At 54.0% G+C, this 70,601-nt stretch overlaps 3 gene segments (V, D, J or C); all 3 read left to right on the top strand.

The window, feature by feature from the left end:
• The first annotated feature begins 16,743 nt into the window (after positions 1-16,743).
• LOC133234047 (Ig mu chain C region secreted form-like) lies at positions 16,744-25,646 on the top strand. The segment is given in 6 exon segments: positions 16,744-16,791; positions 17,036-17,102; positions 23,707-24,039; positions 24,106-24,438; positions 24,691-25,005; positions 25,132-25,646. Coding segments are annotated over 6 exon segments (1,491 nt in total).
• A 6,876-nt stretch (positions 25,647-32,522) lies between these two features.
• On the top strand, positions 32,523-41,480 carry LOC133234045 (immunoglobulin heavy constant delta-like). The segment is given in 8 exon segments: positions 32,523-32,595; positions 33,408-33,734; positions 33,875-33,964; positions 35,366-35,431; positions 35,680-36,003; positions 36,108-36,428; positions 40,824-40,966; positions 41,183-41,480. Coding segments are annotated over 8 exon segments (1,353 nt in total).
• A 25,296-nt stretch (positions 41,481-66,776) lies between these two features.
• LOC133234690 (Ig gamma chain C region-like) overlaps positions 66,777-70,601 on the top strand; it is a 6,927-nt gene continuing 3,102 nt past the window's right edge. The window contains 1 exon segment of the C gene segment in view: positions 66,777-66,801. Within this exon segment, the coding sequence occupies positions 66,798-66,801 (4 nt within the window).

Genomic DNA, 70,601 nt, shown 5'->3' with positions numbered 1-70,601 from the left:
AAATGGCAGCCCACTCCAGTATTCTTGCCTGGAAAATCCCATGGACTGCAGAGCCTGGTAGGCTACTGTCCATGGGGTGGCGAAGAGTCGGACACGACTGAGCGACTTCACTTTCACTTTAATATTTCCTTAAGGATAGGTTTAGGATTGCTGTATTCTTTAAGTCTTTGCTTGTATGAGAGATTCTTTATCTCTCCTTTCTGAATGATAATCTTTCTGGGTAAAGTATCCTAGGCCGTAGGGCTTTTCATTTCAGGACTTTGACTATATCTGCCTTCTGGCCTACAGAGTTTCTGTAGAGAAATGGGCTGACGGCATTGCAGACGTTCTTTGTTTTCATCTTGCCGCCTTAGAATCCTCTCTGAATCTTTAAATTGTGCCCCTTTTACTATAGTATGTCTTGGCGTAGGTCTGTTCAAGTTCATCTTGTTTGGAACCCTCTGTGCTCCTGTATCTGGATAGCTGTTTCCTTCTTTAGGTTTGAGAACTTTTCAGCCATATTTTCTTCAAATACTTTTCAATCCCTTTTTCTCTTTCTTCTCCTTGTGGATTCTCTATTATGCATAGATTTGCACACTTTATGTTATCCCACGGGTCCCTTACTCTTTTCTTTTTAATTTATTTTAATTGGAGGCTAGTTGCTTTACAGTATCGTGGTGGTTTTTGCCATACATTCACATGAATCGGCCAAGGCTATACATGTGTTCCCCATCCTGAGCCTCCCTCCCACCTCCCTCCCCATCCCATCCCTCAGGGTCATCCCAGTGCACCAGCCCTGAGCACCCTGTCTCATGCATCAAACCTGGACTGGCAATCTATTTCACATATGATAATATACATGTTTCAATGCAATTCTCTCAAATCATCCCACCTCGCCTTCTCTCACAGAGTCCAAAAGTCTGTTCTTTACATCTGTGTCTCTTGCTGTCTCACATATAGGGTCATCATTGCCATCTTTCTAAATTCCATATATATGCATTAATATACTGTATTGGTGTTTTTCTTTCTGACTTATTTTGCTCTGTATAATAGGCTCCAGTTTCATCCACCTCATTAGAACTGATTCAAATGTATTCTTTTTAATGGCTGAGTAACACTCCATTATGTACATGTACCACAGCTTTCTTATCCATTCGTCTGCTGATGGACATCTAGGTTGTTTCCATGTCCTGACTATTATAAACAGTGCTGTGATGAGCATTGGGGTACACGTGTCTTTTTCAGTTCTGGTTTCCTCGGTGTGTATGCCCAGCAGTGGAATTGCTGAGTCATATGGCAGTTCTATTTCCAATTTTTTAAGGAATCTCCACACTCTTCTCCACCGTAGCTGTACTAGTTTGCATTCCCACCAACACTGTAAGAGGGTTCCTTTTTCTCCACACCCTCTCCAGCATTTACTGTTTGTAGACTTTTGGATAGCAGCCATTCTGACTGGTGTGAGATGGTACCTCATTGTGGTTTTGAGTTGCATTTCTCCGATAATGAGTGATGTTGAGCATCTTTTCATGTGTTTGTTAGCCATCTGTATGTCTTCTTAGGAGAAATGTCTGTTTTGTTCTTTGGCCCATTTTTTGATTGGGTCACTTATTTTTCTTGAATTGAGCTTCAGGAGTTGTTGTATATTTTTTAGGTTAATTCTTTGTCAGTTGCTTCACTTGCTATTATTTTCTCCCATTCTGAAGGCTGTCTTTTTACCTTGCTCATAGTTTCCTTCATTGTGCAAAAGCTTTTAATTTAATTAGGTCCCATTTGTTTATTCTTGCTTTTATTTCCATTACTCTGGGAGGTGGGTCATAGAGGATTCTGCTATGAATTACGTCAGAGCGTGTTTTGCCTGTGTTTTCCTCTAGGAGTTTTATAGATTCTGGTCTTCATTTAGATCTTTAATCCATTTTGAGTTTCCTTTGTGTATAGAGTTAGAAAGTGTTCTAGTTTCATTCTTTTATAAGTGGTTGACCAGTTTTCCCAGCACCACTTGTTAAAGAGATTATCTTTTCTCCATTGTATATTCTTGCCTCCTTTGTCAAAGATAAGGTGTCCATATGTGCGTGGATTTATCTCTGGGCTTTCTATTTTGTTCCACTGATCTATATTTCTGTCTTTGTGCCAGTACCATACTGTCTTGATAACTGTGGCTTTGTAGTGTAGCCTGAAGTCAGGCATGTTGATTCCTCCAGTTCCACTCTTCTTTCTCAAGATTGCTTTGGCTCCTTGACGTTTTTTGTATTTCCATGCAAATTGTGAAATTATTTGTTCTAGTTCTTTGAAAAATACCGTTGGTAGCTGGATAAGGATTGCATTGAATCTATAGATTACTTTGGATAGTTTATTCATTTTCACTACATTGATTCTTCCAATCCATGAACATGGCATATTTCCCCATCTATCTGTGTCATCTTTGATCTCTTTCATCAGAGTTTTATAGTTTTCTATACATAGGTCTTTTGTTTTTTTAGGTAGCCTTGAGAACCCCATGAACAGTATGAAAAGGCAAAATGATAGGAGATGAAAGAGGAACTCCCCAGGTCAGTAGGTGCCCAATATGCTACTGGAGATCAGTGGAGAAATAACTCCAGAAAGAATGAAGGGATGAAGCCAAAGCAAAAACAATACCAAGTTGTGGATGTTACTGGTGATAGAAGCAAGGTCCGATGCTGTAAAGAGCAATATTGCATAGGAACCTGGAATGTCAGGTCCCTGAATCAAGGCAAATTGGAAGTGGTCAAACAAGAGATGGCAAGAGTGAATGTCAACATTCTAGGAATCAGTGAACTAAAATGGACTGGAATGGGTGAATTTAACTCAGATGACCATTATATCTACTACTGTGGGCAGGAATCCCTCAGAAGAAATGGAGTAGCCATCATGGTCAACCAAAGAGTCTGAAATGCAGTACTTGGACGCAATCTCAAAAAAGACAGAATGATCTCTGTTCGTTTCCAAGGCAAACCATTCAATATCACAGTCATCCAAATCTACGCCCCGACCAGGAATGCTGAAGAAGCTGAAGTTGAAAGGTTCTATGAAGACCTACAAGACCTTTTAGAACTAACACCCAAAAAAGATGTCGTTTTCATTATAGGGGACTGGAATGCAAAAGTAGGAAGTCAAGAAACACCTGGGATAACAGGCAAATTTGGCCTTGGAATACAGAATGAAGCAGGACAAAGGCTAATAGAGTTTTGCCAAGAAAATGCACTTGTCATAGCAAACACCCTCTTCCAACAACACAAGAGAAGACTCTAAACATGGACATCACCAGATGGTCAACACCAAAATCAGATTGATTATATTCTTTTTAGCCAAAGATGGAGAAGCTCTATACAGTCAGCAAAAACAAGACCAGGAGCTGACTGTGGCTCAGATAATGAATTCCTTATTGCCAAATTCAGACTTAAATTGGAGAAAGTAGGGAAAACCACTAGACCATTCAGGTATGACCTAAATCAAATCCCTTATGATTATACAGTAGAAGTGAGAAATAGATTTAAGGGCCTAGATCCGATAGATAGAGTGCCTGATGAACTATGGAATGAGGTTCGTGACATTGTACAGGAGACAGGGATCAAGACCATCCCCATGGAAAAGAAATGCAAAAAAGCAAAATGGCTGTCTGAGGAGGCCTTACAAATAGCTGTGAAAAGAAGAGAAGGCAAAAGCAAAGGAGAAAAGGAAAGATACAAGCATCTGAATGCAGAGTTCCAAAGAATAGCAAGAAGAGATAAGAAAGCCTTCCTCAGCAATCAATGCAAAGAAATAGAGGAAAACAACAGAATGGGAAAGACTAGAGATCTCTTCAAGAAAATTAGAGATACCAAGGGAACATTTCATGCAAAGATGGGCTCGATAAAGGACAGAAATGGCATGGACCTAACAGAAGCAGAAGATATTAAGAAGAAGTGGCAAGAATACACAGAAGAATTGTACAAAAAGATCTTCACGACCCAGATAATCACAATGGTGTGATCACTGACCTGGAGCCAGACATCCTGGAATGTGAAGTCAAGTGGGCCTTAGAAAACATCACTACGAACAAAGCAAGTGTAGGTGATGGAATTCCAGTTGAGCTATTCCAAATCCTGAAAGATGATTCTGTAAAAGTGCTACATGCAATATGCCAGCAAATTTGGAAAACTCAGGAGTGGCCACAGGACTGGAAAAGATCAGTTTTCATTCCAATCCCAAAGAAAGGCAATGCCAAAGAATGCTCAAACTACCACACAATTTCACTCATTACACATGCTAGTAAAGTAATGCTCAAAATTCTCCAAGCCAGGCTTCAGCAATACGTGAACTGTGAACTTCCTGAATTCAAGCTGGTTTTAGAAAAGGCAGAGGAACCAGAGATCAAATTGCCAACATCCGCTAGATCATGGAAAAAGCAAGAGAGTTCCAGAAAAACATCTATTTCTGCTTTATTGACTATGCCAAAGCCTTTGACTGTGTGGATCACAATAAACTGTGGAAAATTCTTCAAGAGATGGGAATACCAGACCACCTGACCTGCCTCTTGAGAAACCTGTATGCAGGTCAGGAAGCAACAGTTAGAACTGGACATGGAACAACAGACTGGTTCCAAATAGGAAAAGGAATACGTCAAGGCTGTATATTGTCACCCTGCTTATTTAACTTATATGCAGAGTACATCATGAGAAACACTGGGCTGGAAGAAGCACAAGCTGGAATCAAGATTGCTGAGAGAAATATCAATAACCTCAGATATGCAGATGGCACCACCCTTATGGCATAAAGTGAAGAGGAACTAAAAAGCCTCTTGATGAAAGTGAAAGAGGAGAGTGAAAAAGTTGGCTTAAAGCTCAACATTCAGAAAACAAAGATCATGGCATCCGGTCCCATCACTTCATGGCAAATAGACGGGGAAATAGTGGCTGACTTTATTTTGGGGGTGCTCCAAAATCATTGTAGATGGTGATTGCAGCCATGAAATGAAAAGACACTTCCTACTTGGAAGGAAAGTTACGACCAACCTAGACAGCATATTAAAAAGCAGAGACATTACTTTCCAACAAAGATCCGTCTAGTCAAGGCTATGGTTTTTCCAGTTCTCATGTATGGATGTGAGAGTTGGACTATAAAGAAAGCTAAGCACCGAAGAATTGATGCTTTTGAACTGTGGTGTTGGAGAAGCCTCTTGAGAGTCCCTTGGACTGCAAGGAGATCCAACCAGTCCATCCTCAAGAAGATCAGTCCTGGGTGTTTATTAGAAGGACTGATGTTGAAGCTGAAACTCCAATAGATGGCCACCTGATGGGAAGGGCTGACTCATTTGAAAAAACCCTGATGCTGGGAAAGAGTCAGGGCAGGAGGAGAAGGGAACGACAGAGGATGAGATGGTTGGATGGCACTACTGACTCAATGGACATGGGTTTGTGAGGACTCCGGCAGTTGGTGATGAACAGGAAGGCTGGCGTGCTGTGGTTCATGGAGTCACAAAAAGTTGGACACAATTGAGCGACTGAACTGAACTGAACTGATTCCTAAGTATTTTATTCTTTTCATTTCAATGGTGAATGGAATTGTTTCCATAATTTCTCTTTCTATTTTCTCATTGTTAGTGTATAAGAATGTAAGGGATTTCTGTGGGTTACATTTATATCCTGCAACTTTACTACATTCATTGATTAGCTCTGGTAATTTTCTGGTGGAGTCTTTAGGGTTTTCTATGTAGAGGATCATGTCATCTGCAAACAGTGAGAGTTTTACTTCTGCTTGTCCCATCTGGATTCCTTTCATTTCTTTTTCTTCTCTGATTGCTGTGGCTAAAATTTCCGAAACTATGCTGAATAGTAGTGGTGAGAGTGGGCACCCTTGACTTGTTCCTGACTTTAGAGGAAATGCTTTCAAATTTCACCATTGAGGTTAATGACTGCTGTGATCATTATCTGCTTAATATGCTGATATATATCTGATCAATATGCTGCTTATCACATGCGGCTCTTATTATGCTGAGGCATGTTCCTACTATGCCTGATTTCTGGAGGGTTTTTATCATAAAGGGATGTTGAATTTTGTCAAGGGCTTTCTCTGCATCTATTGAGATAACCCTATGGTCTTTATTTTTGAATTTGTTAATGTGGTGCATCACATTGATGGATTTGTGACTATTGAGGAATCCTCGCATCCCTGGGATAAAGCCCACTTGGTCATGGTGTATGAACTTTTTAATATGTTGTTGGATTCTGTTTGCTAGGATGTGTTAAGGATTTTGGCATCTATGTTCATCAGTGACATTGGCCTGTAGTTTTGTGGCATCTGTGTCTGGTTTTGGTATTAGGGTGATGGTGGCCTCATAGAATGTTTGGAAGTGTCCCTTCCTCTTCAATTTTCTGGAAGAGTTTCAGTAGGGTAGGTATTAGCTCTTCTCTAAATTTTCGGTAGAATTCAGCCGTGAAGCCGTCTGGTCCTGGGCTTTTGTTTGCTGGAAGATTTCTGATTACAGTTTCAATTTCTGTGCTTGTGATGGATCTGCTAAGATTTTCTATTTCTTCCTGGTTCAGTTTTGGAAGTTATACTTTCCTAAGAATTTGTCCATTTCTTCCATGTTGTCCATTTTATTGGCATATCGTTGCGTATAGTAGTCTCTTATGATCCTTTGTATTTCTGTGATGTCGGTTGTGATTTCTCCATTTTCATTTCTAATTTTGTTGGTTTGATTCTTCTCCCTTTTTTTTTCCTTGATGAATCTGGCTAATGGTTTGTCTATTTTATTTACCTTCTGAAAGAAACAGCTTTTGGCTTTGCTGATTTTGGCTATGGTCTCCTTTGTTTCTTTTGTATTTATTTCTGCCCTAATTTTTATGATTTCTTTCCTTCTACTAACCCTGGGGCTTCACTTCTTCTTTTTCTAGTTGCTTTAGCTGTGAAGTTATGTTACTTACTTGATTTCTCTCCTGTTTCTTGAGGGAGGCTTGTACTGGTATGAACTTTCCGTTTAGCACTGCTTTTACTGAATCCCATAAGTTTTGTTGTTGTGTTTTCATTTTGATTCCTTTTATGCATATTTTTATTTCTTTTTATTTCTTCTGTGATTTGTTGATTATTCAGAAGTGTGCCATTTAGCCTCCATATATTTGTATTTTTAATAGTTATTTTCCTGTAGTTGACATCTAGTCTTACTACACTGTGATCAGAAAAGATGCTTGAGATTATTTCAAGTTTTTTAATTTACCAAGGCTAGATTTATGGCCCAGGATGTGATCTATCCTGGAGAAGGTTCCATGTGCACTTGAGAAAAAGGTGAAATTCATTGTTTTAGGGTGAAATGTCCTATAGATATCAATTAGGTCCAACTGGTCCATTGTATCATTTAAAGCTTGTGTTTCCTTGCTAAGTTTCTGTTTAGTTGATCTGTCCACAGGTGTGAGTGGGGTATTAAAGTCTCCCACTATTATTATGTTAATTTCCCCTTTTATACTTGTTAGCATTTGCCTTACATATTGCGGTGCTCCTATGTTGGGTGCATATCTATTTATAATTGTTATATCTTCTTCTTGGATTGATCCTTTGACCATTATGTAGTGTCCTTCTTTGTCTCTTTTCATGGCCTTTGTTTCAAAGTCTATTTTATCTGATATGAGTATTGCTACTCCTGCTTTCTTTTGGTCTCCTTCTGCATGAAATATCTGTTTCCAGCCCTTCACTTTCAGTCTGTATGTGTCCCTTGTTTTGAGGTGGGTCTCTTGTAGACACCATATATAGGGGTCTTGTTTTTGTATCCATTCAGCCAGTCTTTGTCTTTTGGATGGGGAATTCAGCCCATTTACATTTAAGGTAATTACTGATAAGTATGATCCCATTGCCATTTACTTTGTTGTTTTGGGTTCAAGTTTATAAACCTTTTCTGTGTTTCCTGTCTAGAGAAGATCCTTTAGCATTTGTTGGAGAGCTGGTTTGGTGGTGCTGAATTCTCTCAGCTTTTGCTCGTCTGTAAAGCTTTTGATTTCTCCATATTTGAATGAGATCCTTGCTGGGTACAGTAATACAGGTTGTAGGTTATTTTCTTTCATCACTTTAAATATGTCCTGCCATTCTCTTCTAGTTGAAGAGTTTCTATTAAAAGATCAGCTGCTATCCTTATGGGGACCCCCTTGTGATCCCCAATTTTGTTGTTTTTCTCTTGCTGCTTTTAATATTCATTCTTTGTGTTTGACCTTCATTAATTTGATTAATATGTATCTTGGGGTGTTTCACCTTGGGTTTTTCCTGTTTGGGACTCTCTGGGTTTCTTGGACTTCAGTGGCTCTTTCCTTCCCCATTTTATGGAAGTTTTCAATTATTATCTCCTCAAGTATTTTCTCATGCCCTTTCTTTTTGTCTTCTTCTTCTGGGACTCCTATGATTCAAATGTTGGGGCACTTAACATTGTCCTTAGGGTCTCTGAGGCTGTCCTCGTTTCTTTTAATTCTTTTTCCTTTTTTCGTCTCTGCTTCATTTACTTCACTGTTCTATCTCCCACCTCACGTATCCTCTCTTCTGCCTCAGATATTCTGCTGTCGGTTCCCTGCAGAGTGCTCTTGATCTCAGTTGTTGCATAAATATTCATGATTGATTGACGCTTTTTTATGTCTCCTAGGTCCTTGTTAAACTTTCCTTGCATCTTCTCAGTCCTTGTCTCCAGACTATTCATCTGCAACTCCATTTTGTTTTCAAGATTTTGGATCATTTTTACTATCATTACTCTGAAATCTTGTTCAGGTAGACTCCCTATCTCCTCCTCTTTGGTTTGGTTTGGTGGGCTTTTGTCATGTCCCTTTGCCTGGTGAATTTTTCTCTGCCTTTTCATCTTTTTAGGTTGCTATGTTTGGGGTGGCCTTTCCTCTTACTGCTTTTCTAGGGTTTTTTCTGTTTTGGGGGGGCAGGGCTGGCTTTCTGTGTGCTCTTTAAATTGGATACCTTTCATTAGTCTATCTTCCAGGTCACTTATTCTTTCTTCTACTGGATTCACCCTGCTATTCATTGCCTTGAGCTCAGCATTCATCTCAGCAAAGGAATTTTCTAATTCTTCTTGCTCCTCCTTGAGTTTTTAATTCCTTTTAACAGTAATCTGCCTTTCTGTTGATAGCCTTTCATAATTCCTTCAGTATTTTCATTACTTCCTTTTTGAACTTGGTGTCCTTAGGCTCAAGAGGTCTGACTCATTGTTTACTCCTTCTGGGGAATTCCCTTGTTCTTTTATGTGGGAGTGGTTTCTCTGATTCTTCATTTTGCTCATATTTCTCCCAGTCTGTGAGTTTAGGAAAAACAGTTGTCTACAGTGGTCTTCGTGGGCTATTTTATAAGGGAGTAGCCTGTGTGGGTTTAATATACTTTGGTGCAAAGGCTGTTTTTAGTGTGAATGCCTGCCGTCCCTTTCCACAGTGTGTGCAGGCCGTCAGTCATCCCCTTGATAGGAGGTGTGCACTGGGCATTAAGCAAGGCTTGCCCTTTGCTCTGTGGGTGTCACAGCCCTGTTGGGGAAAAGTCTTTGCCCTCGCTGTTGGAGTAGAGGCCCTCAGATCTGTTTCAGAGCTGCATTTGTGATCTGTGGCGGGAGGTAGGTGTGACTGGAGCACCGCCACTGGAGAGCAGCCACTGAGTGCTCCTCCTCTGGAGCTGTTCATCGGGGAGTGTGCGGTGCTGTCACCCGTCACCCGAGGTGACAGCTCACAAAGCACACCTCTGCTGGCACTGGCCCTGCCCCTCCTCATTGGTGGGAACGCTGGCCACCTACCCTGGTGTCCCTCAGTCATTGTTTTCACAAGGGCACCGGCTCAGATCCGCTGAAGGCAGGCTCCAGGAACACAGCGGTTGTGCGCCTGGACCTACCATGGAGGCAGCTCAGAGCCAGACCCAGCCCAGTACTGGCACACACACACCTACACAGCCCACAGCTGCCAAGAACAGACCTTTCCAGCTTCCGGAGAACCTGCTGTCCACCTGGATGACCTACAGCTGCTGAGTTCACAAAGATGGCCATGGTGATATATTCACAGCATACACAGCTGCTGGAGGGGATCTCAGCCCTGCTTCCTAAGTCAAACAGACCATGGGGCTCAACTGTGGTTTCACCTCCAGGAGTGGGCAACCCACTGTGTCTGCTCCTGGAGCCTGCCGAGGCAGCAGCAGCTGAGACGTACACTCCTGAACCTGCCACTGTGGTCCTGTTGAGCACAGCCCCAAACTGCCAAGGTGCTATCGTGTGGATGACTTCCCAGAGCCCACCACGGTGGTGTCCTGTCGGGCGAACCCTGGAGCCCTCCATGATGCTGTCCTGTCGTACACACCCAAAAGCCCAACAAGGTGGTGTCCTGTGAGGCGCACCCTAGAACCCATCAAGGTGGTGCCCTGTGGGGCTCACCCTAGAACCCTCCAAGCTGATGCCCTGTGCAGCACATGGGGAACAAGGTCGCTAAGGCATGTCTTGCCCAGTCATTCACACGCCTCTCACCAATGGTGCTTTGCTTCTAAGGCAGCTCCAGACCTCTTCCACGTCCTCCCCTGATTGCAGCCGTACCACACTCCTGCCCCTTCAGGCTGTCTCTGTGCTGCCAACACCACTTCTCTTCCTGAGTCCTCTAAAGCCCAAGTTTCATCCCTCAGTCCCTGCCACACACCTCCTGCCACAGGGAGCTGGTGTGGCTCTAAGCAGAAGCAGCACCACCAGCATAAAAGCAGCTGGCCATAAGTAGGCTGACTGTGGCGGGTCAGTTATGGTGGAGGACGGTGGGGGGGCACCTTTGGATGTGAAAGCCAACTCATCACCACACCTTCAAGGGGAATCGTCCTGTTGTGGGAGCTGAGCGTGCCACCTTATCTGGTTCTGTCCATCCTGAGACCTCATCCACAGGTCAGCCACTTTCCCCAGCATGGTGTGGGTGGTCAATCAGGACCCATGGGCACTGGGAGCCATCTAAGGATTCCAAGGGCACTTGGCTGTTCTCCTGGCCCTTCCCTTTACCATTGGCTGCAAATTTATGGTGGCAGGAGTCTGTGGGAACGATGAAGGAGAAGTTCACAGCAGGAAAGAACCTCAAAATCCAAGTCATGACTGCCCTCAGGAGAAAAGCTGGCAAACTACCTCAAACACGCATTAGACTTGGCAAGGCACACTACTGCATGCAAAGAAATTCACGCAAATTCCTGCAAACTAATGAGTGTAAGCACACTCGTGCAAGCAAGTACACACAGCAATGACAGGGCCCCCTGTTAGGTGCCCCTCCCTGTCCTATCGGTGAGGGGGAATGCCCACACCCTAGGCCCCACCTAGGGCTGTGGATCCCCCCTGGAGACTGTTGCCCAAGCATTGGCCTTGGCCTGATGTATGTAACCTTAGGGCAAAGGAGGCTTCGTGAAGGGGGTATCGTGGTCACTGAGACCCTGCTAAATGTGCAGGTCATTGTACTGAAGGGATAAGCATGTCCCACGGTCAGGGGGATTCTGCCCCAGGATCTGAGCCCCGGGGCTCCTGCCCTGTCACTGAAAACCCATCCATGTTGCTCACACCCTTTCCCCGGCAGCTCTCATGGCAGCCAGTCTGTCCAGGCAGAAAGAAGAGGCTAAGACAAGGCACTCAGAAACAACTCTACCTCCCTGGAATCTCCCAGAGGAGAGCATCCCCAGGTCCCGGGGTGCTGTGGATGCAGCATTGTTCTGAACACGGAGGTGTGGAAGCAGCAGGGCTCCCCTTCCTGCATGAACAGCCAGGCTGCAGTAGGGGTGACTTGCTGCTGCTCTTCCTTCCTGCCGCAGGGCTGGGGAGAGGGCCCGTCATGCTTCCAGCCGTGGCAGCCGGCCCATAGTCCTGAGGGAATGGCCAAGACGCCCTCAGAGACACAGCCCGCCCCCATACCCTCAGCCTTGAGCAAGCTCCCACCCTGTCTCCGCACTTGTGAGGAGGCCAGCCAGCCTTGTCGTCCCAGTGAAGGTCAGGCCTCTGTCACCTGCAGCTGGAGGTGTCCTTCCCTTGGAGTACCATGGCACCCCTGGTCAGTGTCCTTCTCCCAGGACCATAGGGACTTGGGAGACGTCTCAAAGCTTTAACCCCCAACTGCCTCTTCTGGGCTGTAGGGGTGGAGGGCAAACAAGCCAGTGGACACAAGATCTTTTACTACTTTCTTGAAATTTCCTTTTGAAACTTACAGCATGTGTTGGTTCCCCTCCCCCACCCCACCTTTAAAAACTTTGTTAGTTGTTACCTTTTCCTCTGGTTTTTACCTCCTTTGCTCACCACTTGGGTGTCACTGGAAGGTTCCCACAGACTTCTTTTCCCTTTGGTGACTTCTTGCACAGGTTGATTTATCAACTGAGGCAGCAATAGCCCTGGTATAGCTTCTGACCTAATCAATGAAGTGTCAAGATTTTTTCCTCTTGTATTTTTGCCCATAAGGACCCACCTTCTGGAACAAGTGTCCAGAACAGTTTATGTCCCTGAGGGGATGCCCTCAGAAGCAGCATCTCACATACAAGCACTCTCCCCACAAACTCAAGGAAGGTCTTTACTGCTGCTGAGTCACTTCAGTCGTGTCCGAGTCTCTGTGACCCCATAGACGGCAGCCCACCAGGCACCCCCATCCCTGGGATTCTCCAGGCAAGAACACTGGAGTGGGTTGCCATTTCCTTCTCCAATGCATGAAAGTGAAAAGTGAAAGTGAAGTCGCTCAGTAGTGTCCGACTCTTAGCGACCCCATGGACTGCAGCCCACCAGGCTCCTCTATCCATGGGATTTTCCAGGCAAGAGTACTGCAGTGGGGTGCCATGGTCTTTATCACTTGTCAAATCTCACCACATCCTCGACATCTGGTCTACCTCAGTGCAGGCTCTAGGAAACAAGGTCCTAGAGTGTGATTCACTCACCAAGTCTGCAGGGCTGTGGAGAGCCCTGGGCCCACCCACAGCCCCCACCCTAGGCAAGGTCTCTGATCACCCAAGGAGATGTCATCTCTGTCTTCTCCATCTCCTGAATGCTGTGAGCCAGAATTTCAAGGAGCTGAGACCTCCCTCCCATCACAGCTCACCCAGTGGTCTTCCCCTCTGCCTTGGACATCAAGGCCCGAGAGTCCTTGTAGCTCACTGGCTATTTTCAGAAGCAATTGCATGGCTGTGCCCTGACTCTAATGAGGCAGCTGTGTGACCAGGGCAACCCTTCCTCCTGCCTCAGGGGTCAAGTTCTCAACTGGACTCCACACCCTGCTTAGGGCAGCCCAGTCAAGAAACACCTTCACAGCCTCATGCTCCAGAGTGGGGTAGGTCACCCACCCTCCAGAGTGGTGTGGGCGGAAGACAGGAGACTGACTCAGCATGGCCAGTGGGCCTGGTTCCAGCTGCTCCATCAAGGAGATCCAGATGTGTCACCTGGCAAGTTGCTGGGGCACACGCCTGTAGCATCCTGTCCTTTCTCTGGTTGGAGGAGGGTGGGGGCAGGACAGGATCCCAGAACTCAGCCACGGGATGCCATAGAAGGAGCCCAGCCTGGGCATGAACACGGCCAGTGTGCAAGCTCTGGACCTGCCACCCCTGCACTTACCCAGGCTCTGCACACCATTGCTGGGAAGAGGCCATTGTGGGGTGGAGGGGGGAGGCAGGCCAGACTCTGAAGGGCTCAAAAAGTCAAAGCCATATCCTGTCACTCGTGGGGGCCAGACAAGGGCAGGGCTGCCGCCCACACAGGGCCCACCACGCTGTGACCTGGCTGATCCTGTGCCAGCAGGGCCCCGGCTGCCTGGGGCTGGAGATGCAAGCCCAGTGAGAGGGGCTGGCAGGGCACCGCGGGCACCTCCCCTCCCCCAAGCAGGAACCAGAGACGCAGGAGGGCCACAGCAGTTGTTTCCTGGAGGGCCTGGGGCAGCCACATCCCCCATTTCCTGAAAGGGAGACACGAGGCCCCAGAGCCAAAACCAGGTCTCTCAACAAGCCCCCCATCCTTCAGCCTCTTTGCTCGGCACACAGGTGGTGGTGGTGGTTTAGTCGCTAAGTCGTGTCCGACTCTTTGCGACCCCAAGGACTCTCGCCTGCCAGGCTCCTCTGTCCGTGGGATTCTCCAGGCAGGAATACTGGAGTGGGTTGCCATTCCCTTCTCCAGGGGATCTTCCCAACCCGGGAATCAAACCTGGGTCTTCTGCTTGCAGGCAGATTCTTGACTGACTGAGCGATGGGCACCCAGGTGGATGAATTAAAGCTTAGCTGGCAGTCCAAGTCCCTTTAAGGAGTGGGTGTACTTTCTCGCTCATGCTTTCCTTAAGCCTGTGCAGCAGAGTATCTTGCCTGAGAACTGGCCTTTCGTTAGGAGCTAATGATCACACAGCACAATGTCTTACTCATGGAAATGCTTTTCTGAGGCTCTATGTTAATGCTTATTGAGTCTTGCCTGGGGACCTATTTCTCAAGACTTGTATCCCTGATTACACAGCAACGGGATAGATCTCACCCAGAGACGTGCCCAGAACTCCCCGGCTAACCTCGTATGAAGTTATCTCAGGACGTGTGCCTTGGGAAAGGGTCTGGTGGAGCTCTTACAACCTTGAGCCATGCTTCTTGCCTGTTCTCAGCAGCCAGTTGCGAAGTATTTAAGACTGAACTAGGCCGGTACTCTCCTACCCTCTCCTGATGTCTGTCAGAAGCTCTTTCTGTCACTTTCACTTCAATAAAACTCTACACAAAGCTCTAGTGACTGAGACTGTCTCTGGTCCCAGAGTTGAATCTTCCCCTTCGGAGACCGCAAAGGAGCCCGGCGGCACTGTTCAGCACGCACGCTAAGCAGCCACAGGTCACCTTTCAACCCAGCCACAAAACGACCAGCCATTCTCCTCCTTCACAAGGCCCAGCCTCTAGTCGTGGCCTCAGCTGGACTCAGACACAGAGACTTCCCAACATGCTGTCCACTCACCCCCTCCCTCAGCAAGCCTCCAGGGCATGGTCACTCCCCCCAGTCCAAGCCATATCTGTGCCCTTCTCTCCCACCCCCAACAGTGGTCCAAGGCCGAGCATGCCCACCACGCTCACACCCGCCCCCCCTCCCCGAGGGCCCATATGTGGTGCACCCGTGGGTTCCTGCACCCCAGCCCCAGCTTTGATGCTGTTGAGGGCAGGCCCCCTCCCCTCCAGCCCTCAGGGTTCGTGCAGGTCTGGAGGGGGAGTGATCCTCTCCTTGAAACCATCATGCCCCTCCCCTCGCACCTGCCTGCTACCGGGGGCATTTAGAGCTGAACCTCCTCCCCGAGGACAGCAGCCGGCAGACACAGCAGGCCCCAGCCGTGGGGGCACCCCGTGGTCCAGCATGCAGTGCAGCCGCAGCCCCTGGACACCACTCCCATGGAGGCCAGTGAGAGGTGGAGTTAATAAGGGGCTTCTGCCAGCTTCACAGCCACGGCCAGAGAGAGCCCCTGACAGACCCCCAGGGCCAGACACCCAGAGGGCCAGCAACAGCCCAGGCCCGCCCCCCACCCACTGCCCCCACGGGCCTTTCTCCAGCTGAGAACACAGCTCCAGTGCGGGTGGACACAAGACAGCTCGAATCTGCCCTCATTTCCAGAAGAGAAGGGACCCAGTGCAGGCCACCTTCGGCACCATGAGGATCACTAACAGAGACAGACTCTGTGTGTCCAGCCCAGGAATGACCATGGGGATCTGTGGGCAGGGTTCCCCAAGGGGCTCTGTGGCCGACCCACCCCCCCGGCCCCAGCTCGCCCGCGGCCAGCCCTCAGGGTTTTGGCCAAGCCAGGAACCACAGTGGAACTCGGTGGGGCCACAGAGATTGACAACTTTACAAAAACCCCTGAGCAGAGCGGCCCCAGGGAAGCCAGGGGGTCTCACTCTGAGGGTTCCCTGTCAGCGCACACGGGGTCAGATCAGCCAGGAGCCTGAAGGCACTGGAGAAGAGCCACCTGGGCTGACGGTGAAGGGACCTCCCAGGCGGGCACGGAGCCAGGCCCAGCCCAGGCAAGGGGCCAGGTCCCCAAGGCCTGGAGTGCAGGGAGTCCAGGGAATTGGGGGTTGAGGTGGAGAGCCTCGGGAGGGGCAGGGAGCATGTGACCTCATGGGAACAAAGCAGATCAGGAGACAGCAGACACTCAAATCCCAGACCAGGGGCCTGAGGCGGGCAGGTGCTTGTGGGGTGGGGGGCAAGTGTCTTCAGGAAGACAGACTTGCAGCTCCTGGGGGCTCCCTGGGGACCCTAGGTGGGTTCCTGTGCTCCCAGCACGGGGCCAGCCCACTGTGACTATGCAGACTTCCATCTCTGGAGCCAGGCTGCCCTGGGCACCGTCTCCTCAGGTGAATCTGGTGTCTAGTGTCCAAGTCAGGGGACAGCAGGACTTGGGTGGACTTGGGATGGGAGTCAGGGCCAGCAAGGAGGTAGGGTGTGTTTTTGTGGAAAAGAAGCAGCAGAATGGAAGCCATGCTGCTGGGACTTGGATCTCTGGGGCCAGCGCACCCCGGTCACCGTGTCCTGGGGGAGTGTCTCCCTTGCAGCACTGCCTGGGCCTCAGGCAGTTCCCTGAGTCCGTGCAGCCCCACCGTGCCCTGAGCAAGGCAGGGTCCTGGTCCAACGGGGTCCCGCCCTTGGATCTGCCGGAGCCCCTGGAGATGAGCCTGCTGAGGCCTGAGGGGAGGACAGGAGCTGGCTGGGCGGGAGGAAAGGTGGGCAGAGCTGACGGGGCAGGGTCTGTGCAGTGAGGGCAGGGGAGGCCCCCGGGACTGGCCTCCCCAGGGTTCATGTCTTGGGGGCAGCCAGGACTGTGTCCCTCAGCAATGCTTTTGACTCCTGGGGCCAGCGCGCCCCGGTCACCGTCTCCTCAGGTGAGACGGCTCTCTGCCCGCTCCGTCCTGGGCCGGGGAAGACGTCTCCAGGGGCCCCTTGGTGTGGGGCAGACCCTCCGTGGTCCCTGGGGGATCTGCGTCTGAGGCCGTTTGCCTCTCTGCCCTGTTGAGGTGGCGCCTCTGCCTGTGGCACGCGGCCAGGCAGAGTGGGCTCTGTGCCTGGGGGCCTGGCTTTGTGTGGGGGCAGAGGCCATGAAGCCCTGGGTTTTTGCACAGCCCCTAGCGGGGCCCACGGCACTGTGACTATGTCGATGCCTGGGGCCCAGGACTCCTCGTCACCGTCTCCTCAGGTGAGTCCTCAACAGCCCTCTCTCCTCACTCTCTCTCAGGCTTTTGGTGCACTTTGGGGAAAATCGAGGGTGTCGGTCTAGAGGGCCTGGGGCGGCTGGGATCTGAGACACGGAGGACCCAGGGGCCCAGGCTTACAGCACCGAGGAGCAGAGGCTCCAGGCACCCTCTCCTCCTGGGCTCTGTAGCCAGGGCTTTCTCTGGGGGCCTCAGCCACCCTTGGGCTCTGGACTCCCAAGGTCCCAGCTGTGCTGGCCTCATGAGGCCACAGGTGAGGTGGTCCGGAGGCCTCAGCCGGCCACGAGCTCTTGCCTGGGGTCCCAGCATCATTGTCACCGTGTAACAACTGGCTCAAGCACTGGGGTCGGGAAGCCTGGGCACTATCTGCTCAGCTGAGCCCTCACCACCCCACTTCACTGCACCCGGGGAGACCCAGGGTGTCAGAGATCCAGGGGCATTCTGGAGGTCAAGAAAGGGAGCTGGGGAGAGAGTTCTGGTAAACAGGCAGAGCCAGACCTCCTCGCCCCAAGGACACCGCGATGTGGGTACGAGGTGGCTCCTTTGGCGGGTCTGGCTGCCTGACTTGAGCAGGACCAGGGGCTTCCGTCGCTTTCTGGGGCAGGCGGCTGCTCGAGGCTGGACTTAGGAGTCTGTGGTTCACGGTCAGCCGGCCCAGGCAGGCAGTGGTCTGCCTCTGGGGACCAGAATGGGACATAGTGTCTCTGGCAGAGTCAGGGTCACACACAAGTGACTTTGACCGACGGCTTCCCTGTGGCGCCTGGAGATGGCGTGGGGGCCCGGGCGCCTCGAGCCTTGCCAGGCTCCCGAGGTTTTTGTTGGGCGAGGCTGGAGATATCACCACTGTGATTACTATAGTATATATGTTTGCGGCCGAGGGATCGAGGTCACCGTCTCCTCAGGTAAGAGCGGCCCATCCAGGGCCTTTGCTTTATCTCATTTCGTGGGCTTTTTCTGAGCATCACTGTCTGGTCCTCTGATGTGTCCTTGTCCCCTCCTCCCCGGGGGGACTCGGCAGACTGGCCAGGAGGGGACCAGCTGCCCTATGCATTTCAGAGTCTCTATTTTCTGATGCCTTTAAAAAATCAGAATCTCATTGGCATTCAGAGGGGGCTTGGGCGGGAAGGGCCACCAGTGGGGGAGGCCCAGGCCCCCCTTGGCAGCAGGGCAGCTTGGGATGCGGTGGAAGGCAACTTGCCACGGTCCTAGCATCTGTGGAAGAGCATGTCTGGATAATTAGGGCCTCAGGAACGCTGCCCGTGGCGGGCGCAGAGAACGCCCCCCTCGGGTGAGGTGTGTTCTGCACTAGACTGTGTTTAAAATTCTTTATTGGGTAGGAAGAGAATTGTCTAGGTGAGGACGGACATGCAGTGTCCCGATCGTGGCGAGAGAGGGGAGCCCGGGGAGGTGACGGGCCCTGGGCTTTGTGAGGCCACTCTAAGAGAGAAAGGCCGTTCGCCAGAGGAGGTGTGCTTGCGAACACCAAGACAGGGCATCTCTGAAGCGATTCCTGATAGTCTGGAAAATTGAAACTTTAAAAAGAAATGTTTAAAGTATTTTAAATTTTTATCATTTAATTAACAACCACAAATCATGGCTTTGGAGAGTTGAGACGGGTACAAGTTTGGCCGAAAAGTACTAACTAGGTTCCATCGGCCCTCGGCCCCAATTCAGGGCTGTTTTGAGAATAATAAATTCAGCTTATTTTTTTAATGTAATTGGTGGTGCCGAGTTAGTCAAGATGGCCACGGGCAGGACTGACCACCTGCAGCAGATGGCAGGAAGCTGAGAGTCTGTTTTTGGAAGCAAGAAAACACAGTTGGTAAATTTATAGCTTCTGGTTCCCAAAAGGTGGTTTGCGGCTGGTTTTGCCCAGCCCCACAGAACCGAAAGTGTTCCCCTGAGCGGAGCAACACCTGGCTAATTTGCATTTCTAAAACAAGGCGCAGATGCTGACCGAAACTGGAAGGTTCCTCTTTTAACTATTTGAATTTACTTCAGCTTTAGCTTATCGACTGCTCACTTATATTCATTTTCAAAGTCGATGTTTAAGAAATTAATTTGTCTCAGGTGCATTTTATCAATGCAATCGTATGCTCTTTAATGAGTTACTCCTTCAAGGTAGTTAAGCTGAGACCGTGCGCACGCCGTGTGCACTGAGTGTGCTCACAATCGTAGCTGGCCGGCTCCCTCCCGGCGATGAAGCAGCTTTCTCAGTGCGGCTCCCTCACTGCAGAATGTTCAGGGCCGCCTTTCAGGTACCCATCTCAGGACAGACTTGGGTGAAACGGGGGCATTCGTCGTGAGTTACTCTGCTACACTACTAGCTGGGGGATTGAGAGGATGCCTGGTGGGGTGGGAGTCAGCGGGGCCTGGGACCGCCCGCAGCTGGGGACGTGCGGGCCTGGCCTCTGCCGCCAGGCCAGTGGGCAGGTCACGAGTTAGCACAGTGAAGGGATTCGGAGGAATCCACCCAGGTCAGAGAGCCCACAGGACATGCCAGGGACTAGGCGCCGAGCTGTGAGGGGCAGGAGCCGGTGCAGCCAGACTCGCTGCCCCGGGACGTTTGTATGAGTTGTTTTTGTTTCTACTTGAAAGGGAATCTGTCTTTACCTACTGCCTGCGATGCCGGGGTGCTTCACACCCACAGGGACCACTTCCTGCGTCCACACTTAGGTGTTCAATGCAGCTTTGGGGTTCAGATGGTCTCTGTTTGCTAGAGAGTATCCTCTTTCTCAGCAGAACTTTGTGATAAAGACAGAATTGGGAGCAGGTTCAGATAAGATGCATTTCCCGTGGTTTTTAATGAGGACATTGGCCAGAGAGCAGTTAGTCACCAGGACTCTTTTAGACTCGGGGCAGGATCTTAGGCCCACGGCACGTGCCCAGGAGGCCAGGCCCCAGGGACGTATGCCCAGGCTCTCCTCTCCCAGAGAAGCAGCGCTGCCTGCTCAGCAGAGACAGGGCCTCTGTCTGAGGGTGGCAAGCGTGTCTCAGCCTGTGAGATGCAGTAGGGAAGCTAAAGTCGTCACGATGCTTTTCACCCAGAGTGGAGGGTGGTGGTGACTGACGGCTGGGAGAAGGCCGGCTGGGCCTGGTGTGGGGATGGAGGCATCGGGCACCCAGGAGAAGCAGGAAGAGGCTGGAAGGGGTGAGCCCAGCTGGGCAGCGTCCGCAGACCAGGGGCTTTAGCCGAGGCCACGGGTCCGGGATCTGACCCTTTCTCGTCAGGACCACTGGGCTTTCACGTCTTTGAGGGCAGCCCGGGCCACCGACAGCAGGTGAGCTGGTCTGGGCTGAACTTAGCTGAGCCAGGTTGGGCTGGGCTGAGCTGCACTGAGCTGCGCTGGGCTGAGCTGGGTTGAGCTGGGCTGAGCAGAGCTGGGCAGAGTGGGTGAGCTGGGCTGAGCTGAGCTAAGCTGAACTGGAGTGGGTGAGCTGGGCTGGGCTGGGCTGGGTTGAGCTGGGCTGGGCTGAGCTGCACTGAGCTGGGCTAAGCTGGGTTGGGCTGGGCTGAGTGGGGCTGGGCGGAGTGGGTGAGCTGGGCTGAGCTGGATTAGGCTGAGTTGAGCTGAGCTGGGCAGAGTGGGTGAGCTGGGCTGAGCTGGGTTAGGCTGAGTTGAGCTGGGCTCAGCTGGGCTGAGCTGGGTGGAGTGGGTGAGCTGGGCTGAACTGGGTTAGGCTGAGTTGAGCTAGGCTCAGCTGGGCTGCGCTGAGCTGCACTGAGCTGAGCTGGGCTGGGCTGGGCTGGGCTGAGCGGAGCTGGGAGGAGTGGGTGAGCTGAGCTAAGCTGGGTTAGGCTGAGTTGAGCTGGGCTTAGCTGGGCTGGGCTGAGCGGAGCTGGGAGGAGTGGGTGAGCTGAGCTAAGCTGGGTTAGGCTGAGTTGAGCTGGACTCAGCTGGGCTGCGCTTAGCTGGGCTGGGCTGAGCAGGGCTGAGCAGAGCTGGGCGGAGTGGGTGAGCTGGGCTGAGCTGGGTTAGGCTGGGCTGAGCTGGGTTAGGCTGCGATGAGCTGGGCTGAACGGAGCTGGGAGGAGTGGGTGAGCTGGGCTGAGCTGGGCTGGGCTGAGCTGGGCAGAGTGGGTGAGCTGGACTGAGCTGAGCTGGGCTGGGCTGAGCTGGGCGGAGCAGAGCTGGGCAGAGTGGGTGAGCTGGGCTACACTGGGCTGGGCTGAGCTGAGCTGGGCTGAGCGGAGCTGGGAGGAGTGGGTGAGCTGGGCTAAGCTGGGTTAGGCTGAGTTGAGCTGGACTCAGCTGGGCTGCGCTTAGCTGGGCTGGGCTGAGCAGAGCTGGGCGGAGTGGGTGAGCTGGGCTGAGCTGGGTTAGGCTGAGCTGGGCTGGGCTGAGCGGAGCTGGGCAGAGTGGGTGAGCTGGGTTGGGCTGGGCTGCGCTGAGCTGGGCTGAGCGGAGCTGGGCAGAGTGGGTGAGCTGGGCTGAGCTGGGTTAGGCTGAGCTGAGCGGAGCTGGGCGGAGTGGGTGAGCTGGGTTAGGCTGGGCTGGGCTGGGCTGGGCTGGGCAGAGTGGGTGAGCTGGACTGAGCTGAGCTGGGCTGGGCTGACCTGGGCTGAGCAGAGCTGGGCGGAGTGGGTGAGCTGGGCTGGGTTGGGCTGGGCTGAGCTGAGCTAAGCTGAACTGGGCTGGGTTGAGCTGGGTGGAGTGGGTGAGCTGGGCTGAGCTGGGTTGAGCTGGGCTGAGCTGAATGGAGTGGCTGAGCTGGGTTGAGCTGGGCAGAGTGGGTGAGCTGGGCTGAGCTAGGTGGAGTGGGTGAGCTGAGCTGAGCTGAATGGAGTGGCTGAGCTGAGCTGGGTTGAGCTGGGCAGAGTGGGTGAGCTGGGCTGAGCTGGGTGGAGTGGGTGCGCTTGGCTGAGCTAGGCTGAGCTGGGTTGAGCTGGGCTGAGCTGAATGGAGTAGCTAAGCTGGGCTGAGGGGGGCTGAGCTGGGCCGAGTGTGTGGGCTGGGCTGGGCTGGGCTTAGTTGGGTTGACCTGGGCTGAGCTGAGCTGGGCTTGGTTGAGCTGGGCTGAGCTTGGCTGAGCTTTGCTGGGCTGAGCTGGGCAGAGTGGGTGAGCTGGGCCGGGTTGGGTTGAGCTGGCCTGAGCTGGGTTGAGCTGGCCTGAGCTGGGCTGAGTGGGTGAGCTGGGCTGAGCTGGGCTGGGCTGGGCTGAGCTGGGGTGAGCTGGGGTGAGCTGGGCTGGGCTGAGTTGGTGAGCTGGGCTGGGCTGGGTTGAGCTGGCCTGAGCTGGGTTGAGCTGGCCTGAGCTGGGCAGAGTGGGTGAGCTGGGCTGAACTGAGCTGAGCTGGGTTGAGCAAGGCTGTGTTGAGCTGGGCAGAGTGGGTGAGCTAGGCTGAGCTGGGCTGAGCTGGACTGAGCTCGGCTGAACTGAGCTGAGTTGAGTTGGGCTGAGCTGGCCTGGGCTGGGCTGAGCTGGGCTAAACTGAGCTGAGCTGGGTTGAGCTGGGCTGGGTTGAGCTGGGCAGAGTGGGTGAGCTAGGCTGGGCTGGGCTGTGCTGGCAGAGTGGGTGAGCTGGGCTGAGCTGGGTTGAGCTGAGCTGAGCTGGGCTGAACTGAGCTGCGCTGTGTTGAGCTGCGCAGATTGGGTGAGCTAGGCTGAGCTGGGCTGAACTGAGCTGAGCTGGGCTGTTTAAACTGGGCAGAGTGGGTGAGCTAGGCTGAGCTGGGCTGAGCTGGACTGAGCTGGGCTGAACTGAGCTGAGTTGAGTTGGGCTGAGCTGGGCTGAACTGAGCTGAGCCAGGTTGAGCTGAGCTGGGTTGAGCTGGGCAGGGCTGAGCTGAGCTGGGCAGGGCTGGGCTGTGCTGGCAGAGTGGGTGAGCTGGGCTGGGCTGAACTGAGCTGGGCTGTGTTGAGCTGGGCAGATTGGGTGAGCTAGGCTGAGCTGAGTGGGCTGAGCTGGGCTGTTTAAGCTGGGCAGAGTGGGTGAGCTAGGCTGAGCTGGGCTGAACTGAGCTGAGCTGGGCTGAGCTGGGCGGAGTGGGTGAGCTTGGCTGAGCTGAGCTGGGCAGAACTGGGCTTAGCTGGCTGAGCAGGTGAGCTGGGCTGAGAGGGTTGAGCTGAGCTGGGTTGAGCTGGCCTGGATTGGGCTGATCTGGATTGAACTGGGCTGAACTGAGCTGAGCTGGGCTGAGCTGGTCTGGGCTAGCCTGGGCTTAACTGGGGTAAGCTGGGTTAACCATGGTGGGCTGAGACTGGGTGAACAGAAGGGAACCCACTGAGCTGGCTTGACTTGGGCAAATTGTTGAGATGCTTTGGGTCCATTTAACCTCCACTGAGGCTGGTGGGTCTAGATGGACTGAGCTGACCCCACTGGAGTGTTCTGGTCAACAGTGGGCTGGCCTCAGTGATCTGATTGTGCTGAGGACTGGGGGCCTGAGTGTGTATCAGTCTTATTGATGACCCCAGACCCCCAGGGCAGGCCCCAGGAGGCTAATCGCGGGCAGTGAGGGTGGGCTGGCAGGGCTGAGTGTGCCCTCCGCTCCACTGTCCCAGAGAGAAGGTGGAGCTGCCCACACCCCCGACCAGCAGGATGCCTCTCACCCCCCTCTTCTCCTGTGTCCTCTCTCGGGTCCCCAGAAGGTGAATCACACCCGAGAGTCTTCCCCCTGGTGTCCTGCGTGAGCTCGCCATCCGATGAGAGCACGGTGGCCCTGGGCTGCCTGGCCCGGGACTTCGTGCCCAATTCAGTCAGCTTCTCCTGGAAGTTCAACAACAGCACAGTCAGCAGCGAGAGATTCTGGACCTTCCCCGAAGTCCTGAGGGACGGCTTGTGGTCGGCCTCCTCTCAGGTGGTCCTGCCCTCCTCAAGCGCCTTTCAAGGGCCGGATGACTACCTGGTGTGTGAAGTCCAGCACCCCAAGGGAGGAAAGACCGTCGGCACCGTGAGGGTGGTCGCTACAAGTGAGTCAGGTACGTCCCGTGGTTGGGTGCGGGGGGAGGGTCCAGGCCCCGCTAACCCCTTGTCCTTCTCTGCAGAGGCGGAAGTGCTGTCCCCAGTCGTGAGTGTCTTTGTCCCGCCTCGCAACAGCCTCTCTGGTGACGGCAATAGCAAGTCCAGCCTCATCTGCCAGGCCACGGACTTCAGCCCCAAACAGATCTCCTTGTCCTGGTTTCGTGATGGAAAGCGGATAGTGTCTGGCATTTCTGAAGGCCAGGTGGAGACTGTGCAGTCCTCACCCGTAACTTTCAGGGCCTACAGCATGCTGACCATCACGGAGAGAGACTGGCTCAGCCAGAACGTGTACACCTGCCAGGTAGAACACAACAAGGAAACCTTCCAGAAGAACGTGTCCTCCTCATGTGATGTTGGTGAGTGCAGCCCTGGGGGGCGGGCGCTCACCCTCAGGTCTGCAGACACCGCCCCAGACCTGCCAGCTGCTCCCTGAGCCTTGGCTTCCCAGAGCGGCCAAGGGCAGGAGGGGCTGTGCAGGGCGGCTGGGGGCTGGCGCCCCTCCAACAGGGCCCCAGGTTCACAGGGGACTCAGCCAAGTGGGCCCTGCTCTTTGGGCAGACCTCTCCCTTCACCTGATTTCACTCCAAGCAACTCTCTCCCACCTCCAGCACCACCATCTCCCATTGGGGTCTTCACCATCCCCCCATCCTTCGCCGACATCTTCCTCACAAAGTCAGCCAAGCTGTCCTGTCTGGTCACAAACCTGGCCTCCTATGATGGCCTGAACATCAGCTGGTCCCGTCAGAACGGCAAGGCCCTGGAGACCCACACGTATTTTGAGCGACACCTCAACGACACCTTCAGCGCCCGGGGTGAGGCCTCGGTCTGCTCGGAGGACTGGGAGTCCGGAGAGGAGTTCACGTGCACAGTGGCCCACTCGGACCTGCCCTTCCCAGAAAAGAACACCGTCTCCAAGCCCAAAGGTAGGCCCTGCCCCTGCCCTCCACCCCAGACCCTCCCACGGCTTCTGCGTTCTGAGGACAGCAGGCAGGGCCAGGAGAGGACCCACGCTACCCGATCTCACCACTGTGACCCCCTCCCCCACCCAGACGTCGCCATGAAACCGCCGTCCGTGTACCTGCTGCCTCCAACGCGGGAACAGCTGAGCCTGCGGGAGTCGGCCTCCGTCACCTGCCTGGTGAAGGGCTTCGCGCCCGCGGACGTGTTCGTGCAGTGGCTGCAGAGGGGGGAGCCCGTGACCAAGAGCAAGTACGTGACCAGCAGCCCGGCGCCCGAGCCCCAGGACCCCAGCGTGTACTTTGTGCACAGCATCCTGACGGTGGCCGAGGAGGACTGGAGCAAAGGGGAGACCTACACCTGCGTCGTGGGCCACGAGGCCCTGCCCCACATGGTCACCGAGCGGACCGTGGACAAGTCCACCGGTAAACCCACCCTGTACAACGTGTCCCTGGTCCTGTCTGACACAGCCAGCACCTGCTACTGATGCCTGGTCAGAGCCCCCGGGTGACCGTCGCTGTGTGTGCATGAGTGCAGACTAACCGTGTCGGTGCGCGAGATGCTGCACTCTATAAAAATTAGAAATAAAAAGATCCATTCAAAGCTGCTGGTTGTGAGTGAGCAAAGCTCTCCCTGCTAGGCCCGTGGCTGTCTGCCCTCACCTTGCAGACCACCTCCATCATCCGCACCCCCGCCTCCCCACTCGCTTCCAACCCACGCCCAGGAGCCCCGGTGCTCCTTGTGGGACGCTCACAGCAGGCCGAGCCCATGCTCGCTGTGCCTCGAGTCGCGTCCATGGCCACACTGGGGGCACACGGGTGTGCAACACACACACATGCACAGTCACATACATACATGCAGAGAGACACATGTGTGCACACACATGCACGGACACGCAGACAGCACGCACATGGACAGAGACCTGGGCACACGTGACACAGACATGTATATGATGGAATGGGTGAGCAGGCACACACACATGGACACATGAACATGTGGACACACAGACACACATGTACACGCGCACTCACACGCAAGTGCACACAGTCACTCATAGGCATATGCACATGGGCACTCACAGACACACACGCATGAGGACGAGTCATACACATGTAGACACACACGCACAGATGTACACACGCTCATGCACACATGAATGCACTGCACACACCCAGGCTCACAGGCTGGGATCCCAGCCCTTGCACACCCGTGCTCACTCAGTGCCCTGTCTGGCGGGGTCCCTCTGCACCACGCCCGTGCTCTGCTTGTCCCTCTGTCTCAGCTGGGAGGTACATCTGGAGGCCAGCCCAGCCCCGCAGAGGGCCACTCTGGGCCTGGCCGGAGGCAGCTCCTCAGGAAACTCATGGCCCCTGTCCAGGAGGGATGCTTCTCCCAATCCAGGCCCTTGTGAAGGTGGCAGGGCCCCAGCTCTCCCCTTTCCCTGTGAAGAGACAGAGTCAGGTGTGTCCTGACAGAGCAGGCCATGCCTGGGAGGCCCCCCTTGGAGTAGGCAGCTGCAGGGCCACGCATGAACCTGGAGTGGTGGGCACTGATCCGACGGGCGAGCGGGTCTCCTCTGCCGCCCACACCAGTGCCCCTTCAGGCTGACTCCCGACCTCCCCTACACTCCTGGCTCTTTAGGGACCAAGGGCCCATCAGTGTAGCGACTGCAGACCTAGGTGACTGTCCTCAGCCTTTGTCCCAGCGTCACTCTCCCTGGGTCTCAGATGTCTATCTGACCTCCTGATCCCACAGCTGTGAGTCCTGCACTCCAGGCCCCAGCCAGGGCCCCACACGGCCTCTCTCATACGTGCCATGGTTCCAAGACAGAGAGAGATGGAGGATAGAGGGATGGGCCCCTTGGCACAGGCAGCCATCTGCCCCCAGGGCTTGTCCTCACTGGCTGGGAACCCCAAACACCAGAGACAGGACGCCCCACCACCGCTGTCAGCTCCAAGTGGCCCTGAGTCCTCCAGAGGGGTCGAGGACACTGGGCCACTCCCCCACCTCCAGCCCAGCGAGACCCCACCCTTGTGTGTATGCATGTGCTCTGTCTCGCTCTGTGCCACCCCGGCGCTCCTAGGGCCAGGCACTCGGGGCCACTGCTTGGCTCAGCCTCAGCCACGCTCTGCCCCTGCAGGCTGTGGAATTGGGCGGCCAGGGGCCTACCAGTCCTGACCAAGACGCTGCCTAACAAGGCCTGGAGCTCCCAGCTGCCCCAGGGGTGCCGGGGAGGCAGGCACACGCCTGCTCGCCTGCCCGCTTGTTTCTGCAGTCCCCCAACCCTTCTGATGGGTCAGGGCGGCCGAGGGGGGCCAGGCCGGGCTCTGCGGGCAGCTCAGCCGTGCTGACCACCGTGCCCTATCTCCCACAGAGGGGGAGGTGAGCGCTGAGGAGGAAGGCTTTGAGAACCTCAACACCATGGCCTCCACCTTCATCGTGCTCTTCCTCCTGAGCCTCTTCTACAGCACCACGGTCACCCTGTTCAAGGTAGGCTGCCTGGTCCCGGGGAGGGGGTGAGGCCACAGAGCCCCGGGGCCGCAGACCCCCAGCGCCCACGCACGCACTCACGCTGTCTCTGTCGCCTGCAGGTGAAGTGACGGCCAGCCAAGAACATGGGGCACCGGAGACGGAACACGAGGGGCTGCCTTGGGGCCGGGTCCCTGGCCTATGTGGCTTGTCCGCTTGTACTGAAATTTTCCCTGCATCCTCTCCAGCTTCAAGCTGTAAAAAAACTGGCTTTTCTCGGAGCAGCTGAGTGCCATGGCCAAGCATGGAGCCCGCAGTAATAGGCTCCACCTGGCCCTGCTTTGCAATGTCGCATTTGTGGCCTTGAAATAAACAAGTATACTTTATCTTGTGAAACCGCTTCCTCGTGAAGGTTTTTTTTCCCCCAAGCCACACTCCTGTGTGCTGCAAATCCTGAGCGCTGAACCCATTGCTGACGGGAAAGGGACGTGTGTCTCCTCCCAGGCCAGTGGCGCCACGCCGGGGTGGTGTCTTGGGGCTGGTCCAGATGCAGGAACATGGCCGAGTTGCAGATCCCAGGACTGGTTTCCCAAGGTGGCCTGAGCCGGGGCCGCTGTGTGCATCCGTGAGGACCCTGCCACCAGCCCCAAGGACACCCCGCCCCTCTCTGCCGCCATTCCCGGAATCCCAACCACGGCAGGGCTTGTCAACCTCGGGTGCGCGTGGTGTGTGCAGGAGGGACTCGGGAGAAGGGCCGGTGTGTGTGCAGCCACATCGTGCCCTGAGGGAGCGGGAGACCTCACCTGCAGGCCAGAAGACGGTGCCTGGAGGGTGAAAGGAAGTCTCAGGTGAAGCTGCAGGGAGGTGCAGGACTGGAGAGGCACGGAGGAAAGGCCTGGAAAGAGGGGGCAGCTGGCAGCGGGGCAGGGGACAGAGGCATTAGCCCTCGGAGATAGGCTGCGGGGGTCCAGGTGGGGGCCGACAGGGGCGGCGGCACGCTCGAACCCAGGGAGGTCAGGTTAGCTGTGACAGCAACGGCCAGCATAGGGTGGGCGGTGGGATGGGAGAGGAGACCCTGGGGGCCAGGGGAGGGAGCTGGGTGAGGGTGATCTGGCTCTCCAGGGAGGCAATCTCATGGGCAGGAAGGAGACTGGGGCTTCCCAGGACGCCTCTTGTGGGGCCACCAGGGGCCTGACAGTGACTGTCCAAGGGAGTGGAGTGGACCTGGTCCCAGAGAAGGCCGCCTCCCAGCAGTAGGCTCCTGGAAGGCAGTTCTGGTTAAACGGTGTCCTTTGCGGCCCAACCCATCAGGCGGGGGAACGTTGAGTGGGGGGCTCCAAGGCAGGCAGGGTGCCTCCAGTAGGGGAGGGGGGCGGCTGCACGCAGGCCAAGGGGCTGAGGTCAGGACCTGTGGGCTTGTCAGAGGGCTGTGATGATCAAGAACCACAGGCCAGGCGTGAACAACAGGAGCTGGCTCTCTCCCAGCGTGAGGGAGGGCCCAGGGCCGAGGTATCAGCAGGGCTGGCTCCTTCTGGGGCTCCACGGGGAGTCTGTTCCCTGCTCCTGGTGGCTCTCAGCACCTGTAGGAATGTATTTCATTCAGAGCCTATCAACTGCTCACTTATATTCATTTTCAAAGTCGATCTTTAAGAAATTAATTTGTCTCAGGTGCATTTTATCAATGCATTCGTACGCTCTTTAATGAGTTACTCCTTCAAGGTAGTTAAGCTGAGACCGTGCGCACGCCGTGTGCACTGTGAGTGTGCTCACAATCGTAGCTGGCCGGCTCCCTCCCGGCGATGAAGCAGCTTTCTCAGTGCGGCTCCCTCACTGCAGAATGTTCAGGGCCGCCTTTCAGGTACCCATCTCAGGACAGACTTGGGTGAAACGGGGGCATTCGTCGTGAGTTACTCTGCTACACTACTAGCTGGGGGACCGAGAGGATGCCCGGTGGGGCGGCAGTCAGCGGGGCCTGGGACCGTCTGGAGGGACAGTCTCTGCTCTGAGTCCCCAGGCTGGCCGAGGCTGGGGGCTCTCCTGGGACTGCCCACACCTGGGGACGTGTGGGCCTGGCCTCTGCCGCCAGGCCAGTGGGCAGGTCACGAGTTAGCACAGCAAAGGGATTCGGAGGAATCCGCCCAGGTCAGAGAGCCCACGGGACATGCCAGGGACCAGGCACTGGGCTGTGAGAGGCAGGAGCTGGTGCAGCCAGACTCGCTGTCCCAGGACATCTGCACAACCCCCTCAACTTAACATCTGTTTACGTCTTCATAAGCCCAACGTAAGTTGAAAGTGGTTTGAAATTCCATTTAATGTGCTTCGCAGGCCAAACACCAGGGCTTATCTTCACCTGCCTTAAAAGGCTCAGAACACTTACATTAACTGACACTTGAGTAAAATCATCTAACTCAAGCCTTGTTGTTGCTCCATTGCTCAGTCGTGTCCAGATTTTTGTGACCGATGGACTATAGCACAGCAGGTTTTCTTGTCCATCACCAACTCCCAGGGCTTGCTCAAACTCATGTCCATTTAGCCGGTGATGCCATCCAACCATCTAATCCTCCGTCGTCCACTTCGCCTCCTGACCTCAATCTTTCCCAGCATCAGGCTCTTTTCAAATGAGTCAGCTCTTCACATCAGGGGGCCAAAATATTGGAGCTTCAGCATCAGTCCGTCCAGTGAATATTCAGGACTGATTTCCTTTAGGGATTGACTGGTTGGATCTCCTTGCAGTCCAAGGGACTCAAGAGTCTTCTCCAACACCACAGTTCAAAAGCATCAATTTTTCAGCACTCAGCTTTCTTCACAGTCCAACTCTCACATCCATACATGACCACTGGAAAAACCATAGCCTTGACTAGATGGACCTTAGTTGGCAAAGTAATGTCTCTGCTTTTCAATATGCTATCTAGGTTGGTCATAACTTTTCTTCCAAGGAGTAAGCATCTTTTATTTCATGGCTGCACTCACTATCTGCAGTGATTTTGGAGCCCAAAAAAATAAAGTCTGACACTGTTTCCCCATCTATTTCCCATGAAGTGGTGGAACCACATGCCATGATCTTCGTTTTCTGAATGTTGAGCTTTAAGCCAACTTGTTCACTGTCCACTTTCACTTTCCTCAAGAGGCTTTTTAGTTCTTCTTCACTTTCTGCCATAAGGGTGGTGTCATCTGCATATCTGAGGCTATTGATATTTCTCCTGGCAATCTTGATTCCAGCTTGTGCTTCTTCCAGCCAGCGTTTCTCATGATGTACTCTGCATATAAGTTAAACAAGCAGGGTGACAATCTACAGCCTTGCTCTTTAGTTCCTCTTTGCATTCTGCCATTGGAGTGGTATCATCTGCATATCTGAGTTGTCAATATTTCTCCTGGCAGTCTAGGTTCCAGTTTGTGATTTATCCAGCTGGGAATTTCATATGATGTACTCTGCATATAAGCTAAATAAGCAGGGTGACAATATATAGCCCTGACGTCCTCCTTTCCTGGTTTTGAACCCGTTCATTGTTCCATGGCCAGTTCTAACAGCTGCTTTTTGACCCGCATGCAGGTTTCTCAGGAGGCAGGTAAGGTGTCTGTCATCCCATCTCTTGAAGAACTTTCCACAGTTTCTTGTGATTCACAGGCAACGGTTTTTATGTAGTCAGTGAAGCAGAAGTCGATGTTTTTCTGAAATTCTTTTGCTTTTTTTCTCTGATCCAGTGGATGTTGGCAGTTTGATCTCTGGTTCCTCTGCCCTTTCTAAAGTCAGCTTATACATCTGGAAGTTCTCAAGCCTATTTTATTAATGGAAAGTGCAGATCGTCTGGTATAATTTACTGAATAATGAACACACACACACACACACAAAAAAAAAACCAGAGGGGTTGTCAGGGCCCAGGGTGGCCGTGAGTGTGAGTTGCTCACCCTCCTGAGCACCGGAGGTCTCGGCTGCAGCCGCGGCACTGCCCAGCTTCCACAGCAGAGGACAGACTGCATATCGCAGGTGGGAAAGATCGAAATTCGAAATTCAAAGTGCAGTTTCTCCTGAATATGTGTTGCTTCCACAGCATCATAAAGTCAAAGAGTAAAACATTGAGTCATGAATCAGGGACCTTCTGTATGAGGTGATTTTGTTTTTACACCAAGGGGAATCAGAGGTCTATTTGTCTGAATTCCTCAAGTGACCACTGCCCAGCCCGCTCAGCTTGACTTTCCCTAAAGACTGTTTCTAGGAGAAAGCAGCCAGGGCTGCTCCCCTTCCCTACTGTCTGGATGGCTCAGGGACTTCACACCCACAGGGACCACATCCTGCGTCCACACTTAGGTGTTCAACGCAGCTTTGGGGTTCAGATGGTCGCTGTGTGCTAGAGAGTATCCTCTTTCTCAGCAGAACTTGGTGATAAAGACAGAATTGGGAGCAGGTTCAGATACGATGCATTTCCTGTGGTTTTTAATGAGGACATTGGCCAGAGAGCAGTTAGTCACCAGGACTCTTTTAGACTCAGGGCAGGATCTCAGGCCCACGGCACGTGCCCAGGCAGCCAGGCCCCAGGAACATGTGCCCAGGCTCTCCTCTCCCAGAGAAGCAGCGCTGCCTGCTCAGCAGAGACAGGGCCTCTGTCTGAGGGTGGCAAGCGTGCCTCGGCCTGTGAGATGCACTGCTGCTGCTGCTAAGTCGCTTCAGTCGTGTCCGACTCTGTGCGACCCCATAGACGGCATCTCACCAGGCTCCCCGTCCCTGGGATTCTCCAGGCAAGAACACTGGAGTGGGGTGCCATTGCCTTCTCCAATGCATGAAAGTGAAAAGTGAAGTCGCTCAGTCGTGTCTGACCCTTAGCGACCCCATGGACTGCAGCCCACCAGGCTCCTCCGCCCATGGGAATTTCCCTGGCCAGAGCACTGGAGTGGGCGCCATCGCCTTCTCCAGTGAGACACACTGGGGAAACTGAAGTGGCCAGCAAGCTTTTCACCCAGAGTGGAGGGTGGTGGTGACTGATGGCTGGGAGAAGGGCCAGCTGGGCCTGGTGTGGGGATGGAGGCGTCAGGCACCCAGCGGAAGGGGCGAGCAGGCTCCCAGGAGGAGAAGCAGGAAGAGGCTGGGAGGGGTGAGCCCAGCTGGGCAGCGTCCACAGACCAGGGGCTTTAGCCGAGGCCACGGGTCCAGGATCTGACCCTTTCTCGTCAGGACCACTGGGCTTTCAGGTCTGTGAGGGCAGCCCTGGGCCGCCCACAGCAGGCTTGAGCTGCGCTGAGCTGTGCTGAGCTGGACTGAGCTGGGCTGGGCCAACTGGGTGAGCTGGGCTGAGCCGGGTTAAGCTGAGCTGAGTTGGGTTGATGGGGGCTGAGTTGAACTGGGCTGAGCCAGGTTGAGCCGGGCTGGGCTGAGCTGGGCTGAGCTGGGTTGAGCTGAGCTGAGCTGGGCTGAACTGGGTTAAGCTACGCTGAGTTGGTTGATTGCTGCTGAGCTGAACTAGGCTGGCCTGGTTTGAGCTGGGCTGTGCTGGGCTGAGTTGGATTATCCATGGGGGGCTGAGACAGGTGCGGCAGAAATGAACTGCCTGGGCTTGACGTGAGCAAGCTGACGAGATGCTCTGGGCTTGCTTAGCCTCTGCTGAGCGTGCTGAGTCTAGCTGGGCTGAGATGGCCGTGCTGGACTGTCCTGGCCAACACTGGGCTGACCTCAGGGATCTGGTTGTGCTGAGGACTGGGGGCCTGAGTGTGTATCCGTCTTATTGATGACCCCAGAGGCCCGGGCCAGGCCCCAGGTGGCTGAGCCGCAGGCAGTGAGGGTGGGCTGGCAGGGCTGAGTGTGCCCTCCGCTCCACTGTCCCAGAGAGAAGGTGGAGCTGCCCAAAGCCCCAACCAGCAGGACACCTCTCACCGCCCTCTTCTCCTGTGTCCTCTCTCGGGTCCCCAGAAGGTGAATCACACCCGAGAGTCTTCCCCCTGGTGTCCTGCGTGAGCTCCCCATCCGATGAGAGCACGGTGGCCCTGGGCTGCCTGACCCGGGACTTCGTGCCCAATTCAGTCAGCTTCTCCTGGAAGTTCAACAACAGCACAGTCAGCAGCGAGAGATTCTGGACCTTCCCCGAAGTCCTGAGGGACGGCTTGTGGTCGGCCTCCTCTCAGGTGGTCCTGCCCTCCTCGAGCGCCTTTCAAGGGCCGGATGACTACCTGGTGTGCGAAGTCCAGCACCCCAAGGGAGGAAAGACCGTCGGAACCGTGAGGGTGGTGGTCCCCAGAGGTGAGCCAGGCTCCGCCCATGGCCGGGGTGGGGGTGGGACCAGGGGAGCCCACGCCCGCCCTTCCTGTCCACCATGCAGCCCCTCCCCCAGGGCACAGCGCATTCTGACCCTCACCTGCTCCCTGCTCCTCTGGTTTCAGCATCGACTCCAACCCCGACCACTTCAGTGCCTTCTCTGATATCCGGGTCAGAGGGCTCCATCAAGGCCGTCAGCACGCAGAGCAGCCCAGGTGAGCAGCCCCACCCACGCACACCTGTCTGCCCGTCCCTCCGCTGCCCCTTCAGGCCGCCCTCGAAGACTTCTCTGTTGAGTCCTTAAGTCACACCTTGAGCCAGGAAGTCACACCTGAACTCAGGGGCACCGACTGTGGGCCAGGCCCGGGCTCGGCACTGGCAGATGCCACCTCAGGCCCCTGTGTGGCTCTCAGCCCCTCGTGAACGGGTGAGGTGCCCAGATCACACTGGGAGGCACATGGTGAGAGGGAGGCCCACAGGTCAGCTCTGGACTCCCCTGGTCCAGCCCACACATGGAACTGAGTGTGGAGCTGAGACCCTCACAGACACTGTGCCGCCTGCCAGGCTGCCCTCCCCTCGACCTGCACCTGGCTCCAGCTTCTCTGAGTGCCGGGCACCCAGCTGGGGCCCAGAGTCACCCCTCACCCTGGACGCACCCCTGGCCCAGAGCAGGAGCTGCTGGAGGGAGCTGGGCAGTTCCCTCACCAGCCCCCGGACCACTGGCGACCCTCCAAAGGGGACCATGGCTGTGACATCTCCCTGGGTGGCCCCCCACCCAGCCTGTGGGCCATGATGCCCACAGTCCAGGGCAGAATCTGCCACCGATGTGCACGACCCCTGGGTGTGGGGTGACCTGGTCAGGCACACAGGGTGGGCCGAGTCAGGAGAGAGGTGGGCCCTGCAGATTACAGGGTCACCTCGGGGTCGGGGGGCCCTGCGCACAGCCCAGCCCTCCCCGAGCATCAGTGGTCAGCCCTGACCAGACTGCTGCAGCCACGCCGCCCACCCAGCAGCCTTGGGGGTGGGGGCTGAGCTCCGCAAGCACAGGCTGCGCCCTCCTGCCCCAGGGCTGGACTGCCCTCCCATGGGGAGTGACCCTCCTGGGGCCCAGGGCCTGCTGACTGCATGAGCCCAGCCCTCCCCTCAGGCCATGGCCCCTGACCCAGACACAGTGCAGCTCGAGCACAGCCTGAAGGCCAGATGAATCCCGAAGCCAGATCCCTGCAGCCGGGGCTGGCCTGCCCAGCTTAGAGGGATGAACAGGACAGAAGTCCTGTGTGGTGGCAGCACAGCCTCAAATATCTGCTCTCTGGGCCTTTATAGAAAAAGCTGGCTGACCCCTGGCTGTCAGAGACCCGTGGCCAGTCGCTCACGAGTCCTTTTCGTTGTAAGCTGTCCTGGCGATGGTCATGAGGGCAGCCCCCAGGCACTTACCATAGATACTCGCAACCATCAAGGGGGCAGCCAGGGTCCCACCGGGACCGGAGCAGAGCCGCGGACACTGGTGGAGGAGACCCCCAGACGACGGTCACCCCTGGGGCTGAGGATGTGGGGATCTTCAGCCCCCGCTATCTGTGGCGCCCGGAGGAGACCCTGACTCCCCCCATTCTCCACAGCACCGACCACCAGCCACAGACAGACAGAAGCCCAGACACTGGCGTGTCCAAAGGAACCCTGCAGAGGTCAGTCCCTGGGGACAGAGGGGGAGAAGGGTGGAGTGCTTTCGGGGGCACCAGAAACAGCCTGCTTGCAAGCAAGACCGCAGCCCAGTGGTGGGCAGACGCCTGCCCTCTGCACTGCTGGAAGCAACAGAGTCCAGGGGTCCCTGGGGAGAGGGCTGGCCTGGGGCCAGGCGGGTGCCGCTGGCCAGCCCTCAACCCCACCACCCCCCCCACCAAGACCCCCACACCTCTCCTCCCCCTCCCCACAGAGTGTCAGAACCACACCCAGGCCCCCAGACTCCACCTGCTGCCCCCAACCCCCCAGGGCCTCTGGCTCCTGGACAAGGCCGAGTTCACCTGCCTGGCCACAGGGGAGGCCCCGCTGGATGCCCGCTTCTCCTGGGAGGTGAATGGGCAGCCCCACGGCGGGGCCTTGGAGGAGGGACCCACCAGGCAAATAAACAGCTCCTGGAGTCAGAGCAGCCGCCTGGCCCTGCCCAGGTCCCTGTGGGCCTCGGGCTCCAACGTCACCTGCACACTGAGCAGCCCTGGCCTGCAGTCGCCGGTGACCCTGACGGCTCAGAGAGAACATGGTGAGGGCAGCCACGGGCCCCACAGCACCCCGGCCACCTCCTTCCCCCGGGGACCCACCCCCTGGAGCCCCAGCTCGAGAGCATAACGCGGCTTCTCCCCGCAGCCGCCTCAGTGCCCGGCAATCTGACCCTCCGCACTGTGACCGCGCCTGGCCCCTCCTCCCATGCCTGGCTCCTGTGCGAGGTGTCCGGCTTCTCACCCGTGGACATCCTCCTCACGTGGCTGGAGGGCCAGCAAGAAGTGGAGCCTTCCCAGTTTGCCACGGCACACACCACAGCCCAGGCTGGGCGCGCCTCATCCCACACCTGGAGTGTCCTGCGTGTCTCCAGCCCCCTGGACCACGCGGGGGCCACCTATACCTGTGTGGTCAGCCACGAGGCCTCCCGGACGCTCCTCAATGGCAGCTGCAGCCTGGACACTGGTGGTGAGTCACATGGGCCTGGGCCTCCATCTGAGCGGCCAGGACACGGGGAGGGGAGTGAGGGGCAGCCCCAGAGGCGCCAGGCAGCTGGGACGTGGCCGCTCCATGTTGGGGTCCTGGGGCTCTGGAAGCCCGACAGCTGCCCCGCTGGCCCCAGACACACGTCCACACGCTGCGCGCCAGTCCAGGAAGGGCGGGAGGTGTTGCCCGCCCCCAGGACCAAGCAGCCATTTCCCACCAAGATGTGCCCGCCACAGGGCACAAAGCAGGGGCCTGCCCTGGGCTGGGAGTGAGGGCGGCCACCCTCAACAGCTGCCCTCTGGGGGCATCCGAGGCTCCCCGCTCCCAAGCCGCCCACCCTTCCGGGAGCCCAGTCGGCACCTGGGAGGCCGCGTATGCCCAGGACGGGGGCTGGACTGGGGCTCCCAGGGGGTCTGATTCGCACACACCCACAGCGGCCCCTGACCGTGGGCCTCCTGGAGGAACACAGGGGCAGGCGCCACTGAGGAGGGTGTCTGGGGGCCCAGGGCTCGCCCTCCCCTCTGAGGTGTCCTCCCCCGGCACTGCAGCATGCAGCCCGGCCCCGCGAGACCACGGTGGACACACCAGTCAGGGAGGTGGCAGGACGCACGGGCCGGCAGGCGTCCAACACACCCAGTGGGGGGGCCGGCAGGCGTCCAGCCCACCCAGTGGGGGGGCCGGCAGGGAAGGTGTCCGCCGGGGGCCCGAGGCAGTGGGCACTGGGAGAGGAAGGCTAGGCTTGCCCAGGGTCCAGGACCTAGCCTGCAGGCCTGAGCTGCTGTGGGCCCCACGCTGAGTGGGGAAGACATGCAGACCACAGCCCAGGCCCCGACACCTCGCGAGAGACGGGCCTCGCATGGTGTGCCCTGAAGGCCACGCAGGGTGCCCGGGGGGCCGCCGCAGCATGCCCACACCCACCCCCGCCACACGCCCCCCAGCAGGCCCCCCGCCCACACCCCTGCCCCACACACCCCGTAGGGCCTCCTTCTTTAGACCCAGCCTAGCCTCACCCCGGACTGGCCGCCTGACACAGCCCGGGCACTGTGCAGCCTCAAGTCACAGGACACTCTGAACCGGCCTCCCGCAGAGGCTTGACCCAAACTTCCCACTTTCCTGTGGGAGCCAAAGCTACATCCAGCAGCCAGGGCCACACTCTGTACAGGGCGAGTGGCAGAGGCTGCGGGAGGCCTGGCCAGACCCCAGGGCCCCTGGAGAGGTAAGGGGACAGCCCCGCTCCAGGGACCGCAGCCAGCACCAGCCCCGGCCCCAGGGCTGACCAGCCGCCGGGCCTTCCCTGGCGGGCCCTCCTCCAGACCAGAGGAGGACGGCCAGAGCCGCTCCCTGTAAGGCAGCCTGGGTCTCCACAGCCGGGACGGCAGCTCCTCCTCGCTGGGCCAGCTGCCCCCCACTTCTAGCACTGCTGCCTGAGGGGCCTGATGCTCTCCTTGAAGGACTTCCAAGGCCCCCCAACCCACCCCGTCCACCTGCATCTGAAGGCCACCCCTCCGTCTCGGTTCCAGGCCCAGCCCACTGCCACTGCCCTCTTCTCAAAGGAGGCCACTCGCAGCTCGGCCCAGGCCTGCAGCTGCGGTGGTCATTCTCACAAAGTAGCAGCTGGAAGGCTCCCCCGGGGGCCCCTGGCCTCTGCTTCCTGGTCCTGCTCTGGGGCCCCAGGCTCCTCAACCACGGGCTGCATCTCCTGAAAGCCTGCGTCAGCCCGGCCCCCCAGACTGCAGCCGGGGCCCTCTGCCCTCTGTCATCACAGAAGCCAAGACACCCGCCCAAGTCCTGCGCCCCTCGAATCGGCCCCTTCTGTCCGAAGACCCCACCCCAGTCCTCCTGTCCCTGCCGGTCTCACGGCCCAGGGCTGTCCCCCTTCAGCCCACCCTCCTCTCAGCTGCCAAGGTGACCTTCAAACACCCATCAAAGTTCTGCTTCCACGTAGGATGTAGAAGCCAGTAGGTCAGCCACTCTGGTGGTAACAAAAGGTCAATGCCAAATAAACCGTAAAAATCATGTTTATTTAAAGTCTCAGACGAGCCAAGGACTCAGTGTCCAACAGGCCCAAATTCCTAGGTCAGAAGAGGCTGCTGGCAGGTATCCTTATCCTCAACACAGGCGGACAGAGGCCTGGGCATCCGTGAGACGAGAGGGACGTGACGGAACCAGCCAGGGTTTAGTTCCCACACAGGCTGGCCCAGGGTGTGGGTACAGGCTAGCCCCCGAAAAATCCCCTGGGCCCATGACCCTCCACCCAGGGATTCTGCTGTGAGCAGCCCCTGAGAGCAGGTGGGGCCACAGCAGGAGAGGTCCAGGCTCAGAGCCTTTCCCGCCAGGAGGAGGGGCCTCACCCCACTCCCACGCCAGGAGCCAGTAGCCAAGGAACCCGCCACCCAGCCCAACTCAACTCCTGGTGAAAACACAGCTCCTCACCCTCCCTGCCCGACAGAGGAGAGTGCGCTCACTCCACAGAAAGTATACGTGGGTCATCAACTTCATGCTCACTTTCTGTCTGTGCACCATGGCCGGCGTGCAATCAAAATTCCCTCGGCGTGCAAAGAAGCAGAAAACCTTCACCGTAGTCAGTATGAAAACAGCAAATAAAGCTAGACCGCGGGTGACCCAGACCTTGTGCTGAAAACAATTGCGATCGAGCTCTCGGCTTAAGCTGTGTGGGTGGCTCCTGTTGCCTTGAGAAAAACGTCCGGCCCCACGGTTTCACGGGCTCTTCCCAAAGGGCTGCCCCAGCAGAGACAGGTGAAGGGGCGTGACCTTTCTCGCCTGCAGTTCTTCTCAACGTGGCTTCTCAACCCGAGCTCTTTCCCGCCTTCTCACCCCGGCAGCTCCTGCCTGTCATTCACACGAGCTCTCCTGTGCGTCTGAGAAGACCTCCCTGACTCCATGGCTGGGCCATGGGGCAGCCGGGACCCCTGGCCTTTACCCGAACGGAGCGCATCCAGGGGGTCCTGTCATCGCATTTAGCCGCCTCACCGGCCCCAGACCACTCACCCCTGCATTCCATGTGTCTAGGACAGGTTCCTTCAGGTTCTCCATGGCAAAGGGCTGCTGCCTTTGAAAAATTTTCCGATGAATCATGGATCCATACCATTGCAGAACACAATATGAACTCATTAGCGGAAAACTGAGACAAACGGAAACCATGATGCATCGCTGTTTCATCATTAGATCCCACAGAGGGCGAACACAGTCTCCATGCTTACTTCCTGTGCCCTGACCAGTGGTTCCTGGACGGCAGCCCTGCAGAGCCCACCTCCCAGAGCTCTGGTCAGGCTCAAGGCGGACCCCCAGGGAATGAATGCTCATGGAAAGAGGGACTAGGAAGTCCGGGCCGGGTGATGGGTCCCGGGACTTAGCACTTCCTCCCTGCCCCGGGCCCTCCCACTGGACTGGAGCGCGGCTCCACACGAGGGTTCTGAGCTGGCCGGCCCATCCTGCCCCGGCCCCCACCCCAGGTGCAGCAGGACTGACTTCTGAGGCACAGACTGGGCCCTGGCTTAAAGCCTCTGGTTCCCAGCCTCGACCTGCCCGGGCCTCCTGTGGACACCTCGGCCAGCTCCCCGCTGCAGTACGCAAGGCTCCCGTCCACTCTCCCGACTCAGGGCCCTCGGGACGCCGTTCCTCCTGCTGGGACACCGCCCGGCCTCACCTTTCACCCTCACACAGCAGCTGCTTCTACGAGAGGCTGTCGCTGCAGCCTGCAGGGCGGGGCCTGAGGATCCACATCAGCATCAGGGCTGCCCACCCGCCGCCCGCACTCATGCTGGCATGAAGGCCGGCTTCAGGCCATCTGCCCCACTGTGCTTGTGCGCCATCCAGCTCTGTGCCCCATCAGGCCCTGTGACCCCGCTGTGCCTCATCAGGCCCTCTGACCCCTCTGTGCCTCATCAGGCCCTCTGACCCCTCTGTGCCTCATCAGGCCCTGTGACCTCTCTGTGCCCCATCAGGCCCTGTGACCTCTCTGTGCCCCATCAGGCCCTGTGACCCCGCTGTGCCCCGTCAGGCCCTCTGACCCCTCTGTGCCTCATCAGGCCCTGTGACCCCTCTGTGCCCCATCAGGCCCTGTGACCTCTCTGTGCCCCGTCGGGCCCTGTGACCCCTCTGTGCCCCATCAGGCCCTGTGACCCCTCTGTGCCCCATCGGGCCCTGTGACCCCTCTGTGCCCCGTTGGGCCCTGTGACCCCTCTGTGCCCCATCCGTGCCCCGCAGGGAGAAGGTTGTTCACACGGGGCCCCAACGCCACTGGAGCCGTGTGGGGGGCTGTGGCCGTGCCCCACGGGCAGACTTCTTGTGGTCAGCAGCCTGCCGTGTGCTGGGGTGGGCGTGGGTCAGCCCTCAGCAGCGCCCACTCCCCCACAGGTCTGGCCACCTGGCCACCGTGGAGCCAGGACGAGAGCAGCGACGACGGCACGGATGTGGAGGATGCCAGCCCACTCTGGCTCACCTTCCTGGCCCTCTTCCTCGTCACTGTGGTCTACGGCGGCTTCGTCACCTTCATCAAGGCAGGTGGCCCGGGCAGGTGGGGCCCTATGTCCAGAGCCAGGGCCCCTAGGGTTGGCCAGGATCTCTGAGGGAGCCACCCACTCAGCCCTGGAGCAGGCCAGGCACTAGGACCTGGTCCCCAGGGCCACGGGGACGTGGGGTCCCCAGCTCGGCTGCCCAGGGGCCCTGGGCCTCGGAGCCCCGGCCCCTTCCTGACCCCGGGGCTTTTGCTGCAGGTGAAGTAGCCCCGGAGAGCAGACGCCGGGTCCACACGGACAGAACCTGGCCTCCACACCACCCACTGCTCCCAGAGGGCAGAGGAGCCCACACTGGACCCCACCCTGCGCACAGAGGCCGTGGAGCCCCACACTCGGTCCACCACAGAGCCCAGCCCCCAGACCAAGAGGAGGGCATCATGGTGCAGAGAGGGGGCCCCAGGCTGGCCCTGCAGCCCCAGAGCCCGTGGTCTTGGCTGCAGACACCCCCCCCCACCTCTGTGCCCACCGTCTGCTACATAAAGAGCTTTGGTCCTTCCTCCTGCCTCCCACTTCTGTGCCCCAGCCCTCAGATCTTCCAGGTGAGAGCGCCCAGGAGGCCGAGGGCAAACACCCGAGCGGGTCCACCCACACAGGAGAGGCGGGCAGGGTCAGGCACACAGCAGGGGGCTGCCTCGGGAGGAAGATGCCGAGCCGACTGCGCTGAAGGGACTGGGCACACCAGATGCGTGTGTCCACACCTGCACACACGGGTGCACACACAGGCAGCCCTCACACTTAAGCATGTGTGCACCTACAGTGGGGCCACACCCTGCACACACAAGCACACCCACACACGTAAAGACACACAAACGCAGGGCACATGCGTGTGGGCACGCGTGCGGAGGTGTGCATCCACACACGCGCACACACGTGGACTCACACTCAGAGACGTGAGAGCACACGTGCCCACGCACCACTCAGGTGTGTGCACACTCACACACACAGGAGAGGGCCCTAAGTGGGGGGAGCGGGAGAGGCTGGGCACACAGAGCCCCCATCAGACGGGCAGGAGGCACCCCTCACGCCCTCACGGAGGGCAGGGTGTGGAGGAAAGTGCTACCTGAAGGGGCTTGGAGAACACACTGGCACTGGTCAGCTCCTGGTCACTCCTGGCCCTCCTGCCGCTGTCCAGAGTTCCTGCAGCAGGCGGGTGTGACCCTGGGCCCAGGCAGCCCCCAGGCAGGGAGGCCAGTGTGGCAGACACCCTTCCTCCGTGCTGGCCTCGGGCGAGTCTCGTCTGGCCTTCCCTCTCAGACCAGGAGGAGGGCATCCCGTCTCTGGCCAGTCCCAGTTTTGGACACGGTGTCTCACTCCTCTTGTCAACTCCAGACTCCACACCATTCGTTCCCCTGCTCGCTGGTTGGGACCCCTGCTCTCTGGTTGGGTCTGGTTCTCCCTGCTCACTGGTTAGTTCCCCCTGGTCCTGGGCTTCTCCCTTGGCCCCCATCCGCCCCCCCACCTGGTGTATGGCCAGCAGCGCCGGTCCACAGCTCCTGCTGGCCTCTCATCCCAGACATGGACCTTACTGCATGTGTCAGGCCTGGAGGTCAGCAACGCATCTCACTCCCAATACACCAGCACCACAGTTCTAGACAGCAGGCGGACCCGCCCTACGGACACCAGTCCTGATCCCGCAGCCTCCAAGTGGGGGCTGAGCTTGGCTCCTGAGACGGGAGAGGGGCCTGGCACCTTGGCCTGGAGCCATCACCAGGCCCTCACAGGAGCAGCCGGGGGCCTGGCAGAGCAGAAGGCCTAAGAGGTGGACGCAGGACACAAGTCTGCCGACTCTGAGGATGCAGGAGGGGCCATGAGCCAGGTTGAAGCTCTGGCAGGCAGAAGCACCAATGCAGAACGTCCCTGGGGTCTCCGGAGGACAGGCAGCCCTTACCATGCTTGCCAAGGCACAGCAAGACTGTTTCAGATTTGTAGCCTCACTGTGTAGGGAACAAATGTTTGCAGTAATTTGCTGAAGCCACAAAAACAAAGACACGAACTGTCTCTCCAGATCAGCCCTTCCCACTCGAGGCCATTATTGCTCCAGGAGAGGCTGGTGTCCTCCTGCCAAGGCCCCCCAATCTTCCCAGGGCTCAGGTGCAAACCCTGGGAACTGATTCCCTTCCTTGTGGCAGCCCATCCCAGGGGAGGCACAGACCTTGCCCTCTGCCTGTAACCTCCACCAGGAAGCGACACTTGCCGCCATGGCAGACCTGCTGCCCTCACGGGGGCAGTCGCCATGCCTGTGGGTCCTCGGGGACTTCCTCCGGTCAACCACCCACCCACTGCCCTGTGCCCTCTACAGCCCTCTCCTTCCAGCAGCGAGCAGCCCTGTCTCAAGATCTCAGATGAGGCCTCAGCTGGTCCACAGCCAGAAAGGGCCTCACGTTTCATCGGAAATTCATCTGCAGGTCCTGGGGTTCCTTGCAGTACCCCCTCCCTGCCCCAGGCTCCTGTCCCGCCGCCCCTGCCTGCTCCCTTCCCTGCTGAGCTCTCAGCTCCCGCCCTTCCTGCACATTCTACGGGTCACACACTCGTCACACCAGCAGGTTGTCTCTTTATCCCAGAAAGCTAACCCCAAGAGCACAGGGACTCCCGATGCTCCGTGTGAGCAGAGACCGTGTGCAGCAGATGCCAGCAAGTACGCATGGAGAGACAGACACCAAGGGCGCCCAGCACAGAACAGGCCACAAGGTCCCTGACTGACCAGAGTGTCCCCATAGTGACGGCCCTCCTCAGACCGCCCCCTCGCCCACTCTTCCCATCTCAGTGAGTGACCACCTGCCAAGTGGGCCCCAAAGGATACCTCGAAGTCGTCTCCAGAGCTGGGGTGAGGCTGCTCCCGAGCCCACAGCCGGCAGGGTATTTCCAACCCTACATTCGTCTGGCAACCCCCGCTCAAACCCCATCATGGGTTCCTGTTACATCAAAAATGGAATCAGGGCTTCCCTGGTGGCCCTGCAGTCAAGCATCAGCCTTGCTTCAAAGGGGCCATGGGCCGAACCCCTGGTCGGGGAACTCATATGCCATGCAGCAACTGATCCCACAGCACAAACAGAAAGTCCGTGGGCTTCAGCGAAGACCCGAGGCAGCAAAATTAATAAAAATAAAACAAGAGAATGAAATATAAATTTTCACATCTGGAGCCCCACACTGGCCACGCACCCTGCTCTCAGCCATCCACACCTGTGGCCCACTTTCCACAGGTGTCCCCACCTCTGGGGGCCCTAGGGGCTGCCCGCCCCAGCCTGGACAGCAGGACTGGCAGTTCCAGGACCCGCAGCCCCTGAGGCCTGTGTGAAGGGAGGAAGCAACGTTCGGCCAGAGGGTTGAGGGCCTCGGAGCCTCCAAGGAAGACTCGCCCGTGGCCCCCAAGTGGCCACTCCCCTGGAGCCCCGTGCAGCCCCACGCCACCCCCCGCAGTCCTCAGACCCACGCTTCTGGCCCTGCATCCTGGGGGCTCAAGCCCTGGAACCCCACCTGCAGGCCCTGGGAGGCTGGGAGGGCTGTGGGACCCCAAGGCCCACAGATGTGACCCCCTGAGCCTGGGGCGCCAGTCTGAGTCAAGGGGTCTGGACTTGAGCTCTTTTCTGTCCAATAAACACTTTCACAGAATGCCTCAAAGCACAGCGTGAAGTGGGCTATCACCCACAAGCTCCCCGCACCCCTCCTAGCTCGGAGCTCCCCTGACCACAGGAAAGCACATGAGCCGCCTGCCAGCAGACTTCCCCTTTCATCTGCCTGGAGGCCTATCTGCAGGAGGCAGGTGCCCCGGGGCCTCCACATGGCCAGCCTTCTCCCTTCCCGGCACCACCGCGGCCCAGGCTCCACTCCGCCACGAGCGTGGGGCCATTACCCCCTCACTCTGCAGCCCGCCCGCCTGCACACCCTCCTCCAGGGCCAAGAAAATCTGTTTCCAGCCGAGGCAGCAAACAGCACCTATCCGCCCTCCCTCACCTAAATCAAGGCCTGACAAGCCTGGTCCCAGGGTGTGGGACTCACTTCCCAGACACCTGCACGGGGTTCAACTGCCTGCCCATCCCTTGGTGTTTGGGGGGAACAGTCTCAGCCAGTCCTGCTCCCCAAGGCTTATGGACCAAGGCCTCCCCAGACCTGGGCATAAGTGTGCCTGCACACTCCAGCCAGGGCCCACGTCCGTTCCTGGCCCACGGCCAGGCCCACGTTGCTGAGTCTATTCTGGATGACTTTTGGTGGGACAAGGCCTCAAAAGAGAGCCTGGAGATGGAAGAGCAAAGAGTCGGGACCCCTGGTCTCACCATCAGCACAAAAGCAAGGTCAGGACCAGCAGCATCCATGCAAATCAAAACTCAGACCAAAGGAAACGATGGGAGACTATTTATGTTCTGCTGGGGCACACAGGCGTTTTCTCAGAATGACACCACGGCCAGGAACTTTAAAAATAACATTGATAGATCTGCCTACAGAGAGAGAAAATTTTAATCTATAAAGAGAAACTCACAGTAAGCAAAGTTAAATGCTATGAGAGACAGATTGGCTAAAGTATGTAACCTGAAAAAGCCTGTATCAGTCAGGGTTCTTCAGAGAATAAATATCTGAGATAAACAGGTGAATGTACATGTGTACGTTGATATAAAGATATAAGGGAGAGAGACGTTTCAGGTGCTACAGTTTCAGTCCAAGGGTATAATTCCTGCTTCCTTGGGGAACCGACTGAGTAGAGGAGGCCCACCCACGTGCAACAATCTGTTTCATTCAACATCTACTGATTTAAATGTTAAGCACATTTTTCAAACACCTTCACCCTTTCCATTAGTGTTTGATCAAATATGTGGGCCCTGCGACCTAGTCAAGTTAATCCATAAAATTAACCGTCACACAGTCCAACTAAATAAACATTGAAATAAACAAAACAAATGGGACAAACTTCAAGTAAAAGTTTTCAGTGGGAGGTAGAGAGATCATCTCCAGTGGGTTGTAAACAACGAATAACCGGTAAAACACATGAAATTGTCAAAATCCACAAATAACCAAAGAAAATTTGCTCTCAACAATGGCCCACCCATGCGAATGGCAGCTATTCATGTAGACCCACTGCATGCCACACAGGCGTTAAGATGAAAACACACACAGAGTGACCACATGTGGCACCACTATCTGACAGGGTAGAAATGACACAGTTAGAAATCAGCCAGCGCCTATGAAGGGCATGGCGGCCAGGCAAGGATGGGCACCCCAGTGCCTGGCAAGGTCTTGGCGGAGGCAGGCTTTGTGCAGGTCTGGGTGGCACATCCAGGCACAAGGAGCAGGAGTAAAGGTCCGAGGGACAAACATCTTTGCAAGGTCAAGGGGCAGTGGGAAGGCCAGCGGGGCCAGGTGAACAGATAGGAGCCTGCGGAGGAGGGGTCAGAGCAGCCTGACCACACGGGGCAACACCAGCACTTTCGAGCTTTAGACTTTGTTCTGGGGTGACGGGAAGCCCCTGGAGCCATCTGGGTGGGGTGAGGTTTTCCAACCTTTCACTGGAAAGCAGGCTGTGCAAGAGGAAGGGTGGAAGTTCAGGCGCCCTCAGGATCTGTGCAGAGGTCCTGATGGGAATGTAGGAGGAGGTGGGGGTGCGGAGGGAAGAGAAGCCCTCAGATCAGGCGTGAACCCAGAGGCTGAGCCAAGGGTCTGCAGAGAGAGGGCTGCTCCCATTGGGCCTCCTGCCTCACAGCATGAATGCAGTGCCATTTGCTGAGGGCCAGGGTCAAAAATTCTCCTTTCAGCGATGTGGGTGTGAGCTGCCCATCAGAGGTCCAGGAAGGGATGCTGGGTGGGAGGCTCTGGGAGCCGGGACTTTGGGGCTGAAGATGAAGTGAGAGGTGGAGGAGCTGGGCTGGGGCCCTTAATTCACAGCAGAGTCAACACAAAGGGCAGCCTGGAGGTCACAGGGAGCAGGGGCAGGGAAGGCGGGAGCCTGCAGGGTGAGGCAGCAGCCTGAGAGGGAGGGTGACAAGGCAGAGCCCCACCCCATCCCTGCTCCCGATGGTCTGGTCAGAGGCTGTGGGGGTCCCAGTGGGCTCCCAAGTGCAGTCTCTATAGAGAAGTGGCCGGGACACAGCTGGACTGGGCTCAAGACCTGAGAGCAAGGTCTGGCGGCACAGCCTAGCCGCCCCACTCTCACCAAACGCAGACCTGGCCTGTAAAGTTCAACGTCTCCTGGGCACAGATAAAATGCCAAATACCAAGACCTTGGTGCCAAGTTCTCTGAAAGCACTGCAAATGAGGAAGACGTCTCAGACAAGGGGATAAAAAAAAATACCCCTACACGACTCAAGGGTTAAATCAAGAGCAAAGTAAATTACTTAGTAAATTGATATTGGCAGAAATTAAGAAGTCTGACCACACCAAGTTTTAGGATATAGATCCATGGAATCTTTCAAGCATTGCTTCTGGGAAGTCAAATTGGAAAAGTCAGTTTGGAAGAAAGCTTACCATTGACTTCAAACGTAGCATATTTTGCGTGAACCCGTGTTTCACTCCAGGAAAGACATACGATGTACAGTTGGGCCAGACAGGGCTCTTTTAGGAGTCCTGGACCACCATGAGCACCACGGATAGAGAGTGTGAAGAACTAGACTCTGCACAACTGTGGGAGAAGCTAGGAGATAAAAGATCTGCAGGTCCACTCTAGAGTCATGGAAGTCACCAGCAAAACACCCTGAAGGCAGTCGATGACAAGGTCTGCGGAGGGCTCTTGCCTCTGAAACAGGCAGAGGGTCTGAAGGTGCCACACTTCATCAGGGCAGGCACTTGGAAAGGAAATCTGTCTAACGTAACCATTTGGAACTCTGGGGTCTACTGACGGCTTCAACTTCCAGATGAAGACTTGGTGGAACACTGATGAATTTTGGTCAAGTGCAGAAGCTAACCAGTCCCCAGCTGCAGCCACATGGCAGACAGCTGGACATGGGCTCCTGGAATAACTTGCACATAGCTTAAAGGGGCCAGGCACTGGGCAAAAAGGATGCAGTCTTCCAAATATCTGAGATCTATGCTGCAGTTGCTCCTTCCAATCACAGTGTGTGTGTGTGCCCAGTCCTGTCCAATTCTGTGTCACCCCATGCACTGTAGCCCATCAGGCATCTCTGTGCATGGGATTTCCCAGGCAAGAATACTGGAGTGGGTTGCCATTTCCTCCTCCAGGGGCTCTTCCAACCCAGGGATCAAACCTGTGGCTCCTGCATTGCAGGCGGATTCTTTACTGCTGAGTCACTGGGGAAGCACAGAGGTGCTTATAAAGACGAGGGCGGCCTCTGCTGCATCACCTTCCCCAACTGTTGTGAGTCCCTCATCCCTGGCTGAGGTGGCTTAAGGGGCTGGAGCCCTCTTTTCCCCAACCCTTACCTTTATTCTTCCTGTTTACCTTTGGGAACCATCAAAGACTAAGACATTCAAAGGCAACAATGTATTCAGGGAAAATTAGAAAGTGGACATGCATGTCCTGGGATGGCACAGGCTCAAAAAACACCCAAGACCATGGTAATTTACACCTCAGGGTAGTCATTGGCACAGAGGCAGCCTACCATAACGAAAAAGAAAAAAACCCAAAACAATAAACCGAAACACTACCAAAAATATTTCAAACCCCAGAGTGGTAATAAAGGGATCTGATTTCCAGAGTCACCACATTATTGTTTTCAATTGTCAACCTTTCAACCAAAAGATTACAAGGCATACCAAAAAACAGGAATGTATGGCAACTCAAAGGGAAAAAATTAATCAACAGAAAATGTTTCTGAAAAAGATTTGATGGCAAATCTATTAGATAAAGTCTTTAAAATGGCCATCTTAAAGATGCTCAAAGAATGAAATGAATATGTGGAGAAAGTCAAGAAAATGATGTCTAAGCAAAATGAAAATGTCAACAAGGAGCTAGAAAAGCTAAAAAGAAACCAAAAAGAAACTCTGAAGAAGAAATGTGGAGAATAACTGAAACGAAAGGTTCAAGACAGATCTGAGCAATGATTCTCTGAGAAAAAAGAATCGTTGAGCTAGATGATAGGATACTGGAATTACCATTTTCTATATGAGGAACAGAAAGAACAAGATTGAAGAAAAGCAGAGACTAAGAGCCCTGCAGGAGACACTAAGCGGACCACACACACCATGGTAGTCCCGGAAGAAGACAGAGAGCGTATTTGAACAAAAGGACTGAAAACTTCTGAAACTTGATGGAAGACACGAATATAAATATCCAGGCAGCTCAATAAGCTCCAAGTTAAATGACCTCAGAGACTCATACCAAGACACATTATAATCAAATTTCAAAAACCAAAGGTAAACAGAGAATCTTGGAAACAGTAAGACAGAAGCAACTTATCACATATGAGGGCTTCTCCTAAGGTTGTAAACATATTTCTCATCAAAAACATTGGAAGCCAGAAGGCAATCAGCCAATATATGTGAAGTGCTCAAAGAAAAAGCCAGGCAACCAAGAATTCTGTATCTAGCAAAACGTCCTTCAATAGTGAGTAAGAAGTTAAGACATTTTCCGATAAAAACTGAGTGAGTTGATGTCCATTTGACCTGTCTGCAAAAATGTCCAAGGGAGTCCTGCAGAGTGCAGTGAAAGAACACCACACAGTAACTAGAAGCTGTGCGAGGAAATAAAGGTCCTGGAAAAGGTAAATACGTGGGCAATTGCGAAAATCTGTATTTTTATAACCGAAGTTTGTAACTCCACACAGCAGTAGTAGGGTTGGTGCTCAGTCACGTCTGACTCTTTGCGATCCCACAGACTGTAGCCCACCAGGATCCTCTGCCCGTGGGATTCTCCAGGCAAGAATACTGGAGTGGATTGCCATGCCCTCTCCTGAGGATCTTCCTGACCCAGGGATCAAACCCCGGTCTCCTGCATTGCAGGCAGATTCTTTACTCTTTGGGCTACAGGGAAGAGTGTAACTCCACATACTGTTTTCTATTTAATACATGATTTAGGACTAGTAAGTTTTAATTAGTCTAAAAACTAATATTACTGAAACTTTGACTTATAATTCCATGTGCTCTTTATCATATAATTTAAAAGAGTAATTGTTCCTAAACTAATACAAGATCATATATCAATTAGATCTCAATAAAGCAGGAAAAAGAGAGACTAATACATTTAAAAGAACTCTTACATTGTGTGTTGAAATATGTAATGCACAAAGATGTGAATTTGTGACATCGACAATCAACTGAGGGGAAGAAGGGTTTGCCTGTTATCAAGGTGGTTGTTGCTCACTGTCGTTTTTTCACTGTCGTTCAGTCATTCAGTGTATCCAGTTCTTTCAGACCCCATGGACTGCAGCATGCCATTCTTCCCTGTCTTGCACTATCTCCCAAAGATTGCTCAAACTCATGTCCATTGAGCCGCTGATGCCATCCAGCCATCTCATCCTCTGTCACCTCCTTCTCCTCCTGCCCTCAATCTTTCCCAGCATCAAGGACTTTTCCAATGAGTCAGCTCTGCACATTAGGTGGCCAAAGTATTGGAGCTTCAGCTTCAGCATCAGTCCTTCCAATGAATATTCAGGACTGATTTCCTTTAGGATTGACTGGTTTGATTTCCTTGCTGTCCAAGGGACTATTAAAAGTCTTCTCCAGCACCACTGTTCAAAAGCATCAATTCTTCACTGCTCAGCCTTCTTTATGGTCTCACATCTGTACATGAATACTATGGGAAAACCATAGCTTCGAATATACAGAACTTGTTGGCAAGGTGACATTTCTGCTTTTTAATATGCTGTTCAGGTTGGTCATAGCTTTTCTTCTGAGGTGCAAGCATCTTTTAATTTCATTGCTGCAGTCATGGTCTACAGTGATTTTGGATCCAAGAAAACAAGTCTGCCACTGTTTCTATTTTTTCCCCATCAATTTTCCAGGAAGTGACAGGACTGGATGCCATGATCTTATATTTTGGAATGTTGAGTTTGGGGCCACTTTTTTCACTCTCCTTTTAACTTCATCAAGAGGCTGTTTAGTTTCTCCACCCTTTTGGCCATTATGGTGGTGTCATCTGCATATCTGAGGTTATTGATATTTCTTCTGGCAATCCTCATTCCAGCTTGTGCTTCATCCAGTATGGCATTTTGAGTGATGTACTCTGCATAAAAGTTAATGTTCAAGGTGATAATATACAGCTTTGATGTAATCTTTTCCCAGTTTGGAACCAGTCTGTTGTTCCATGTCTGATTACAACTGTTGCTTCTTGACCTGTATACAGACTTCTCAGAAGGCAGGTAAGGTGGTCTGGTATTTCCATCTCTTGAAGAATCTTCCACAGTTTGTTGTGATCCACAGAGTCAAAGGCTTTAGCATAATCAATGAAGCAGAAATAGATGTATCTCTGGAATTCCCTTGCTTTTTCTATGATCCAGTTGATGTTGGTGATTTGATCTCTGTTTCCTCTCCTTTTCTAAATCCAACTTGGGAGGTGGTCCTAAGATGGTGGAGGAATAGGACAGGGAGACCACTTTCTCCCCCACGAATTCATCAAAAGAACATTTAAACACTAGGAAATTCCACAAAACAACTTCTGAATGCTGGCAGAGGACATCAGGCACCCAGAAAAGCAGCCCATTGTCTTTGAAAGGAGGACACTTCATTGCACTCCAGAGAGAAGAAATCCAGCTCCACCCACCAGAACACCAACACAAGCTTCCCTAACCAGGAAACCTTGACAAGCCACCTGTCCAACCCCACCCACAGTGAGGAAACTCCACAATAAAGAGAACTCTACAAATTGCCAGAATACAGAAAGGCCACCCCAAACACAGCAATATAAACAAGATAAAGAGACAGAGGAATACCCAGCAGGTAATGGAACAGGATAAATGCCCACCAAACCAAACAAAAGAGGAAGAGATAGGGAATCTACCTGATAAAGAATTCCAAATAACGATAGTGAAAATGATTCAAAATCTTGAAAACAAAATGGAATCATAGATAAATAGCCTGGAGACAAGGATTGAGAAGATGCAAGAAAGGTTTAACAAGGACCTAGAAGAAATAAAAAGGAGTCATTATATAATGAATAATGCAATAAATGGGATAAAAAACACTCTGGAGGGAACAAATAGTAGAATAATGGAGGCAGAAGATAGGATTAGTGAAGTAGAAAATAGAATGGTAGAAATAAATGAATCAGAGAGGAAAAAAGAAAAACAAACTAAAAGAAATTAGGACAATCACAGAGACCTCCAGGACAATATTAAAAGCTCCAACATTCGACATAAGAGTCCCAGAAGAAGAAGACAAAAAGAGAGACCATGAGAAAATACTTGAGGAGATAATAGTTGAAAAATTCCCTAAAATGGGGAAGGAAATAATCACCCAAGTCCAAGAAACCCAGAGAGTCCCAAACAGGATAAACCCAAGGCAAAACACCCCAAGACACATATTAATCAAATTAACAAAGATCAAACACAAAGAACAAATATTAAAAGCAGCAAGGGAAAAACAACAAATAACACACAAGGGAATCCCCATAAGGATAACAGCTGATCTTTCAATAGAAACTCTTCAGGCCAGGAGGGAATGGCAGGACATACTTAAAGTGATGAAAGAAAATACCCTACAGCCCAGATTACTATACCCAGCAAGGATCTCATTCAAATATGAAGGAGAAATCAAAAGCTTTACAGACAAGCAAAAGCTGAGAGAATTCAGCACCACCAAACCAGCTCTCCAACAAATACTAAAGGATATTCTCTAGACAGGAAACACAAAAAGGGTGTATAAACTTGAACCCAAAACAATAAAGTAAATGGCAACGGGATCATACTTATCAATAATTACCTTAAACATAAATGGGTTGAATGCCCCAATCAAAAGACAAAGACTGGTTGAATGGATACAAAAACAGGACCCCTATATATGTTGTCTACAAGAGACCCACCTTTCAAAACAAGGGACACATACAGACTGAAAGTGAAGGGCTGGAAAAAGATATACCACGCAAATAGAGACCAAAAGAAAGCAGGAGTAGCAATACACATATCAGATAAAATAGACTTTAAAACAAAGGCTGTGAAAAGAGACAAAGAAGGACACTACATAATGATCAAAGGATCAATCCAAGAAGAATATATAACAATTATAAATAGATATGCACCCAACATAGGTGCACCACAATATGTAAGGCAAACGCTAACAAGTATGAAAGGGGAAATTAACAATAACACAAAATAGTGGGAGACATTAATACCCCACTCACAGCTATGGATTGATCAACTAAACAGAAAATTAACAAGGAAACACAAACTTTAAATGATACAATAGACCAGCTAGACCTAGTTGATATCTATAGGACATTTCGTGCCAAAACAATGAATTTCACCTTTTTCTCAAGTGCACACGGAACCTTCTCCAGGATAGATCACATCCTGGGCCATAACTCTAGCCTTGGTAAATTAAAAAAAAAATTTGAAATCATTCCAAGCATCTTTTCTGACCACAATGCAGTAAGATTAGGTCTCAATTACAGGAGAAAAACTTTAAAATTCTGACATATGGAGGCTGAACAACACGCTGCTGAATAACCAACAAATCACAGAAGAAATCAAAAAAGAAATCAAAATGTGCATAGAAATGAATGAAAATGAAAACACAACAACCCAAAACCTGTGGGACACTACAAAAGCAGTGCTAAGGGGAAGGGTCATAGCAATACAGGCACACCTCAAGAAACAAGAAAAAAGTCAAATAAATAACCTAACTCTATGCCTAAAGCTAGGTGGAAACTAGAAAAACTAGAAAAGGAAGAAATGAAGAACCCCAGGGTTAGTAGAAGGAAAGAAATCTTAAAAATTAGAGCAGAAATAAATGCAAAAGAAACAAAAGAGACCATAGCAAAAATCAACAAAGCCAAAAGCTAGTTCTTTGAGAGGATAAATAAAATTGACAAACCATTAGCCAGACTCATCAAGAAACAAAGGGAGAAAAATCAAATCAATAAAATTAGAAAAGAAAATGGAGAGATCACAACAGACAACACAGAAATACAAAGGATCATAAGAGACTACTATCAGCAATTATATGCCAATAAAATGGACAATGTGGAAGAAATGGACAAATTCTTAGAAAAGTACAACTTTCCAAAACTGGACCAGGAAGAAATAGAAAATCTTAACAGACCCATCACAAGCACGGAAATTGAAACTGTAATCAGAAATCTTCCAGCAAAGAAAAGCCCAGGTCCAGACAGCTTCACAGCTGAATTCTACCAAAAATTTAGGGAAGAGCTAACACCTATCCTACTCAAACTCTTCCAGAAAATTGCACAGGAAGGTAAACTTCCAAACTCATTCTATGAGGCCACCATCACCCTAATACCAAAACCTGACAAAGATGCCACAAAAAAAGAAAACTACAGGCCAATATCACTGATGAACATAGATGCAAAAATCATTAACAAAATTCTAGCAATCAGAATCCAACAACACATTACAAAGATCATACACCATGACCAAGTGGGCTTTATCCCAGGGATGCAAGGATTCTTCAATATCCACAAATCAATCAATGTAATACACCACATTAACAAATTGAAAAATAAAAGCCATATGATTATCTCAATAGATGAAGAAAAAGCCTTTGACAAAATTCAACATCCATTTATGATAAAAAACTCTCCAGAAAGCAGGAATAGAAGGAACATACCTCAACATAATAAAAGCTATATATGACAAACCCTCAGCAAACATTATCCTCAATGGTGAAAAATTGAAAGCATTTCCCCTAAAGTCAGGAACAAGACAAGGGTGCCCACTTTCAGCACTACTATTCAACATAGTTTTGGAAGTTTTGGCCACAGTAATCAAAGCAGAAAAAGAAATAAAAGGAATCCAAACTGGAAAAGAAGTAAAACTCTCACTGTTTTCAGATGACATGATCCTCCACATAGAAAACCCTAAAGACTCCACCAGAAAATTACTAGAGCTAATCAATGAATATAGTAAAGTTGCAGGATATAAAATCAACACACAGAAATCCCTTGCATTCCTATACACTAATAATGAGAAAACAGAAAGAGAAATTAAGGAAACAATTCCATTCACCATTGCAACGGAAAGAATAAAATACTTAGGAATATATCTACCTAAAGAAACTAAAGACCTATATATAGAAAACTATAAAACACTGGTGAAAGAAATCAAAGAGGACACTAATAGATGGAGAAATATACCATGTTCATGGATTGGAAGAATCAATATAGTGAAAATGAGTATACTACCCAAAACAATTTATAGATTCAATGCAATCCCTATCAAGCTACCAACAGTATTCTTCACAGAGCTAGAACAAATAATTTCACAATTTGTATGGAAATACAAAAAACCTCGAATAGCCAAAGCGATCTTGAGAAAGAAGAATGGAACTGGAGGAATCAACCTACCTGACTTCAGGCTCTACTACAAAGCCACAGTTATCAAGACAGTATGGTACTGACACAAAGACAGAAATATAGATCAATGGAACAAAATAGAAAGCCCAGAGATAAATCCACGCACATATGGACATCTTATCTTTGACAAAGGAGGCAAGAATATACAATGGATTAAAGACAATCTCTTTAACAAGTGGTGCTGGGAAATCTGGTCAACCACTTGTAAAAGAATGAAACTAGAACACTTTCTAACACCATACACAAAAATAAACTCAAAATGGATTAAAGATCTCAACGTAAGACCAGAAACTATAAAACTCCTAGAGGAGAATATAGGCAGAACACTCTCTGACATACATCACAGCAGGATCCTCTATGACCCACCTCCCAGAATATTGGAAATAAAAGCAAAAATAAACAAATGGGACCTAATTAACCTTAAAATCTTCTGCACATCAAAGGAAACTATCAGCAAGGTGAAAAGACAGCCTTCAGAATGGGAGAAAATAATAGCAAATGAAGCAACAGACAAACAACTAATCTCAAAAATATACAAGCAACTCCTACAGATCAACTCCAGAAAAATAAATGACCCAATCAAAAAATGGGCCAAAGAACTAAATAGACATTTCTCCAAAGAAGACATACAGATGGCTAACAAACACATGAAAAGATGCTCAACATCACTCATTATCGGAGAAATGCAAATCAAAACCACTATGAGGTACCATGTCACGCCAGTCAGAATGGCTGCGATCCCAAAGTCTACAAATAATAAATGCTGGAGAGGGTGTGGAGAAAAGGGAACCCTCTTACACTGTTGGTGGGAATGCAAACTAGTACAGCCACTATGGAGAACAGTGTGGAGATTCCTTAAAAAACTGGAAATAGAACTGCCTTATGATCCAGCAATCCCACTGCTGGACATACACACTGAGGAAACCAGAAGGGAAAGAGACACATGTACCCCAATGTTCATCGCAGCACAGTTTATAATAGCCAGGACATGGAAGCAACCTAGATGTCCATCAGCAGATGAATGGATAAGAAAGCTATGGTACATATACACAATGGAGTATTACTCAGCCATTAAAAAGAATTCATTTGAATCAGTTCTAATGAGGTGGATGAAACTGGAGCCTATTATACAGAGTGAAGTAAGCCAGAAGGAAAAACACCAATACAGTATACTAACGCATATATATGGAATTTAGAAAGATGATAACAATAACCCTGTGTACGAGACAGCAAAAGAGACACTGATGTATGGAACAGTCTTATGGACTCTGTGGGAGAGGGAGAGGGTGGGAAGATTTGGGAGAATGCCATTGAAACATGTAAAATATCATGTATGAAACGAGATGCCAGTCCAGGTTCGATGCACGATACTGGATGCTTGGGGCTGGTGCACTGGGACGACCCAGAGGGATGGTATGGGGAGGGAGGAGGGAGGAGGGTTCAGGATGGGGAGCACATGTATACCTGTGATGGATTCATTTTGATATTTGGCAAAACTAATACAATTATGTAAAGTTTAAAAATAAAATAAAATTTAAAAAAAAATAAAAAGGAAAAAAAAAAGATCGGACATCACTGAGCAACTTTCACTTCACTTCACATGTATATTTAATATATATATATGCAAATTTAATATCAAAATAAGAGACCATCTTATCAGTCCACCTACATTCTTGGGATCAATCCATTCTTTGTGGGGCACTCATGGTCTGTGCACACATGACTCCAAGACTTCGGGCCATAAGGTTACAAAAATGAACATGATTTATGCCCTAAAACATGAGGTCATGGGATGATGGCCCAGAATGCTTTTGCAATCTGCAAACTACTTACATAAAGTGACTTTGCTGCCCGCGATGCTTCCTTCTGCACATCAGGCAAAGGCTGTTCCGTGTTTGTGCCCAAGACTGTCGAGACTGCTGTCCGTGGAGCTCCCTTGGTCCAGCCAACTGTTTCAGCTGCTGTCCATGGTTCTGCTTTTGTTTTTCTGCACAACATAATGCTATTTTTAAACAAACAGACTTTGTTCTTTTTAAATAGTTTTAGGTAAACAGATACATTGAGCAAGAGGTATACTCCAGTTCCCCCTACATGTACCCACAGTTTCAGCTATTATTAATATTTTGAATCAGTGTTCTTCATTTGTTATAACTAAATAAACGCTTTCAAACTGTGGTGCTGGAGAAGATTCTTGAGCGTTCCTTGGACTGCAAGGAGATCAAACCAGTCAATCCTAAAGGAAATCAATCCAAATAGTCATTAAAAGGACTGATGCTGAAGCTCCAATACTTTGGCCACCTGATGCAAAGAGTTGACTTAATGGAAAACACACTGATGCTGGGGAAAATTGAAGGCAGGAAGAGAAAGGGATGACAGAGGATGAGATGGTTAAATGGCATCACTGAATCAACGGACATGGGTTTGTGCAAACTCCGGGAGAAGGTGATGGACGGGGAAGCCTGGTCTGGTGCAGTCCATGGGGTCACAAAGAGTCAGACACAACTGAGCTACTGAACAACAACAACAATTTTTTACAGCAATTAACCAAAATTAATACATCACTTAACTAAAGTCCATAGTTAACATCGTGGTGCTACAGTAGTTACCTCACGTGTAGAATTCTTTGAGTTTTGACAAATTCATGATGCCATTTGCATCCAGAAGCCTGCAGGCTGCTGTCCATGGAGCGGCCTTGGTCAGATATGCTGTTTAACCTGCTGCTCCTGTGGCCGCCACTTCAGCAACACACAACACAGTCTTACTGCCCTCACGACCCCCTGCTTCACCCACTCATTTCTCACCCCTCCCTTGCAAGCCTCTGGCAACCACTGATCTCTATTCTGTCCCTATAGATGCATCTTTCTGAGTTGGAATCACAGAGCATGTAGTCTTCTCCAGCAACAGGCATGTAAGATTGCTCCATGTGTTTTTGTGGCTTGACAGCTTATTTACATTTTATTAACTTTTTTGTGATAGCTTCATCTGTATATAACTGATACATAAAATACCTGCATATATTTAATGCATACATGACTTTGGACATGTGCACACACCGTGAAACCATCGCTGCAATCAAAGTATAGCCACATCCATCGCCTCTGGAAGTCTGCCTTTGGGCTCATTGTTTGGGAAGCCTGTGTGTGTGAAGCAGACTTAACATGAGATTGTCTCTCTGACGAATGTTGAGGCACACGGTGCAGTTATTAACTGCAGGCACCGTGTCACATGGAGGTTCCTGGAATTTAACTCATTTTGCATAACTGGAGCTACACCCATTGAAACAAAGGAATAAAAGAATGTCACTACAGAAATCAATGAAACATGGGGACTTCCCTAGTAGTCAAGTGGCTAAGACTGTGCTTCCAGTGTAGGGGGTGCGGATTCAGTTCCTTGCAAGGGAACTAATTTTATATGCTGCTCCATGAGGCCAAAAAAATCAGTGAAACTAAGATAAAAAGATAGAAAAAAGAGGAACAAAGTAACTGCAAGACAGATAGAAAACTACTGACAGTGTGCACAGTGATGAAAGGATCAGTTCACCAAAAGCAGCTTGTTCCTTTTATTGCACAATACTATTCCAGTATCTTGATGCACTACAATTGACTAATTCACTCACCTACTGAGGAAAGTGAAGAGGAACTAAAGAGCCTCTTGATGAAAGTGAAAGAGGAGAGTGAGAAAGTTGGCTTAAAGCTCAACATTCAGAAAACGAAGATCATGGCATCTGTTCCCATCACTTCATGGGAAATAGATGGGGAAACAGTGGAAACAGTGGCAGACTTTATTTTGGGGGGCTCCAAAATCACTGCAGATGGTGACTGCAGCCATGAAATTAAAAGACGCTTACCCCTTGGAAGGAAAGTTATGAACAACCTAGACAGCATATTAAAAAGCAGAGACAGTACTTTGCCAACAAAGGTCCATCTAGTCAAGGCTATGGTTGCCATTCACGGGGTCGCAAAGGGTCAGACACGACTGAGCGACTGAACTAAACTGAACTGAACTGAAGAATATCCTGGTTCCTTCCAAGTCTGGGCAAATATGAATAAAGTATCCATAAACATTTATCACCTCTAAGTATCTGTGTGCAGGTTCTAAGGAGGACGTGAGTTTCAGCTCATTTGGATAAATATCTAGGAGTGCAATTGCTGAGTAGTGTAGTGAGGTCACATTTAGATTGTTAAGAAATTGTTAGACTATCTTCCAAACTGGCTACACTGCTTTGCATTCCCTCCAAGAGTGGATGAGAGTTCCTATTGCTCTACATCCTCACCAGCACTTGGAAATGTCAGGTTCTCGTTCTTCGTTCCCAGACTCTCACCTTTCTGAAGTTACGCGGCGGTGGCTTAATCTGCATCTAGCCATTGCGCTTAGCCATGTGATCAGTCATTGTGGTTTAATCTGCATCTCTGATGACAGGTGAGGTGGAGCATCCTGGCACGTGCTTAGGTGTGTCTGTAAGTCTCCTCTGGGGAGAGGCCTGCGCAGATCTTCTGCTCGTTTATAAGGCAGGGTGTCTGTGCCTCTGTTGTTGGGTTTTAACCATGCTCTGCCCATTTTGGAATCAAGCCCTTTATCAACCATGAGTTTCGCGTGTCTCTACCCTTTTGTGGCCCATCTTTTCATTCTCCTGACCATGTCTTTCACAGGCAGACATGTTTCTTTTTTTAATATAAATGTATTTATTTTAATTGGAGGCTAATTACTTTACAATATTGTTTTGGTTTTGCCAGACATTGACATGGATCCGCCATGGGTGTACATGTGTTCCCCATCCTGAACCCCCTCCCACCTCCCTCCCCATCCCATCCCTCTGGGTCATCCCAGTGCACCAGCCCCGAGCACCCTGTCTCATGCATCAAACCTGGACTGGAGATTCATTTCACATATGATAATATACATGTTTCAATGCCATTCTCCCCAGACACATTTCAATTCAATCAAGTTCAACTAATGAATTTTTGTTTTTCACTAAGTGGGCATTTGGTATTGGGTCTAAAACTCACTGCCCAAACCACAGTCATCTAGGTATTCTGTTATTTGCTATAAAATTTCTAGTGTATAAAACGAAATGTAGCTTTGTCTTTTGCATGTAGGTCAATGAGTTAATTCTGTGACAGTGTTAGGTTTACATTTTGTGCAGGTGGATGGCACTATTTCAGCACTGTTTGTTTGAGAAGACTACCCCTTGAGCATTCGGCTTCCCCAGTGGCTCAGCAGCAAAGAATGTGCCTACGATGCAGTAAACACAGGAGATGCAGGTTTGATCCCTGGGTCAGGAAAATCCCCTGGAGGAGGGCATGGCAACCTGCCCCAGTATTCTTGTCTGGAGAATCCCATAGACAGAGGAGCCTGGCAGGCCACAGTCTGTAGGATCGCAAAGAGCTGGACACAACTGAAGGGACTTAGCATAGCATGCAGCCCCATTAAACGACCTTAGCTCCAGTCCAGAGCTTGGAGGTAGACCTGGGTGGGGAGAGGTCACCCCTCACCCGGGTTCCTTAGCTGATTATATAATGTCCTGCCGCTGAAGGGGCTGTGCAATCAGATGGCTTGAATCATCCAGAGAAATATTATTTCTGAGAGAATTCTGCACACAAACTGATAAGAAGACGTAAGGGTGGAATTAAGTCACTCTGGGACATGCAAGATCTCCAAAAATTTCACCCCAGACACCCTCTCTCAGGAAGCTAAAGCAGACAGCCCTCAGAGCAGAACCCTCCTCACAGGCTCCCCGGGGTCTGCAGTCCAAGCATTCACACACAGTGCCCAACGCACTGAGAGGCCAACCAAACTAAAACGTCGGAGTTTGGAGCAGAGAGAGGTTTATTGCAGGGCCATGCGGGCAGAAGAGGTGGCTCATGTCCTAAGAAGCCCTGACCTCCCCATTTCGGCAGCAGAGGGGAGGCGTTGTGGGGGACTGATCAGTTGTGCACAGTCCTCTGATGCATGGGTGAGCGGCAGTGTGGAGGTGTCACGGGGTGGACACTGCCGGCCTTGGGCTCCAGGTGGCTGCAACTCTGTTCATGATCATCATGGGCATCAGGTCGGCCCTGGGCTCCAGGAGGAGACGGTGTGGAGGTGTCACGGGGTGGACACTGCCGGCCTTGGGCTCCAGGTGGCTGCAACTCTGTTCATGATCATCATGGGCATCAGGTCGGCCCTGGGCTCCAGGAGGAGACAGTGTGGAGGTGTCACGGGGTGGACACTGCCGGCCTTGGGCTCCAGGTGGCTGCAACTCTGTTCATGATCATCATGGGCATCAGATCAGCCCTGGGCTCCAGGAGGCTGCAGTGTGGAGGTGTCACAGGGATGGACATTGTCGGCCCTGGGCTCCAGGAGGTGGCAGTGTGGAGGTGTCACGGGGTGGACCCTGTCAGCCCTGGGCTCCAGGAGGCTGCAACTCTGCTCATGATCTTCATGGTCATCATGTTTGCTTGGTGCTCGTGCTCATGCCACTTTGAGGTAAAAATTATTTTTGAGCTGCAAGCAATTAAAAAAGCAAACATAAGAAAACTCTCCACTGCCCATCTTCTACCAGGAAGGGCAGGGCGATTCCTCAGAGTACAGCAGGGCTTTGTCAACCAGAGGCCACTGGACGGTGTGCAGGGCAAGCCTGACTCATGTGTCCCCCGCACCCCGTGCCCCACCTGCCTTCCTGAGTGCCCCACTCCAGGAGATCAAAGTCCCCTTCCTCTGCCTTGTCACTTGTCTAGAGCTCAGGTCCTCTGTCGAGTCTGTGGAAGCCCGTGCTACCATGCTGTGGTATCAACACGAGTGCCGTGTGTGTGCGTGTCTGCACGTGTGTGCTCACGTGTGCATGTCTGTGCAAGCGTGTGTGCCTGTGTGTGCATGCATGCGTGCGAGCATGTTCCTAACCTTCTGGCTGCTCTCCCAGTCGATCTGTCCTGCAGAGGCACAGGGCCCAGCCAGGGCCCCCATGTAGGTGGGGCTCTTCCCACCCCACAAGAGCAAGCCCCTCCCCAGACCTGAAGGCCGCTAGCAGTCTGTGGAAGGAGGCAGCCCTGGGCCCTGAACCAAGAGAGGGAGTCAGCTTCAGCCTCCCCTGCATTTCCCTACAGCTGGTGCTTCCAACAAGCTGACCCACCCACAGCCCAGGAGGAGGGGGTCAGAGACCACCTGAGGATCGCAGTGGGCAGGTGGGGGAGGTAGGGAGGAGTCCAGAACCTGCTGCCCCCCACCCCGGGGAGATGCTGGGGTCTGGCCGGGAGCTGACCCCAGAGGGAACCATGGGCGGCCTGGTGGGATCTCCTGAGCATACCACACGGGCATCAGCTCAGGAAGATGGCCCACTCCAGCCTCAGGGGCCGACGCTGAAGGGGGCGGCCACCCCTCCCGGAGCCCCTTCAGGGCTTTTAGAACCTTCTGTTTTGTGGAGTCAGATGGACATGATTCCACATGTTGCTTCCAGGTGACCCTGGGGGTGACATGTGAGGGGACCTGCAGGCCGTCCATAAGGCCAGGACAGGCCGAGGCTGCTCTGGGGTCCAAGGCTGGTGAGGACAGCCTGGAAATTGAGTCAAGAGGCACCACATCACTGGTACAGTTGCCAGGGAGATGGGGGTTCAGAAGGGAAAATACATGTTCTGTGCCCCTGGAGGTCACACCTTGGGGGGGGGGTCACATCCAGGGTCACACAGGGGTCACTCAGAGAGGGAAACCTATGTTCTGTACACCTGCAGGTCACGCCTGGCAGGGGGGGGGGGCATGTTCAGGGTCACACTGGGGTCACAGCAGACAGATGCTGGGGTTCAGATAAGTATCTCAGTTAAAGAGGAGGGCTGCCCTCATGGGGTGCCCGGGAGTTTGGTTCCTGGTTGCTCTCACATACCACAGACGCCCAGTTCCCTCATACGGAGCGGGTGGCATCGGCGTCCACCTTGGGCACACCTGCCCTCGTGTGACCCTGCAGGTCACCTCCAGGTTACCTGTAACACCCAGTGCAGTGTCACAGCTGGTAGGGTGCCAGCGTGCGGCCAGTCCAGACCTCCTTTTCGGAACTTTCTGGATTCCCTTTTCGAATATGTTTTTAATCCACAGTTGGTTGTACGAGAGAATGCAGAGGGCCTGCTGTACTGGCTTGATCAGCAGACAGCCTTTTGATGGGTCTCCACTCTTCATTGAGCGGTCCCCACCCCCACCAGCTGCAGGGCAGGGTCTCAGCTTCTGTATGAGGACCCAGGCCCGGCCAGGGTACCATGGGGGCCGCAGATGCACAGGTCGCCCGGTGGTCACTTTTCATGTATGGATCCCGCTGAGCACCCCGGACTCCGACAAGTCATACAGTGGTCGACACGGGTCACTCCCAGAGGCGGAGGGCCGGATGCACGGGAGAATCTGTGCTCGAGGGGCGGGGAGTGAGGCTGGAGGAACCACTGGAGGCCTTCCACAGGGGTCTCACGAACATTCTCACTCACTACACTCTGGACCAGGATGTGCTGAGACATGAACTGACTGGAATCCCGGCCTGACATAAGCACGCACTCTGTCCAGGGATGCAACCACCAGCCGGGGACACCCATCACCCCCACAGGAAACAGCCCAGGACGCAGCCCCCTCCCTGTGGGCCAGACCTGCAGGACTCAGACCTCCATCTCTAGCGACAGCCCCGGAAGCCCTGCCCCACGGTGACGTCCCCCCATGGCCCAGGCTTCATCAACACCCCATGGCTTCCTGGGCTTTGTCCTCGCTTCCCACTGAGGACCAAGCAGAGAAAGCTGGACAGGACGTGGCCCAACCTTCACACTGGGGTCCATATCTTGTCAGCTGTCCAGCTTCCCCAGCCCTGAATCCCCCATCAGGACCCCTGAGGGCCTCTTTTTCCTATAGAGAAGCTTTCCACACACAGAAAATATTTTAATCTGCTAACATACATGATTGCATGCTAAAACACTTAAGTTGTGTCAAAGTCTTTGCAACACTATGGACTGTAGCCCTCCAGTCTCATCTGTCGGTGGGACTCTCCAGGCAAGAGTACTGGAGTGGGTTGCCGTGCCCTCCTCCAGGGGACCTTCCTGACCCAGGCCTCGAGCCTGTGTCTTGCGTGTCCTGCACTGGCAGGCGGTCGTTCATTTCTAGTGCCACCTGAGAAGCCCCAACCTGCTATCATGCACACTGTGTGCTAAGGATGCTACAGGCCCTCACACGCACACAATGCTGCTCGCACGTTAACAAGTCATCCAAGCACACAAAGGAAAGCCGTCGAGCAGCCACTCCCACACAGCCCAAGCCCTGGCTGCAGCGGCTCGGAAGAAGCAGCCTCTGCTTTTCCCCTTAAAACATCCCCAGTGCTTCAGGAGACAGATCTCCTCACAGCAGCTCAGGGTCACAATAACGAACAGCCCCAGCATATCCTGAGACGTGATGCAAACAGGGACAGAGATGAAGCTGGCAGAGCAGCCTGGGCAGGGGAGGGAGTTGCCAGCAGACCAGCAGACAAGAAGGGAGATGGGGTGAGGGGGCAGCCGCCAAGCAGCCTCGTGGGCAGGCAGGGTCCTGCTTGACTGCAGCCCGGACGCTCGAGGAGGACCTCGCACGATTGGTCACACAGCCGAGGATGCAGGCAGCCCTGGAGGGCATCCACAGCACACACGAAGAAAGCCAGGCTCCCTCAGAGACTCTGAGTGGGTGCTCCCACCCCCAGGGCTGAGCAGCCTCCGGACAGATGATCCACAGCCTCCCCAGGGCCACCTCACCTGCCGGCACCCCACCTCCGCTTATTCCATCAGCCTTTGACTTCCTGAGAGGCATCAGTCCCCACTGAAGGGCCTCGAGGGGCTTCTGTTTCCTGGGTTAAACCTGGATGTGCACAAGAACGAAAAGTCCTTCCAGAAACAGAACCTGAGGGTGGGACAGGCACCGTGCTCTGTCCTGGGAACAGCGGCCATCGGGATCTGGGATGGCAGGTGTGAGGCCCGGTACCCGGCAGCCATGGGGCAGCCAGGAAGGAGGTACAGAAAAGAGGGTTCACAGGGGTCGGGTCACACAGGTGCCTTTACAGCAGGTTGAGTCAAGAATGAGCCAGGTCCCACACTCGTTGGGGACTCACCACTGGGCTGAGGGACACCTGAAAGGCTGACTCCTCTGCTGTGACATCCCGGTTGGGACCCAGCCGCCAGGAACACCTCAAAGCCTCTCTCTGCTCTCAGAACCGCAAGGCGGCTTTTTCTCAAAGCAGACCCAGACTTCACCATGCAGGTTCGCAATGTTGCAACACTAAGTAAATGGCCAGCCTCACCAGCTCCCTCCAGTAAAAGGGTTTGTCTAGAAAGAATGGGACCTCGAGAACCGGGCTGTGCACACTGTGTGGATGTGATAAAGCCCAGGCCTTGAGCACCCACATCCCATTGTCACCTGTCACCAGCCACAGCAGCTTGCCCCAGCTGCTTGGAGACAGAAATGTCCTGCAGGGATTCCCAAGAGGGACAGACCCTCCTCACGAAACCCCCAGCAGCAGGGGGCCAGGAGGAGGGAAGCAGCACCCTCAGGGCCCTGGACCACGTGGCAGTTTGTCCCCCCAGAAACCTGGGCGACAGGTGGGTGGACCCCACGGGCCTGACCCTCTGAGCCCAGACATTGTCAGGCCTTTTTCCAGACTCATCACTTGTGGTGAGCTGAGCAGGTCACGATTTATGTGGTTTGTGAGCAATGCAGGCGCCTGTGAATACAGCTTGCAGGGCCAGTGACCAGAGGCCAGGATGCTGACACAGATCCAGACCCGCCTTCCACGGCCCCTCCCCACGGTGCTGGCCAGGTTGGGGGGCAGGCCCGAAGCAGCACAGCAGGCACGCTGCCCACCAAGCATGGAGGAGGGGCACCCTGCCCCCCGCACACAGCGCATCTGGGGTGGGGGCTATGGGGACTCTGAAATTCCGTACCCCAGGCCTAACACTGAGGCCATCAGACAGCACAGCCACACTGTCCAGGGCGGCCCAGGAACCCAGAGGGCTGGGAGGCCCAGAGGTTCAGGTGCGGGGCCCAGGCCCCGGGCTGCGGTGCAGCAACAGGCGTGATGCCTGCAGACGGTGAAGGCCCGTGACACTGGGGTGCCCACCGCTCCCCTGGGTCCCGGGGCCTCTCTCACCCACCTCCACACAGATACCCACACCAAGCACCTCAGCTGCATCTGGACTCCCCCAGGCCCTCTGAGGCAGAAAACACCCAGAAGAAAAGGGAACTTCAGGAAGCAAGTTGTGCCACCAGGTTTCAATCCACTTTGCAAGTGTGCAGGACTGGGGGCAGGGAGTTCACACCTCTGGGGGCCAAGTCCCAAGTGCTAGGGCTGCAGACGCAGCGCACAGACCCCAGGAGCCACATGTGTCTGGGGCCAGAGCAGGGAAGGGGCCCGGAGCCCCAGGCTGCAGGGGAGCCCCCTCCACAGTCCCCACCATGGGTGAGTGGGGACCCCGAGGACGAGCGCACAGGGACAGGAATGAGCGCCCTGGAGGGAGACCGGCCTCGGGACCCCCAGAGGTGCAGGAGCAGCCGAGCAGGCTGGGGGAGGAAGCTGCGCCCGGTCACAGTACCAGACGAGCGCAGGGACGGAACCCGGGCAGGGGGCACCACATCAAGAGTGCTGCTGCCTGGGGCTGGGGAGATCGAGGCGGAGGTGGAGGCGGGACGGGAGGAGGGGGTGCTGCCGAGCCCTCGAGGAGCAAGACAGGCTGTGGACAGGAGGGGAGTGCTGCACGTGACCAGGGGCTCTGGAGGCCCGGGCCGGGCAGGCATGAGGACCAGCCAGGACAGAAGGAGGGTCTGATCTGAGGACCAGGGAAGGGAGAGGACCCCAGGGCAGTGACGGCTCCAGGACAGGCCGGTGGAGCCGGCACAGGTCTCAGGGCAGGACCACGTGTGGGGACTGGGGGTCCCAAGTGGGCTGGGGCCGAGCACAGCAGCAGAGCCAGGGGCAGGGCTGCAGGGCCGGCCAGGCTCTGTGTCCACAGCGGGCAGCACAAGGCTGAGCCCACAGCTCCCCAGGACACAGGGGCCTGACCAGAGCCCAGGGCCTGAGGACCAGCAGCGGGAGCTGGAGAGAGGCAGGTGACCCGAAAAGTGGAGGCAGCAAGGGGCCAGAGGAAGATGTGGGTGGAGGGACAGAGAAGAGCAGAGAGCAAAGGCAGGACCTCCTCCAGGAGGGGCCCGGATGGACAGAGCTCCTCCGGGGGGTTGCCCGGAGGCCGTGTGGGCACCTGGCAAGTCCAGGGACCAGAGCTGAACCCAGGAAATAAAGGAGTGAGGAGTGGAGCTGGGTGGGGCTGAGGGCTCCCGGAGGGGCCAGAGGGGCAGGAGAGGCTGAGGGGGCAGCCCAGGGACAGGGGGCAGTGAGGCTGCAGGTGAGCAGGGGCTGGGAGGGCAGGGGGCCCCTAGAGATCTGGGGGAGCAGTCACAGCTTGTGGGTGAGCAGGGGTTAGGAGGGCAGGGAGCCCCTGGTGTTTGGGGGAGCAGTTACAGCTTTTGGGGGTGAGCAGGGGCTGGGAGGACTGGGGGATCCCCAGTGCTTTGGGGGAACAGGTACAGCTTTTGGGGGTGAGCAGGGGCTGGGAGGGCAGGGGGAGCCCTGGTGTTTGGGGGAGCAGGTACAGCTTGTGAGGGTGAGCAGGGGCTGGGAGGGCAGGGGGAGCCCTGTTGTTTGGGGGAGCAGGTATAGGTTATGAGGGTGAGCAGGGGCTGGGAGGACTGGGGGAGTCCCCAGTGCTTTGGGGGAGCAGGTACAGCTTGTGAGGGTGAGCAGGGGCTGGGAGGGCAGGGGGAGCCCTGGTGTTTGGGGGAGCAGGTATAGGTTATGAGGGTGAGCAGGGGCTGGGAGGACAGGGGGTCCCTGGTGCTTTGGGGGAGCAGGTACAGCTTGTGAGGGTGAGCAGGGGCTGGGAAGGCAGAGGGAGCCCCTGGTGCTTTGGGGGAGCAGGTACTGCTTTTGGGGGTGAGCAGGGGCTGGGAGGACTGGGGGAGTCCCCAGTGCTTTGGGGGAGCAGGTACAGCTTGTGAGGGTGAGCAGGGGCTGGGAGGGCAGGGGAGCCCCTGGTGCTTTGGGGGAGCAGGTACAGCTTTTGGGGGTGAGCAGGGGCTGGGAGGGCAGGGGGGCCCCTTGTGCTTTGGGGGAGCAGGTACAGCTTGTGAGGGTGAGCAGGGGCTGGGAGGGCAGGGGGCCCCTGGTGTTTGGGGGAGCAGGTACAGCTTTTGGGGGTGAGCAGGGGCTGGGAGGACAAGGGGTCCCTGGTGCTTTGGGGGAGCAGGTACAGCTTGTGAGGGTGAGCAGGGGCTGGGAGGGCAGGGGGAGCCCTGGTGTTTGGGGGAGCATGTACAACTTTTGGGGGTGAGCAGGGGCTGGGAGGGCAGGGGGAGTCCCCAGTGCTTTGGGGGAGCAGGTACAGCTTTTGGGGGTTAGCAGGGGCTGGGAGGACTGGGGGATCCCCAGTGCTTTGGGGGAACAGGTACAGCTTGTGAGGGTGAGCAGGGGCTGGGAAGGCAGAGGGAGCCCCTGGTGCTTTGGGGGAGCAGGTACAGCTTTTGGGGGTGAGCAGGGGCTGGGAGGACTGGGGGAGTCCCCAGTGCTTTGGGGGAGCAGGTACAGCTTGTGAGGGTGAGCAGGGGCTGGGAGGGCAGGGGGAGCCCCTGGTGCTTTGGGGGAGCAGGTACAGCTTTTGGGGGTGAGCAGGGGCTGGGAGGGCAGGGGGGCCCCTTGTGCTTTGGGGGAGCAGGTACAGCTTGTGAGGGTGAGCAGGGGCTGGGAGGGCAGGGGGCCCCTGGTGTTTGGGGGAGCAGGTACAGCTTTTGGGGGTGAGCAGGGGCTGGGAGGACTGGGGGAGTCCCCAGTGCTTTGGAGGAGCAGGTACAGCTTGTGAGGGTGAGCAGGGGCTGGGAGGGCAGGGGGAGCCCTGGTGTTTGGGGGAGCAGGTATAGGTTATGAGGGTGAGCAGGGGCTGGGAGGACAGGGGGTCCCTGGTGCTTTGGGGGAGCAGGTACAGCTTGTGAGGGTGAGCAGGGGTTGGAAGGGCAGGGGGAGCCCTGGTGTTTGGGGGAGCATGTACAGCTTTTGGGGGTGAGCAGGGGCTGGGAGGACAAGGGGTCCCTGGTGGTTTGGGGGAGCAGGTACAGCTTGTGAGGGTGAGCAGGGGCTGGGAGGGCAGGGGGCCCCTGGTGTTTGGGGGAGCATGTACAGCTTTTGGGGGTGAGCAGGGGCTGGGAGGGCAGGGGGAGCCCCTGGTGCTTTGGGGGAGCAGGTACAGCTTTTGGGGGTGAGCAGGGGTTGGGAGGGCAGGGGGGCCCCTTGTGCTTTGGGGGAGCAGGTACAGCTTGTGAGGGTGAGCAGGGGCTGGGAGGGCAGGGGGCCCCTGGTGTTTGGGGGAGCAGGTACAGCTTTTGGGGGTGAGCAGGGGCTGGGAGGACTGGGGGAGTCCCCAGTGCTTTGGGGGAGCAGGTACAGCTTGTGAGGGTGAGCAGGGGCTGGGAGGGCAGGGGGAGCCCTGGTGTTTGGGGGAGCAGGTATAGGTTATGAGGGTGAGCAGGGGCTGGGAGGACAGGGGGTCCCTGGTGCTTTGGGGGAGCAGGTACAGCTTGTGAGGGTGAGCAGGGGTTGGAAGGGCAGGGGGAGCCCTGGTGTTTGGGGGAGCATGTACAGCTTTTGGGGGTGAGCAGGGGCTGGGAGGACAAGGGGTCCCTGGTGGTTTGGGGGAGCAGGTACAGCTTGTGAGGGTGAGCAGGGGCTGGGAGGGCAGGGGGAGCCCCCAGTGCTTTGGGGGAACAGGTACAGGTTATGAGGGTGAGCCCGGGCTGGGAGGGCAGGGGTTATCTCAAGAGCTTTATGGGAGCAGGTAGAGCTTCCTACCTGCTACCTACCTGATGGTGGGCAGCAGCTGAGAGGACAGGGGGCAACCCAGAGTTTGGGGGCAGCAGGAATGGCTTGTGAGGGTAAGCAAGGGGCTGGGAGGACAGGGGGAGTCTCTGGTGTTTGGGGGAGCAGTTACAACTTGTTGGGGTGAGCAGGGGCTGAGAGGACAGGGTGTATCCCTGGTGCTTTGGGGGAGCAGGTACAGCCTGTGAGGGTGAGCAGGGGCTGGGAAGATGGGGGAGCCCTGGTGAGTTGGGGGAGCAGGTACAGCTTATGGGTGAGCAGGCTTTGGAGGACTTGGTGTGCCCCTGGTGTTTGGGGGAGCAGGTACAGGTTATGAGGGTGATCCGGAGGCTGGGAGGGCA

This window comes from Bos javanicus, chromosome 21, assembly GCF_032452875.1.
Source record: "Bos javanicus breed banteng chromosome 21, ARS-OSU_banteng_1.0, whole genome shotgun sequence".
In the NCBI taxonomy this organism is placed as follows: domain Eukaryota; kingdom Metazoa; phylum Chordata; class Mammalia; order Artiodactyla; family Bovidae; genus Bos; species Bos javanicus.
Note: the sequence above shows the minus strand (reverse complement) of the source record. Positions and strands in the feature narration are given on the sequence as shown.